General features: G+C 41.2%; 3 protein-coding genes across 4 annotated transcripts in view; 2 read left to right on the forward strand and 1 right to left on the reverse strand.

Annotated features, from left to right (window-relative positions):
• The window catches only part of LOC131246072 (TPR repeat-containing protein ZIP4), a 5935-nt gene extending 2652 nt beyond the window's left edge, over positions 1-3283 (forward strand). The window contains exons 2-6 of one of the 2 annotated variants that reach the window (XM_058245937.1): positions 516-705; positions 776-808; positions 1245-1644; positions 1780-1868; positions 2252-3283. In XM_058245937.1, the coding sequence (XP_058101920.1) occupies positions 516-705; positions 776-808; positions 1245-1644; positions 1780-1868; positions 2252-2938 (1399 nt within the window). In that variant the 3' untranslated portion in view covers positions 2939-3283. Of the gene's footprint in view, positions 1-515; positions 706-775; positions 809-1244; positions 1869-2251 lie in introns of both variants that reach the window. The other variant, XM_058245936.1, reaches the window with a different exon arrangement.
• Positions 3284-23516: 20233 nt separating this feature from the next.
• LOC131247050 (uncharacterized) lies at positions 23517-24293 on the forward strand. Its single transcript, XM_058247495.1, has 2 exons — positions 23517-23600; positions 23715-24293. The coding sequence occupies exons 1-2, from the start codon at positions 23517-23519 to the stop codon at positions 24291-24293; spliced, it is 663 nt and encodes a 220-aa protein (XP_058103478.1).
• Positions 24294-27033: 2740 nt separating this feature from the next.
• LOC131246073 (FRIGIDA-like protein 3) lies at positions 27034-46307 on the reverse strand. The gene is made up of 4 exons (XM_058245938.1): positions 46145-46307; positions 42554-43613; positions 40353-40522; positions 27034-27551 (listed from the first exon to the last, which is right to left on the reverse strand). The coding sequence occupies exons 2-4, from the start codon at positions 43599-43601 to the stop codon at positions 27147-27149; spliced, it is 1623 nt and encodes a 540-aa protein (XP_058101921.1). The 5' UTR covers positions 43602-43613; positions 46145-46307; the 3' UTR covers positions 27034-27146.
• Positions 46308-72089: the final 25782 nt, after the last annotated feature.

Consider the following 72089-nt stretch of genomic DNA (forward strand, 5'->3'; position numbering starts at 1 on the left):
AGAATTGAGTTGCAAACATTCAGTTCCACAAAGACCACATGACAAAAACTGATTAGGTTTTCTGGTACCCAGGATTAGTTCCTTCCATGTCCGGCTCGAAAGATAAGCAATTTCAATCTGAGTTTAGACCCCAATGTCAATGCTAAGTATATTACTGTTTGTCATATGGTATTTCTTGTAACCATGGTGCTTAGCCTGAGAGATTATACAGAACCACTTTGGTTTGCATTTTGTACAAGTGGGCCACATGGTTCAGTGATTCAAACAGCTTAGATTATTGGCCCCATTATGGAAATGCACCCACAATTTCCCAGATTAACGAATCCTAACCCTTCCATTGCTCCACTTAGTGTAAGCAGAACATACTGTAAAATCTCTAGGCCAACTATCACACAATACATGGCAATTGAATTCAACCACATCAAATGCATCCACCCAACACTGCATTTCTCTCCTGTCTCATTCGCTAGTTAAAATGCTTTGGGTTTTTTAATTATTACTTCTGCTCCTTACAGTGGAGCAGAGCATTTTCGATCAAAAGATTATGGAACAAGTGCAGAGATGTTTGAGAAATCAATGCTTTATATCCCGCACGATGTGGAGAACCGAATTCTCCGAGCCAAATGCTTCAGAGTACTCTGTCTCTGCCACCTTGCCCTTTCTCAGCTTGACCGAGCTGAAGAATACATCAACCAAGCCCAAAAGGTATCTATCTTCTCATTCCCAACCAAACAACTCTCTCTCTCTCTTGACTGCAATTTTCTCCTTCATGCAGCTCGAGTCCAACATAGCCTGCACCTTTCTCAAGGTAAAGATACTATGTGGTTGTCTCCTGTATTTTTTCATCTAATAATCTCCCGAGGAAAGCACAATGTTTCCGTCCATTAGTTTGCTCAGCCGACAAACTTTATACATGGGGCTCACCCTTTTGGTGAGATCCAAATCATTCATATATTGGGCCCCATCAAAAATGGGAGATACCAAAAAAATGTCCCTCATTGGATGCTGCTGGATTTCCATCTGTCGAATTTGTAGCATTGGATATGATTGGCCACGTTCGTTCCATCAAATTGGACAGCCCTGATCATTTGAATGGGGAAATAAGGAGGCATGGCCCATCCCATGATGGGGGTGCCTGCCAAACGGATGAATGACTTGGACTGCCAAAAGGGGGGCCGGCAGGGCCCTGCAGTATGATTGTTGGTCAAAAGCAGAAACTGATGACTTCCTACACACTTCAACAGTTCAAGATCTACCTGCAAAAAAACGATGAAAGTGCTGCAATGAATCAGATGCAAGCCATGGTAAACTGCCTCGACTTCAACCCTGAATTTTTCACCCTGTCTGCCCATGAAGCCATGGCTTGCAGAGCGCTGCCTGTTGCCATCGCTTCCCTTTCCAATCTCCTCAACCAATATTCCCCTGGAAAACCAATGCCAATGCCGGAAGTCGCTGTCCTCCGCAATGTCATTGTTCTTCTCTTCCAGATCTCCGACAGCCAGCCCGAGATCTTGAAATTCATGAGACGTGCCCATACTCGGATGTCAGAGCTCGGAACCGAACAGTTCTTTGGAAACGGGGCAGTTGGGAACCGTGAGCTGAACTGGTTTGCAGGGAATTCATGGAACATGGGGATAAAAACTGGTACGGAAAAGCAATATGAATTTTGTGCAGAGTTTTTTGAATTGGCATCTGAATTCTTCAGCGCAATGGGGGGTGATGAAATAGACGGAGGAAACCATGCCATGATTTGCAAGTCCTTGATCCTTAGCGTTGCAGGCATGATCAATGGTGAGAAGCAGAGAAAAGCTGCATTGACTGATTTTGAAGTGAAAAGAGGCATTGAAATGCTCGACAGAGCCGGAAAGGTAGGAGAAATTCAAGTGATTTATCTCTTTGACAGACATGAGCAAGATCCGATCATGGAAAGTGTGTCACTGTGGCAGGTGTGTGAGATCTGGGCCATTCATCAGTTGGACCCACCGTGGAACTATAGACGTACCATGCAAGGATGAAAAAAAAAAAGGATGTTTGGGGTAAAGGAAAAACCAACTGCCCATGTTCAACGGATACATGTTGCCCACCTGATGAGTGGACGAGTCTATTTTTTCACATGCACGATTCATCTGATGTGCTCCACTTGATGAATGACCTGGATCTTGTGATCTCCTTCAATTTCCTTCCCACAAGGCTCTTTAGCTTCTTTAACATTCTCTGTTGAAATTCAATCTTTCCATGCTCCTCAATGCAGATTCTAACGTCGACCATGAAGGCAACCCAATCTACCAGTGATCAACCGACGACTGTCGATTCTAGCTTATTCTTCCTACATACACTCCATGCTTACCATCTGCATGACCGGCTTGACAATGATAAACGGTCTCAACAGCTCTATCTAATAAAGAGCTTTGCCTCGTTGAAGGCATGCACCCCACAAAACCTCCTCCAGATTGGCCTCACTGCCTCTCACGGCCTGAATTCCAATCCAGAAGCAGCCCACTTCGCCTTCAATGCCTGCCTAACCGCCCACCTCGCCTCAGCTTCACCTGACTACCACAAGATTGCCCTTGTTGTCCGAAAGCTGGCTGTACTCACAGGCTCCAGGGATGGTGATGTGGACAACGAGGCCTATGCAGCATACAGGCAGGCTTATCGGATCATGGTGGGGCTCAAGGAAGGGGAGTATCCTGCTGAGGAGGGGAAGTGGCTGGCAATAACTGCATGGAACCGATCAGTCTTGCCAGGGCGACTTGGACAGGTGGACATGGCAAGGAGATGGATGAAGATGGGATTGGAGCTGGCCAGGTGCGTGCCGGGCATGGAAGGATACAAGGGGTGCATGGAGGAATGTCTGGCAGGCATTGAAAAGCTTGGTGGGGATGGTTGTAGAGATGGTGAGGGAGGAGAAAGTGAGAGCAGGAACCGGCTTCTCTTGTAAATTGTAACATACAAAAATTCTTATCTTTTGTGTTCAAGAGATTATGAAATCAGTTGAGAATCATTTACTGCCAAAATGTTGCTGATGTAGCAATCCTAACCCTTGGTCAGTAGCTTGCAGAAAAATGGTTGAGATATCACAAAGGTCCACGATTAGCATGAATAAAAAGGACAAACGTTGGCTCGCAGTGTTCTTTCAAGTTTCCCACTGGGGGAGTTGTTGTGCATGCATGGACTATCCCCGGTGATTCACATTACATGAACGCTCTGTATTAATGAGCCATGCTCCCCACCACTTGCCTGGATTACTGTAAATCCCCTTATAGTAGATTGTCTACATTCTCCATCTTGTATCATGTGCACGTGCGCTCACATTTCATATTTGAACATCTGTTCAGCTGCATGTTGCAATCATCCATTGTGCTCAAATCTCTACCGATCCTAGTCACCCGATTGGAGGATTTTATTTTTTTGGCCCATTGAATATTGGCTGTTGGTTAGACATTTAGTCGCCAGATTGTAATCCTCATGCCCCATCCAATCAGAGACCGTGTGATTCTTTGATCTGCATTACATATAAAATGAATTTACATGGATAGCGAGTAGAGTGTTTTCATTTTTCAGCAATACATACCCTTGAAAACTGAAATGAAAACTATATATCCATGGATCCTGATCCATTTTCCATTTCCAAACGTGAGATTGATTTGGGGGGACCGACCATTTGACCATTGACATTTTTACATATCCTCACAAATTCCTGAAAAACAAACCAAACAAAAGTTTCTCTAATGAAATCTGCTGCTTGGTTTCCAATTCCTAATAGACTAGTGTTTGTTTTCCATATCTAAATTTAACAAGGAACCTTCCTAAGCCCACATGCTTGCACAATAAAGCTCATGTACAGAACCATACATGTGCCAGCATAGCATGGAAGATCCTAGATCCAATCCATCTATATCTGAATTCTAAGGGCGTGTTTGGCCTGCAGATTTAAACGGGATTAGGAGGGATAGAATCGTTATATCCCTCATACCGGCCTATTTCGCTGCCTGTTTGGGCGGTCTATCCAGCGGATCGATTTGGGGATTTCGGTGTAAATGGAGGGATTGCGAAATCCCTCCTTGGAGACAATGTCCGGATTGCTACCAGCATCGAGCCCATCCCACAAGACTTCCTCGATCCATCCTACGGATCGACGAGATGGGAGGATTCAGGTCGATGTGGCTGGGCGAGATAGCGGGAGTGAAAATGTTGGCATCAAATGAGGGTTTATTTATAGAGATCTTTCTGTTTAGTTGTGGTCCTCGGAGGTGCTTCGGTGGAGGCGAGGTGAGCAACGACAACACCAAACCCTATTCCGGCCAAGGTGTCACTCCCCAAACTCGGAAATCGGACTCACAGGAATTCCGATTGCCGAATCCAGTGCCGACAGCCTCCGAGTGCCCCATTTTCGGCTCCCAGCGCCCAAATGTCAGGTTCCGATCTTGGGATCCTACAAGGAGAATTTTCCAGCGTACATTTATCTTGTAAGAAGCATAACCATAAGTTTACCCAAATCACAAAGGCAACATCATCATCACATATCCACTAATATAAACATTGAATAAAATACTGAAAGGAAAATACATATGTCAAAATCAAAACTCCAGAAGTCAGCTACATGCTCCAAGCTCCACGCTGCTGCAACCTAACATCACCTGCACGCATCTATCGTGTATAAGCTTATAAAAAAGCTTAGAAAGTGGTGTAAGTATGTGCACAAGGTAAGTGTCAAGTATTCAATATAATGTCATAATCATACAATATCGAAAATATTGGTAACATCATGAATCATACAATATCAGAGTAAGTGAAAATACTGACAAGTCCATGAGTCAAACAATATCAGAGTACGTAATACAGATCAACTATGTAAATGATGAGTCACAAATATCAGATGCCGATAATGCAATGCAATATACAATTTCTTATGAGTTCATGTATAGCGTCAGTCGCACTTAGACCATATAAATGCAGAAATACAGTAATCCAAAATGCCATATGCCGTGGATGTAATGTAATATGCGGTGCGAATGGAATGACCATGTTGGAGTGTGAAGTCGAGATGATAGTACGTAGTATCGCAGGCTATGGGGTCCATCACAAGGGACTTCTATCCAGACTAGTCTCATACCCAATTTGGATAGTCCGACACAGTGTGATAGACTCATGATCTCAAGTTAGTCGCGCGCCCTAACCCAAATCCTGGCCATTGCGAATGTACACGTAACAAACAGTTGTACATCACCAAGTCGAGTGGATAGTGAATGAATGTATGAGTATGAAACTCTCGCTTAATAAGTCCACATATCAGTACTGTACATCGCTGGGATCATCACCGGGGTCTAGTACACTCTACATGCAAATCGCTACCCACTGACGTGCGACCATGCAAGTAGAAGAGACCTCACTATCCGCCTGGCCAGTAATCAGCTAATATCTACCCGGCACGTCCATAGCGGACCCATTCACGAGCTGGTCAAACTTAGCCTAACTATGCCCCCTACGCTAGGGCGGGTAAGGCCACACCCCCTCCCAACCGACCACGACACAGTGGGAGACGCGGCCTCCTGGTATCCGGCACTCGGGCGCTCATGTATCCACTCGGTCTCGATGTTGGGGCGTTTCCTGGCCACAGATGTTTAGGGACTTTCACTCATGGACATCCAAAGTGCCCAAATGCTCGAACCAAACATCTTCGGTGTCCTATCCAGCCATCCACGACATGCCTATGGAGGCTTTGACCCTTATGTCACTAGGGCGTACAATAATCACAACACACAATGTAAGATGCATGAGTCATACAATCCAGTCATGTATCAACCCTGCGCATATCGTGCTCTCATATGAGATAACCTTCGCCTATAAGGGAGTCTCATAACAATCTGCCCAGTGACATATGCAATGGTCAACCACATCTCATAACAAATATGCAGATGATGCGTGTGGGCATGTATCATAATGCTATGTTGTCACATACTCATAATCGGTATTAATAACCGGCATTGACAATGTAGATATTTAACTAACATTGCCCCCAAGGAATAACCCACATAGAGCCTAACATATAGTGGACCTATGGCCTTACACAAGGGCCTAATATACAACACCATAGGCCTCACTCAAGAGTTTAGTATATATCATAATGGGCCTCTCATATGAGCCCTATATACAACACGACGGGCTCGATTGCCTCGACCTCAAATGCACTATAATGGGCCTCATCACATAGGCCTCACATACATTACATAGGCCTCAAATGCATCAAGCTGAGGCCGAATGCTCATCAGAAAGGGGGCCTCAAATACGGGCCCCATATACATCACAATGGGCCTTAAACATGGGCTGAATACACATCACAACGGGCCTCAAATACCAACCGCATATATATCACATTGGGCCTCAAACACGGGCCGAATGTACATCACAATGGGTCTCAAATACGGGCCGCATATACATCACATTGGGCCTCGACAATCAGCCTCTATATCTGGCCTCGATGATCAGAATTGGCAATCGGTCACAATAATTAGCCTCGATCGCTAATCGGCAATCAGCTACGACAATCGGAATTGATAGATAATCGGCCTTAATGATTGAAATAGGTGAGGATGGGCATAACAAGCCTCAAGGGAAGGCCACAATGTGGACGTCTAACCATCATTGCCCATCAATGTGGACCTTTAACAAACATTGCTTCCAAGGAATGACATTCATAGGGCCAATCGTATAATAGGCCCACGGCCTCATACAAGGGCCTATTACACATCATCATGGGCCTCGCTTATGAGGCATACACATATCACATTAGACCTCACCCATGGGCCAATGTATATAACATCGGGCTGTATCAACGGGTCGAATCAAATGGGCTGACTCAAATGGGTCGGTACAAATGGGCCAAGTCAAATGGGCTGAGTCGAGTGAGCCAATACGAATGGGCCGAATCGAATGGGCTAAATCAAATAGGCCAATACAAATGGTCGAATCGAATAGGCCGAATCAAATGGGTCGAGTCAATGGGCCAAATCAAATGCGCCAATACAAATGGGCCGAGTCAATGGGCCAAAACAAATGGGCCAATTCAAATGGGTCGAATCCAATGGGCCGAATCAAATGGGTCGATCGAATGGACTGAGTCGAATAAGTTGAGTCGAATAGGCCGAGTCAAATGGCCGAGTCGAATAGGCCGAGTCGAATGGGCCGAGTTAAATGGGCCGATTCAGATGGCCGAGTCAAATGGCTGAGTCGAATAAGCCGAGTCGAACGGGCCGAGTCAAATGGGCCGAGTCAGACGGCCAAGTCAAATGACCGAGTCAAATGGGTCGAATCAAATGGGCTGATCGAATGGACCGAGTCGAATAAGCTGAGTCAAGTACACCATTCATCTGTTGTTAGAGATCATAATGGAGCATACAAAAATGAATCATATCCAAAGGATAATCTGGACCATACCACAAATGACAGTGGTGGTAATGATTTCCACCGTTAAATTTCTAGTGGGCCCACCATAGTATTTACTTTCCATCCATACTGTTCATATGGTCACAAGGACCTGAACAGGGAAGGTAAACAAATATTATATTGAATCAAAACTTCCGTAGCCCAAAGGGGTTTCAAGGGTGGACGTTCATCACCACTATTTTCTGTAGGGTGGTCCACTTGATATTAGATCTGCCTTATTTTATTTATTTATTTATTATTATTATTATTACTTTTTCTTTTTTTTTGGTCTCAAGCCGTGAGACGAGGTGGCCCCAAATAGGTGGACGGTTTAGATATAACACATATACCAACGGGTCCCACAGAATTGCTGGTGTCATGGGGCCCATTGATGGATGGTATAGATGCAGCACATACATCAATCGGGTTGGGCTGTGTAGATACAGTACATACATCATGATAGAGCCGCACCTGGCACCGTCCAATCGGACGGTGCAGACGAAACACATATATACAGGTGGGGTCCACGAGCGTGGCCAGTGGCCAGTGTAACAAATGGATGGACGGTTGGATGAAAAACATCCATCAGCGGTGGGTCCCACGTACGTGGCCCACCGTGATATATATAATAATAATGTATTACATATATACATAAATATAATATAATATAATATATTATATTATATAAATATCTGCTCCAGATCCACCGTCCAGTTACATCTGGATGGTGTAGATTGTATACTTAAAGGTGGGTCCCACGTGGGAGTGGCCCACCAACATCACGCATAAAAGATATTAATATAATATATATATACACACACACACGTGGTTCCCACTCCAGCTTATAATATATATAACATATTATATGATAACATCCAGTCCAGCTTATATAAGACATATTACAAGTGGTTCCCACTCCCACACGTGGCACACGTGTGGGATGGGCTCACGTCCAAACACATGGACGGTTTAGATATAAACGTACTTCATGGTGGCCCACAGTCCAGGTCTGCTGGACGGTGCAGACCAAAGCAGACAGCATGGTGGCCCACATAGCAGTGAACGGTGTGGATCTCACACACTATGAGAGGTGGGTCCCACAAACTGCTGATGTCAGGAGCAAAACAGATGCACGCCGTGGATGAAATCCATATCACTGTTGGTCACGTCCAAACGGACGGTTAGGATATATCACATATCATGGTGGGCCACGTGGGACGGCAGGGATAAAACACGAGTAAAGGGGGGTCCCACTGTCTGGACGGTACCAATAAATCACTTACATCACAGTGGTTTCCACTGTCCAGATCACTGGACAGTGGAGATCAAAACATATATCATGGTACATCCCATGATCTGGACGGTCAGCATGGGACATGCCTGCATATACAACACATCATCCGGTGGATCCACATGCGTGGCCCACCGGGGATTGAATCTGTCTCATTCCCTAGCCATGGGCCAGGGAGTTGACGGATGGTTTGGATATAAACATACCTCATGGTGGGCGCCAAAGACTTGTTGACGTGGTGCACCAGCCCATCCACTCCACCGTCCAGAGATTGGACGGTGTGGAGATACAACATCAAGGTGGGTCGCCACCGTCTAGAAATGCTGGACGGTGCGGATACTTCCATACATCAAGGTAGGTCCCTCATGGGTGGACAGCATGGATTTATCATAGGTGGGCCACACAATCATTGTATACAGCAAAAAAAGAAAAGAGAGGAAGAGGGAGTGAGAGAGACACACACGTGAGGTGGGGGAGCTCCGCCACTATAAGCTCCCCTAGATCTTACAATGCATCAAGCTGGGTTCCAAAATAGGTGGGTCCTACTTCAAAATTACAATCTATAACTACAAACACCCACCTATGATCTTCTCCTCCTTCTTTCGCCAAAGTATCTTAGAGCTTCAATGGACGAACTTCAACGGTCGAGATTGGGTCATGGACGGTGGAGATGGGAGTAAGGAAGGTGGGCCACACTAGCTTCTCCTCTTGGAAGCCATGGACGTGTGTTGCTTAGAGAGATGAAGTTCAAAAATGAGAGAGAGATGAGAGAGAGAGAGAGAGGGTGATGTAAGAGAAGTGATGGGAAAGAGGGATGGTGAGGTGATGGAGTAATGTGTACTTGTGTAAGGGAGAGAGTTGACTTTGAAGTACTTATATAAGAGAGAGGATGGTTGCTTGTACTTGACATGTGAAGTGATGGATAGGATTGATTGATGGGACATTTCATATAGATTCTCTTGGGATTGCAAACGCGCGGCGTTTTCTCGAACGAAACGTGGGCCCACATCTTCTAGCCCGGATATTGGATCGGTGCGCGAGTAGCGGTGTTGGAACTGCGGCGATAGCGCAGTTGCTAGGGTACAAGTTTCGAGTCAAGCCGACTTCGATATGCAAGTCTCGGCTGAGGATCACGCGCAAACGTCGGATATAGGTCGAGGGTTGCCGGAATTCGACCGGGAGAACTGCGAAAGCCTACAGCATGGTACGGTCTAGGATACGGGTCTTACAACTCTCCCCTCCAAATAAAAATTTCGTTCTCGAAATTTACAGAACAGACAAAGAAAGAGAAAACATCATATATAAGTCAAGGCATAATCTATTTATATAAGGATGGGGGTATCGCTCTCTAATCTTAACCTTGTGCTCCCAAGACGCATCACCAACACTGTGGTGACCCCTACTAAACCTCAAATCCTGGATCAGAAACGATCGAAACTAGGATACCTTGCAACCTCACCATCTCACCAATGACTAATCTAACAAGATGGTCCTAATGCCTGGTTGTGCCAATCGTTGGTGACTCTTCTTGACGACTAAGGGTCTTACTAAGCTACATAAAACCTGCCCTAGGCCTGCTGGGGAGGTGTATGTCTCCCCCAAAGAGGTCGTTGCTGCTGAAAATAGGGGTACTCACGCTTACGATGCCCCGTCTCGCCACATTTGAAGCAAATGCCCGTAAACGGTCTCTTTGGTGGTGCTGAAGGTACTGCTAGCGCTCGAAAGGATGAACGGTTCCTGTGCCTCTACGGCCGTCGACGCTACTGTTGTTGGAAACTACTAGAGGGGGTCTTCCTCTTCTGGTCTCTTCTGTGGTCACAGACCCTCTACAAATCATTTTATTTTGCCTCGTAAATCTAGGCCCTCTGAACTACCTGCTCAAAGGTCGGGAGAATGTGTCCGATGACACGACTCCTGAGGCCAAAACGTAAGCCGTTCTCAAAACGGTGGGCCTTCCGCCCCTCGTCATCAACCAAATATGTTGTGAACCTCGATAGCGCCATAAAACGGGCCGCATACTGCGCACGAACATGTTCCCCTGCACCAGAGTCTCGAACTCTAACGCTCTCTGACAACGAATGTGGTCGGAGAAGTATTGCTGCTCGAATCGGTCAATAAAATCCTCCCACATCCAGACAAAATCAGGCCCTACAACTCGAGTAACAGAGATCCACTAGTGCTCAGCCTCACCTTGGAGAAGAGATACTGCCAACCGGACTCGCTGCTAGGTTGTTCATGCCATAGTATCAAAAATTTTCTCCACATCGGAGCGCCACCTCTCAGCTGCTGTCGGATCTGGCTAGCCTTGGAAATGCAGAGGATCGAGCTGTCTGAACTCTCGAAGAAGGGCACTCGTGCGCTCCTGCTCTGCCTGGGTTGGAGAAACAATTGGGTGCCTGCCCTGTCTCTGAAGCACAGTTGTCACAGCCTGCAACATCTGCTGTAACTGGGAGGCACTCACAGGTACGGTCGGATCCGCATTGGTCTCAGGTGGAGGAACGACATCCTCAGGCTGGGAAGCAGGGATCTCTGGTGGTGGAGTAGGAGTCGCTCGCGTCGCTCTCCCGGGTGGCATGTCCAATAGGAAGAAACAAAGATGCCTATTATCCTTAAATACCCTCGAATATACACATGATGGTGAGCTCTATCAAAAAGTCTCTAAGTTATTCGAAACTTAGGGACCTAATCATTCTAAGTTCTCAACAATCATAGAGTGTAGGGTATCTATCAACGGATATGTGATGTTATCCTCAGGTATTCCCAAGTTATGCTATGATACCATCTTCTGTCACTCCCCAAACCCGAAAATTGGACTCACAGGAATCTCGATTGCCTAATCTTGGGCCAATAGCCTCCGCAGTGCCCCATTTTCGGCTCTCAGCGCCCAAATGCCAGGTTCCGATCCTAGGATCATACAAGGAGGATTTTTCAGCGTACATTTATCTTGTGAGAAGCATAACCACAAGTTTACCCAAATCACAAAGGCAACATCATCATCACATATCCACTAATATAAACATTGAATACAATACTGAAAGAAAAATATATATGTCAAAATTAAAACTCCAGAAGTCAGCTACATGCTCCAAGCTCCACGCTGCTGCAACCTAATATCACCTCACGCATCTATCGTGTATAAGCTTATAAAAAAGCTTAGAGGGTGGTGTAAGTGTGTGTATAAGGTAAATGTCAAGTATTCAATATAGTGTCATAACCATGCAATATCGGAAATACTGGTAAGATCATGGATCATACGATATCAGAGTAAGTGGAAATATTGACATGTCCATGAGTCAAACAATATCAGAGTACGCAATACAGATCAGCTATGTAAATAATGAGTCACAAATATCAGATGTCGATGATGCAATGCAATATACAATTCCTGATGAGTTCACGTATAGCGTTAGCCGCAAGACCATATAAATGCAGAAACACAGTAATCCAAAATGTCATATGCCGTGGATGTAATGTAATATGCGGTGCGAATGGAATGACCATGCTGGAGTGTGAAGTCGGGATGATAGTACGTAGTATCGCAGGCTATGGGGTCCATCACAAGGGACTTCTATCCAGACTACTCCCATACCTAATTTGGATAGTCCGACACGGTGTGATAGACTCCTGATCTCAGGTTAGTCACGCGCCCTAACCCAAATCCTGGCCATTGCAAATGTACACGTAACAAACAGTTGCGCACCACCAACCTGAGTGAATAGTGAATGAATGTATGAGTATGTAACTCCCGCTTAATAAGTCCACATATCAATACTGTACATCGCTGGGATCATCACCAGGGTCTAGTACACTCTACATGCAAATCGCCGCCCACTGACCGTGACCATGCAAGTGGAAGAGACCTCACTATCCGCCTGGCTAGTAATTAGCCAATATCTACCCGGCACGTCGATAGCGGACCCATTCATGAGCTGGTCAAACTCAGCCTAACTATGCTCCTTACGCTCGGGCAGGTAAGGCCACACCCCCTCCCAACCGACCACGACACAGTGGGAGACGTGGCCTCATGGTATTCGACACTCGGGCGCTCATGTATCCACTTGGTCTCGACATTGTGGCGTCTCCTAGCCATGGAGGTTTAGGGACTTTCACCCCATGGACATCTAAAGTGCCCAGATGCTCGAACCAAATATTTTCGGTGTCCCATTCAACCATCCATGACATACCTGTGGAGCTTCGACCCTGATGTCGCTAGGGCGTATAGTAATCACAACACACAATGTAAGATACATGAGTCATACAATCCAGTCATGCATCAACCCTACGCATACTATGCACTCATATGAGATAACCTCCGCCTATTAGGGAGTCTCATAACAATCTGCCCAGTGACATATGCAATGGTCAACCACATCTCATAACAAATATGCAGATGATTCGTGTGGGCATCGATCATGATGCTATGTTGTCACATACTCATAATCGGTATTAATAACCGACATTGACAATGTGGACATTTAACCAACATTGTTCCCAAGGAATGACCCACATAGAGTCTAACATATAGTGGACTCATGGCCTCACACAAGGGCCTAATATACAACACCATGGGTCTCACTCAAGAGTTTAGTATATATCACGATGGGCCTCTCACATGGGCCTAATATACAATACGACGGGCTCGATCGCCTGGCCCTCAAATGCACCATAATGGGCCTCATCACATAGGGCTTACATACATTACATAAGCCTCAAATGCATCAAGCTGAGGCTGAATGCTCATTAGAAAGGGGGCCTCAAATATGGGCTGCATATACATCATAATGGGCCTTAAACATGGGCTGAATACACATCAAACGGGCCTCAAATACCAGCCGCATATATATCACATTGGGCCTCAAACATAGGCCAAATGTACATCACAATGAGCCTCAAATACGGGTCGCGTATACATCACATTGGGCCTTGACAATCGGCCTCTATATCTGGCCTCGACAATCGGAATTGGCAATCGGTCACAATAATTAGCCTCGATCGCTAATCGGCAATTAGCCACGACAATCGGAATTGATAGATAATCGGCCTCGATGATCGGAATAGGTGAGGATGGGCCTAACAAGGCCTAAGGGAAGGTCACAATGTGGATGTCCAACCATCATTGCCCATCAATGTGAACCTTTAACCAACATTGCTTCCAAGGAATGACATTCATAGGGCCAATCGTATAATGGGCCCAAGGCCTCATACAAGGGCCTAATACACATCATCATGGGCCTTGCTTATGGGGCATACACACATCACATTGGACCTCACCCATGGGCCAATGTATATAACATCGGGCTGTATCAACGGGTCGAATCAAATGGGCTGACTCAAATGGGTCGGTACAAATGGGCCAAGTCAAATGGACTAAGTCGAGTGAGCTAATACAAATGGGCCGAATCGAATGGGTTGAATCAAATGGGTTAATACAAATGGTCGAATCGAATAGGCCAAATCAAATGGAACAATACAAATGGGCCAAGTCAATGGGTCGAATTAAACGCGCCAATACAAATGGGCCGAGTCAATGGGCCAAAACAAATGGGCCAATTCAAATGGGTCGAATCCAATGGGCCTAATCAAATGGGTTGATCGAATGGACCGAGTCGAATAGGCCGAGTCAAATGGCCGAGTCGAATAGGCCGAGGCGAACGGGCCGAGTCAAATGGGCCGAGTCAGACGGCCGAGTCGAATGGGCCGAATCAAATGGGCCGATCGAATGGACCGAGTCGAATAAGCCTAGTCAAGTACACCATTCATCTGTTTAGAGATCATAATGGAGCATACAAAAATGAATCATATATCTGGACCATACCACAAATGACAGTGGTGGTAATGATTTCCACCGTTAAATTTCTAGTGGGCACACCATAGTATTTACTTTCCATCCATACTATTCATATGGTCACAAGGACCTAAACAGGGAAGGTAAACAAATATTATATTAAATCAAAACTTCCGTAACCCAAAGGGGTTTCAAGGGTGAACGTTCATCACCACTGTTTTCTGTAGGGTGGTCCACTTTATATTAGATCTGCCTTATTTTATTTATTTTATTATTATTATTATTACTTTTTTTTTGGTCTCAAGCCGTGAGATGAGGTGTCCCCAAATAAGCAGACGGTTTAGATATAACACATATACCAACGGGTCCCACAGAATTGCTGGTGTCATGGGGCCCATTGATGGATGGTATAAATGCAGCACATACATCAATCGGGTTGGGCTGTGTAGATACTGCACATACATCATGATGGAGCCGCACCTGGCACCGTCCAATCCGACGGTGCAGACGAAACACATATATTTAGGTGGGTCCACGAGCGTGGCCAGTGGCCAGTGTAACAAATGGATGGACGGTTGGATGAAAAACATCCATCAACGGTGGGTCCCACGTACGTGGCCCACCGTGATATATATAATAATAATGTATTACATATATACGTAAATATAATATAATATAATATAATATAATATATAAATATCTGCTCCAGATCCACCGTCTAGTTACATCTGGATGGTGTAGATTGTATACTTAAAGGTGGGTCCCACGTGGGAGTGGCCCACCATCATCACGCATAAAAGATATTAATATAATATTAATATCTTATATACATACAATATATATATATATATATATATATATATATATATATATATATATATATAGAACATATTATACGATAACATCCAGTCCAGCGTATATAAAACATTACAAGTGGGTCCCACTCCCACACGTGGCACACGTGTGGGATGGGCTCACGTCCAAACACATGGACGGTTTAGATATAAATGTACATCATGGTGGCCCACCGTCCAGGTCTGCTGGACGGTGCAGACCAAAGCATACATCATGGTGGCCCACATAGCAGTGAACGGTGTGGATCTCACACACTATGAGAGGTGGGTCCCACAAACTGCTGATGTCAGGAGCAAAACAGATGCACGGCGTGGATGAAATCCACATCACTGTGGGTCACGTCCAAACGGACGGTTAGGATATATCACATATCATGGTGGGCCACGTGGGACGGCAGGGATAAAACACGAGTAAAGGGGGGTCCCACTGTCTGGACGGTACCAATAAATCACTTACATCACGGTGGTTTCCACCGTCCAGATCACTGGACGGTGGAGATCAAAACATATCATGGTACATCCCATGATCTGGACGGTCAGCATGGGACACGCCTGCATATACAGCACATTATCCGGTGGATCCACGTGCGTGGCCCACCGGGGATTGAATCTGTTTCATTCCCTGGCCCATGGCCAGGGAGTTGATGGATGGTTTGGATACAAGCATACCTCATGGTGGGCGCCACAGACTTGTTGACGAGGTGCACCAGCCCATCCACTCCACCGTCCAGAGATTGGACGGTGTGGAGATACAACATCAAGGTGGGTCCCCACTGTCTAGAAATGCTGGACGGTGCGGATACTTCCATACATCAAGGTAGGTCCCTCGTGGGTGGATAGCATGGATTTATCATAGGTGGGCCACACAATCATTGTACACAACAAAAAAGAAAAGAGAGGAAGAGGGAGAGAGAGAGACACACACACGTGAGGTGGGGGAGCTCCGCCACTATGAGCTCCTCTAGATCTTACAATGCATCAAGATGGGTCCCAAAATAGGTGGGCCCTACTTCAAAATTACAATCTACAACTACAAACACCCACCTATGATCTTCTCCTCCTTCTTTCGCCAAAGTATCTTAGAGCTTCGATGGACGAATTTCAACGGTCGAGATTGGGTCATGGACGGTGGAGATGGGAGTAAGGAAGGTGGGCCACACTAGCTTCTCCTCTTGGAAGCCATAGATGTGGGTTGTTTAGAGAGATGGAGTTTGAAAATGAGAGAGAGAGGGTAATGTAAGAGAAGTGATGGGAAAGAGGGATGGTGAGGTGATGGAGTGATGTGCACTTGTGTAAGGGAGAGAGTTGACTTTGAAATACTTATATAAGAGAGAGGATGGTTGCTTGTACCTGACATGTGAAGTGATAGATGAGATTGATTGATGGGACATTTCGTAGAGATTCTCTTGGGATTGCAAACGGGTGGCGTTTTCTCAAACTGAACGTGGGCCCACATCTTCTAGCCCAGGTATTGGATCGGTGCGTGAGTCGCGGCGTTAGAACCGCGGCGATGGCGCGGTCACTAGGATACAAGTTTCGAGTCAAGCCGACTTCAGTATGCAAGTCTCGACTGAGGATCGCGCGCAAACGTCGGATACAGGTTGAGGGTTACCGGAATTCTACCGGGAGGACCGCGGAAGCCTACAGTATGGTACGGTCCAGGATATAGGTCTTACACAAGGTAAGTCTCGTTCTTCTCTGATTGAAGCAACATCATCTGAGATATGGTTTTCTTGGATTTGAAATCTTCCTCTGATTCTTGGTGCGATGCTTTCTTAGAATCGTTTTTTGTGGAATTTTTGTTAGAAATTGAGGGTTTCCTACCTATACAATATTTGGGACTATATGAATTTCTTTCTTAAAAATTTGGAGGTTTGCTGTCTAGAGGACGTGCCTGGTAGTTCATTTGATTTGTAGGACTGTATGGATTTTTTCCTAAAAGTTGGGGGTTTGCTGCCTAGACAAATTGCATGGTACTTCACTTGATTTCTGGGATTCTATGGATTCTTTCTGAAAAATTGGGGGTTGGCTGCCTAGACGATGTGCATGGTAGTTCACTGGATTATCGGGACTTACATGTTCTTGTAAATTTTGGTGGGAAGCTTTTTATGACTATGTTTTATACGTGTATCGAAATCATGAGCTTGCAAATGTGATATGGGTGGGTTTCATGCATGTGGTCATTGAAGCCAATATGTGTTACTTGCATGGTAATCATGAGCTTCTCTCTATTTTTAATCTACATGTGTTAAAAACCCATAGATTCCTATAAATCTGGCAAAGAGGTTGATATACAGAGATTGTTTCATGTCATTGTGGCTAGACTCATGTTACTATAGAATCATACGGTTGTTCATGTTCATGCTTCATTGTAGCCAGACATACAGAGATTGTTTCATCTCCTTCATGTTCATGCTTCAACTGTGAACAATTAGTGATGCATTTTCTGTAAAGCATTGAAAGCCATGCTAATCCAAATGGATCTTAGAGTTTCATTAAGATTTTTTTTTAGTTTCAGTACTGACTCTGAAACTGTTTCATTTCCTGTATTCATGTAGCATGGTCACTGATGCCTGTATAGTGTAATTTCTATTAGTTTGGATCCTAATCTACTTGCTTTTTTTTTTTTTTTCATGTTATATGTTAACTGTGTTCAGTCTATTATGTAAACTGTCCCTTATAACTGGTTCATTTCCATCTTCATGCGTTTCATTCTTCTTAAGGATGTTCAGACTATATGTTAATTGTGCTTAGTGTATTTTATATTTCTCTATCATTTCCTTCATTCTTTTTAAGGACGTTCATTTCAAATATTAACTACAATCAATGTATTCTGTAAACTGCTTCATTATATGTTTTGTAAACCCTCTTGGTTCCTACCTTCATTCCAACTAGCTGTGCCATTTCCTGGCATCATATAATTTTTGTTAACTTATGTTCTCATGTTTATGCCTCATGTTCTACTCCTTCTTGCTTAATTAAATAGTGTTTGCTGGATGTAAGAACTGACAGTTTCCGTAGAATGTGTCATTTTCCTGCCCCATCTAACTGTTTCATCTCCAACTCAATGTATTTCATGCTTCTTGGATGATGAGTCAGTTGCCCTGGAAAGACATTGCCCTCATGATGCTCAAATAAACAGATTCTGATCTCCTTCATGTTCATGCTTCAACTGTGAACAATTGGTGATGCATTTTCTGTAAAGCATTGAAAGTCATGCTAATCCAAATGGATCTTAGAGTTTCATTGTAGATTTTTTTTTCAGTTTCAGTACTGACTCTGAAACTATTTCATTTCCTATATTCGATATAGCATGGTCACTAAAGCCTGTATATTATAATTTCTGTTAGTTTGGATCCTAATCTACTTGCTTTTTTCTCATGTTATATGTTAACTGTGCTCAGTCTATTATGTAAACTGCCCCTTGTAACTGGTTCATTTCCATCTCCATATGTTTTATTCTTCTTGGCCCATGAGCTTGTTGGCATGGAATGGCATTGCCCTCATGTAAGTAAAATAAACATATGCCGATATCTTACATGTTAATGCTTCAACTGTGACATTTCAATGTATATCCTTCAAGGATGTTCATTTCCAATAATAACTGTAATCAGTGTATTTTTTAAACTGCTTCATTACATGTTTTGTAAACTCTCTCTGTTCCTACCTTCATTCCAACTTTCTGCTCCTTCTTTCCTAGCATCATATCATTTCTGTTAACTGAAGCCTGTACAATATAATTTTGTTAGTTTGGAACTTAATCTACTTGTATTCATACAGGATTTTCAATTCGTAGGATCTCCTATAGACTATTAATACAGACTTTGAATCCGATGTATATCTGATTCAAGTGTTTGGATCCTAATCTACTTATATCAATACAGGATTTTCAATTTATAGGATCTCCTATACAGTTTTAATACAGACTTTGAATCTGATTTATATTTGATTTAAGCGGTTAATATTTTTTAGATTGTTGTGATTTTTTCATGGTAGCCCATCGAATGTACATTGGACCTAATCAACGGTTTGGATCAATGGATTGGATTAAGTGTGCTTTGCCATTAGGAGTACTATAACATATATAGCATAGAGTGGAATGGAATTGCATAAATAAGAGAGAGAGAGAGAGAGAGAGAGAGAGAGAGAGAGAGATCGGTTCTTTTGCAACTGATGGAGGTGAGAATTTCGTGTAGCTAGCTGCATGTGGGGCCCACTGTATTCGTGGTTCATGCTTCAATCACAATGGAAATGTTGAGAAGAAGTGTTGTTGCTTCCTCTGATTCTGCTTCTGTTGGAGTTCAAATGGATAAAAACCTCTCTAAATCTCGTTGTTCTCATGGAATTGCTGCTATGTTCTCTGATTATTAAAAAACTCATGAAAACAGTCCAATTCCATGTTTTGAAAAGATTTTGAATCGAACCCAAATGCGGAATCTTGCAAAAAGCCCTTGTACTTTGATGGATGTTGTTATTAAGTTGAGGGATACATCGTCTTCTAGTTATTGTAAAACTCACCATAAGAATTCGAATTCGAGTCTTGATAATCCCCACAAGTCAAACCCAAATGCGGAATCTTGCAAAAAGCTGGTGTAATTCAACGACCGATGCTATTAAGTTGGATGATGCATCAGATTCAAAGTCTATATTGCTACTGTATAGGAGATCAGATTCAAAGTTTGGTTATTTCATGTGATTAGTTAACCGTGAACAGTCCATTCTGTAAGCTGGTCTAAAACAATTTTCTTATTTTTGTGTCGTTTCGTTTATTTTACGTAATTGTTTCATTTCCATGCCCCATGTAACTGGTTCATTTCCATCTACATGTATTTCATGTTGATCTCCTTCATGTTCATGCGTAAGTGCAACATTTCTATATATATTTCTCTACGATTTTCATTTTCAATGATTAATATTTATAATATCTTCTGTTTCGAACACTTTCTGTAAAGTAATGAAAGGCATTTTTTTTTTGTTTCAACTGATATTCTAGTTCTGAAAAAAAAAATGCAACTTTGAGAATAAATATAGTTTTTCTTGTTCAGTGTAACTGTGTCATTAAGATATTTTAATGTGATGAAATCGCAATCTTCAATATCCAAATTTTGTGGTTCCATTCATAATAAACTGACGTAATTCATCAAGTTCAGGCTACGGGGTTTTATTCAGTGGTTCTCAAGAATTTATTCCGCACAGGACACGTTCAGTGGAATTTTGGGTATGTATGCTGGCATTTACATTTCTACTAATGACTGAATTGTTTCTACTTTCATTCACTACTACCACTTTCGCAAACACATCGTAATTTTATATCTGTTTTAGTGAAATGTTTGGATATATGTTGTATATATAACATTTTCATTTATAAAAAACTATTTGGGGCTTTGATGTTTATTTAATTGCTGGAATTAAACTCTCGTATAAAAAAATGACGTAGCTATATGTAATCATCTCCAAGTCATGTTTATCTCTCAAGATGGCATACCTTTAACGGGGCGTTTGGCGCATGGTATTAGATGGGATTCGGTGGGATGGAATTGCATTTGGTCCCGTGCTAATTCCACTCAATGTTTGGGAAGAATGGAATAGCTTGGAATTAGATTAGATGGAATTGCATTGGGTCTAGTGCTAATTCTACTCAATGTTACAAGTTGTGTAGGTCCCACCATGATGTGTGGGCTATATCCACACCGTTCACCCATTTTTCAAGATCTTTTTAGAGCATGGGCCAAAAAATCAGGTAGATCTAAAGCTCAAGTGGACCCCACCATAGAAAGCAGCGGGGATTGAATACCTACCGTTGAAAACTTCTTTAGGGCCACATAAGTTTTGGATCTACCTCATTTTAGGCGCATGCTATAAAACGAGGTTACAAAACAAATGAATAGTTTGGATATAACGCATATGTGTTATTCTCAAGAGTTTCAAATGATGGTGGGTATATCCATTCAATGTACCACAGAATTACAAACATATCATGGAATTAAGCTTATCCCATGGTATCAGGGGACAATCCCTTCCATGTGTAATAATTATGTTTTTTGAATCCCATCCCACCTAATCCTTCCCAATGCCATGAGCCAAACACCCCCTAAATTGATTTGATCAGATAATCCCCACGGAAAGATTATCAGTTTGGGAAGTAGATTAAGCTATAGATTTTGGATTTATATTAAAAACACACTCCTGCATAAACGTGTAGGTGAACAATTGGTTATGGATAATGAACAGGATGAATAGATGGAAAGGTCTGTTATCATTCAAGCGATGGCAGCTTGTGTAGCAGCTGTTGGGAAATACTGTCGCGTATACATGTTCAAACAATCTGCACGACACGAGGATGATGAGCGAGCGAGGTTCATCAACTCTATCATTCGGGCGACTGAAGGGATTGTGTAACTCAACTCAGGATGACTCGAGATACTTTTTTTTGAATTATATACTAAACTACGTGAGAAGACACATCTGCGCGATACTCGTAATGTGAGTCTAGAAGAACAGTTAGTTATTTTCCTCCACACCGTGGGCCATAATGTTCACAATCGGGTAATAGGACACGGATTTATTCGATCAGGTGAAACCATTAGCTGCCACTTTCATCATGTATTGCCATTGTATCATTGTACCCTGAGTTCATTAAACAGCCGGGATCATAAACACCCTCTGAGATCCAAACAAATATAAATTGGGCTGCATACTTTCAGGTATCATTTTAATTGATAGCCAATGTGTATTTATATTGTTATTCACAAATCTCTATTAACAAGTATGTCCCTAAATGAAATTTGATGAAATGCATTTAGTATTATTGTGTTGGTGTAATTGACAGGACACACATACCTGCTCATGTCCAAGCAGCGGATCATGCGAGCTTTCGCAATCGGAAAATGGTCATCTCTCAAAATGTTCTTGCAACTTGTTCATTTGATATGAATTTTTTATATGTACTAGCCAGTTGGGAGGGTTCTGCTTCGGATGCGAGGATTCTACACAACGCTTTGACCCGATTAGATGATCCCTTACTTGTCCCACATGTACTGGTTATCTGTTCAAAGATTACCCATCTGATTAATACTTATGAAATCTTCGATTGTCCGCTTAATGGAACATTTATTCAAATGTATAGAAAAATATTATGTTGTCAACGCTAGATACGCTCATTCACCTGGGGCGTTCAATACACCTACAGGAGTATCGAATCAGGAGAGCGCCTGCGAACATGAGCTGTTTAATTACCAACATGCACAACTGCGCAATGCAATCGAGCGTTGTTTTGGTGTTATGAAAGGCAGATTTCCCATATTGAAGACGGTCATACAGCATGAATTCCACACACAAGTGAAAATTGTAATAGCCTGTTGTGTATTACATAATTTTATACGAATTGGACATGAGTCTCATTAAGATCTACATGACGCTGATATATCTATGGCTCATGTGGAGAGTAACCCAACACCGCATGAGGTATCAACGAATGATGAGAGGTAATGGTTGCTGCAAGTTACTCAGCGAGAGGAAGAAGCTTGGATTCGAGTGCGCAATGATATTGCAACTCGAATGTAGGTAGATGCGCATTAGAATAGTAGGAGTAGATAGTCAAATTATTTTTAGTTCTTTTATGCAATCTTTCATACGAACTGGACACTATTCAGTTGCTCATAATATTAAGTACTTGTCAATGGAATTATGGTCTTTCAAAATTTTGAAATATAATTCCAAGTATGTCCAATTTCTAATCCTTCTTGCTATCGTCATGTAAATTCTAACCTCGTGGGTTGACATTAGATAAACTTCATCTATACTTGACACGTGCTACATGCGTAGGTGGAATGACAGACATCTGGTCCAATGATACATCAACACCAACACAATTACCAGTTAAAACACCAGTGGTACCAAATCGATGTTCTCCACGAGGAAAGATCATGAAATCCCTCACCAAACCTCTGTCCCGAGCAGCAAAAATCAAATAGACTAGAGCTATGAATCAACTCATGTTGCTCGAATAGGTTACATTGAGACGTAAAGCTGATAATGGTTTCAAGCGGGAAGCCTACCAAGCAGCTGCTGAAGAGGTGACGAAGCATATAGGCATAGTTGTGAATTGGTAGAATGTGGAAAATCGGTTGGGTATTACAAGAGAGAATATAATGTCGTGAAGTACATGCTGGCAACCAGTGGGTTTGGATGGGATAATGAGCGAATAGTGGTTACGACTACTGATGAAGTTTGGGAAGAATACATTAGGGTAAGATTTACAAAAGTAGAGTTTACAAAATGATTCCACCCATTCTACATAGTTTAATGACCCTTAAATAATATCTAATTTTTGCTTACTTACAACTTTCTTTTACGGCTGCAGTCTCACCTGCGCGCTGAAAGACTCCGCGGCAAAAGAATCGATAGAATGGATGACCTTGCGGTTATCGTTGGATCCGATCAGGCCACAGGACGTTATGTGCAAAGGAGTATCGCTGCATCATCCTCTCGAATTCAACGAGATCTTAATGAGGCATGGAGGGACCTCGAAAATGATCTTGATGATACCATTGACCTCTCAGAGGATAAGGTAGCAGACTTGACAGGGACCAATCAATTTTCATTGGGCACTCCTTTAATGGAAAATCGCATGTCCCGCGGCACTCCTACTCGTACTTCCGATTCTGATGGTAGCCGGGGTGGGACCGCATCAAAGAAACGTATGCGGCCTCCTCATCCCTGTGATGTACTCGATATCTCTCTTAAGACTGTTGCAGAGGCTATTCGTGATTTTGGCCTAGGCAAAGAGGTGAATCGTACTAGCAAAGTACTTGATGTCCTCGAAGAGGTGCAAGGGTTGACCAACTCAAAGTTTATCGAAGTTAGTCAGCTGTTGAGTAGGAACGAGAAGTTCGCATCATTCTTTGTCAGTCTTCGACTTAAGCGCCCGTCGAGTGGTTGAAGAAAACACTCCGCGAAAAGTTTGGGGATGTAGGTGTTGGGTCTGTTTGACAGGGACTGGTCCCTGTTTCTTTTGATCCATTTCTTTGTAGACCTGTAATAACTTTTTTACACTGATGCTGGTTCTTTGTGGATTGGTATATTTTGTATAGTGTATACCAAAGTGAATGATGTGGTAATGAATACTTTTGGTTATGTAATATCTTTGCTAGATGTAATCACACGCTTGCTGTATGCACATTAAGACAGATAGGACCACACACTTCGACCAGAGAATGGGTACGTACTCCCAACTTTTTCAATACATTTGATCACAGACACTACTTTTTTTTTTGTCAATTGGATATGCCTTGTAATTTTTAAATGCGTTTCTATTCAAATACATTAGTATACATTCCAATAATGGACATGTCAATGTGGACGGCTAAAAAAAAGTACTACGTTGTACTAGTGAGGCGTTGAACGGGCATATATTTGTCATGGGATGATGCTGGATTGGAAGTCGAGGGATACAGCGGAAGCAGACATCGAGCTTTCAAGAATTGGAAGGAAGTTGCTGCATGTCGAAACAGTCACTTCGGTAATACCAGTGCACAATTGGGACTTGGACGAGGATCTCATGCGAGATATATTGCCACATATTGTGACGAGGTTGACATCCTTCATTCATCAACTTCGTCTATCCAACAGACGACCCGTGCCATGGTTTTTAGGGCCACGTCGACTGACGATACCGCCCTGTCTTTTGGAGAGAGATTTTGTGCACTTGTGACTATCATCCTGGTCCTTTTCTTTGCATTGTTTATTATTTTTAAATTCTAGGTATTAGTGGTTGTGTACCTAATTGAAGAATACTTATTTTGAACTGTTTCTTTATGGTGGGTGATTTGATTACATGGGTATCATTTGGTGTGGTCACTTGTATATCTAGGCCTGCTTCACCTTGATCGTGATTTTATCACCAAGCACTGTCATGCTGTGGTCCACTAGATATGTGGACCTGCTACATTTGAAAGTGATTTTAATGCACCAGAATCATTTGGTGTGGTCCACTAGATATCTCGACCACACTCATTTTTAAGATAACACCATTTACACCGTCTATCAATTATATTGGACGGTGTGGATACCGTAGTTTTCATTTGGTGCACCACTTGATTTCTGGACTTGCTACACGTGCATGTGATTTTAATGCCCCAGAATGATAATGGTGTGGTCCACCGGATATCTGAACCACTTTCTTTTTTTGAGAGACACCAATTAGTCCTTACATTAGTTATATTGGACGGTGTGGATACCACGGTTTACAGTTGGTGTGGTTCACTCGAGACCATTTTTCCAAGAAAGGACTGTGTCCAGCGTACCACAAGCAGCTAGGAATTTGATTTGGAATATCAATCCTAGGATTTTGATCCAAATATCCAAATGGGTAGAACAATTTTCTCCCAATGGATTACTTCAATCCCATGCCACATTCAAATACAATCCCAATCGTAATCCCGAGATATTCCAACCTAACCAAACAGACCATCAGAACTTGTCCTGGGATACAGCAATACGATGGAACTTAAACCCATCCACTGACATCATCATCATTACCTTAAGGGCCCGTTTGGCCGGGTGGATTGGAAGGGATTGAATGGTATTAGGGTGGATGGCATGGATTTCTAGGTAATAATGGTGTTGTCGGTGGATTGTCTGGAGATCCATGGGATTGATATATCCCTGGATTGCTATATCCAGTCTGTTTGGCGCGCCCGGCCAATCCCGGTATTAAACTTTCTCATCCCTTCTAATCCCTCAAACCAAACACGTCCCAGGCAAATTTGAAGGATTAGGGTGGATTTGATGGGATTTAAATGTAATGATGGTGTTTTCAGCGGATTGTCTTGAGATACATGGGATTGGGATCAGATCACCGACTCTGTTTGGCACGCGAGGCCAATCCCGGGATTTGACTTCCAATCCCTTCCAATACCATCCAATCCCTTCCAATCCGACCGGCCAAACGGGCCCTAAAATGGTCCCATCCCTCCTAATCCCCATCCACTCATCCATTGACATCATCATCATTACCTTAAAATGGTCCCATTCCTCCTAATCCCCATCCACTGACATCATCATCATTACCTTAAAATGGTCCCATCCCTCCTAATCCTGTTGAATTCGGCCGGCCAAACAAGCCCTAAACGATTAACCACATTGATGCCCTAGCACAAGAATCACGTCCCCCCCCCAATCCCCCCTGGTTGATATAATGTACCACTCTGATGGCTGAAATTTTTTAGCCCATCCACCTGTTTCCAACATTGTCATACATGATGAGTGGACCAGATTTCCCACGTGTACAAGTCGGACCAACATGATAGATGGATTGAACCTCCCACCTACATGCCCTGCCGAGATATTGCACACGCTTCTGCGCAATAGCAGAGCTCCTCAACAAGAACAAACACACCTTTAAGGCTATTTCCAGTTCTTTAATTTCCCAGAAAACTCAGTTTCCGCTCCTCATTTTTTATTTTTTATTTGGTAAACACCCCCTTTTATTTTCCTCCATTCAATATTTTGGGATCTTCTAAGAAGTCTTTGGGGGCATGGGTCCATCCATGGTGAGAAAAGACCGACCAATGGTCTGGATCACAAGATAGTGGACCCTTGTCAACCCGTGGTGTAGACTGTGCAAAGACAATACATGTTTCGTCAGCATAAATTCCTCCCTCACTCACACTTGCACCGAGTAAAAGACAACAGTTATCACAACCTGTGCAATACTCAAATTTTCTCATACATAGATAAACCAAAAATATCCAAAATCGTTAAAACTAAAAGATCACAATCAACATTATCTCCACTACTGTAGATATGGAGTTGGATACTGATAGCCATTCCCATAGTAGGGTGCATGGTTGGGAGAGAGGTTGTAGGGAGGCAGGCCAACTGGTGCCAATCCATGGTTGTCAGGTGCATATATATATGGCCTGTCATACATATATGGATATCTTTCGGGGGGGCCTCTGTAGAAGCTCTTGTCGGGGAGATTGGTAATGCGGGGCCCATAACCGTTGCCATTGGCACGGGGCCTCTTGGGTTGAGGCTTAGCGGCCTCAGCTGCCCTTTTCTTGTCGGCCTTAGCCTTCTCTAACTGGATAACCCGTTTTTGAAGTGGGTCGACCGGGTATTGGTCCTCAAGCTTATGCTCTTCAATGCATTTGATGACAGCCTTGAGGGCGGACAGCTCCCGCTCGTTTGCTTCATTCTGAAATGCATATAAAGTTCAACTGATTAGTACGTATGCATTAGAGAGAGAATTTTCTGTTAGCTGTTGCTAATGGGCAGGGCCATGATTCATTCATGCCTAGTTTTTGGACTAACCCAGCTGGCCTATTAATTTCGCTCATCCAGGCCCAGCCCATTTGCCACCCTACGTCATATTGCCATCCACAAACTCAATAGCCCCATTTCTCTGAGCTAATCCATGCACTCTTACAAGAGGAAAACATAAACCCAATGCCAGGGGAGTTGATTTTTCCATTTTTGTCTAGCAAAAAATATTCTGATAATTGAACTGGATGGGCAAATCAAAAATGTTTTGTTATGTCCAATCCATGCTCACCACATTATTTATTGTATATTGACAAGACAAGGGAGAGCATAAACAGAAAAATAGATTCATAAAGGGTGTTTAGCATCTAAAGGATTTAAAATTATTCGGACTAAAAAGAGTTTATGGAGTGCAATTTTAATAGGAATGAAAACGAGGAATTAATTAAGATTGCCAGCAAAGAAATTTCCCAAAATGACCACCTTTCGATATCTTGGGTTGATCATTCATGAGAGTGGAGAGATTGAGAAGGATGTTGCCCATAGAATTCAGGTGGGTTGGAAGAAATAGAGATGTGCCTCTAGAGTTTTATGTGATTGTCATGTACCACTCAAATTGAAAGGGAATTTTTATAGGATGACAATAAGATCAGCCATGCTTTATGGGATAATGTTGAGCAGTTAAGGAACAAGTTCAGAAGATGAGTGTAGCTGAAAAGAGGATGTTGAGATGGACAAATGGCAAGACAAAAGAAGGATAGAATTAGAAATGAATGCATTAAAGGGAATTTAGGAGTAGCACCAATAGCTAATAAGATGAGCAACGTAGAATTAAATGGTTTGGTCATGTGTAATGGAGACCAAGAACCGTGCCTGTTAGGACTTAGGAGTGAGTTGGTACAAGTTGAATGATCTATAAGGGCAAGGGGGGAGGCCCAAAAGGACGTGGATGGAGGTAGTAAGAAAGGACTTTCTGATCTATGGTCTGAGGGTATGGCTCTCGGAGTGGCATGATAGAACAGGATTCATGTAGCCAACCCCAATTACTTAGGATATGGCTTAGATGATGACAATGATAATGATTTTAGAGTAACAAAAATACATCAGAACACGAGAAAATTAACAATCATAGATCAACATTGCATTCAAGCAGCATGCCATCCAATCCCCACCCAGGTAAATGAGGGTTAATGTCAGGTGGGTAGCTAGTTGCCAAACTTTAGCTAATTGATCTTGAAATTCCTTTTTTTTTTTTTTTTAATGAGCGGTAAGAAACAAAATTTCTTGAGAGAAAAAGCCAAAGCCAGAATATACAAGCTCTTGGGTAGTTTTTGGAATTCCCATTTGCAAACTTCCAATTAGCATAGTAGAATTTCATAAAGCCAAACCCAAACAGCTGGGATGATGGTGAGGAGGATGATGGTAAAGCGGTCGATGACGGTGATTATGACCAAACAAAAATCTCTACTAAGATAAATGTCTCTTTTACTCTGTGAACAGATGATTCATTTGTTACTACTACTACTACCACTATTATTATTATTATTATTTTGAGAAGCAACAAAGAATTCTAGCATATGAAAGAATCTAATAACATGTTTCAGTCTAGGAGACCGTTTATTTATTTATTTTTTTAATTTTTTTAAACACGCACTCACAACACAGTGGGATTTCACCGCAATGGTACTCGAACCCATGACCTACTGTTGAAATTCTTGTGAGTATACCACTGAGGCATGAGTAAGGACCCAAGGTTGTATGCGTGTGTGCTTTAAAGTACATGCTTCTAAGGCGTACCATTCTATATATTTGTTTAGAGTTTCTTTATAATAAAGAGTTTATGAGTGAATCCTCTTTTCCTCTCACTCATCTCTCATACCATGAATCTCATCATGGTATCAGAGCTAGAAAAGGGGTAATTTTCTTTTCACTATCTTCTCCATCTTGTATCCTCCTCTTTTTCTTTTTCTTGTTTTTTTTCCTTTAAAAAAAAAATAATAATAATAACAAAAAATCCTCTTCTTTTCCCATTATTCCAGCTGATAAGCGAGCCCGACCTCTGCCCACAAATAGCAGTCCAGCCAGACCACTTAGCCATAGTAGACACTCCAGCCAGACTACTGGACTTGCAGCCCAGCCGGACCACCAGAAGCAGCTGACAGCCCAGCCAGACTCCCGGCATAGCCAGGCAGCCCTGCCAGGATGCCCAGCAGTCATCGGCAGCCCTGGGATCCTCCGTTGCTCCTATGTTGTTGTTTGGGTTCTCCAAGCATTGACCATCTTCAGATCTGGACAATATGCAATAAAGCAAGGATTTCTAATGTTTTTCGGTCTCCAATGAATCTAGTATGCTAGATCTAAGCTGTTACAGTAGATTGTTTTCCTTTTTTATGATAAAACATTAACGAGTTTAGCAAGTGGTGATCAAAAGAACGTTTTTTTGATGGGATCGAGTCAACAAGATCATCATCCTAGGCTAATGCACACCACTAAAAATTCAATGGAAATAACCATTTGGAGAGGTCCTGGTTAGCCAAAGTATTCATTGGAAGAAGGGGGAAACTAAGGGATATTAGAGGAGTGGCTCATCAAAGGGCTACATCTATTGAACAAGGTTCTACTGTCTCAAAGAGATCTGCCTTCGTAGTTGGGTCCAAAGCATCTTGAGGAGACCACCAGGGAAAGGACAATTCTAATATTTCCCTGGGGTCACTAACAAAGGCTGTTGCATTGATTGTGGTCAAAGTAGTTCTTGGAACTTGAATACCCACTTGCAACTGAATCTGAAACCAAAGATCTTTGCTGATAATGTGACAGCTGAGGAAAAGAACCTGTCAGAACATGAACGCTTCAAGCAGCCCTGTTCCATATCCAAAAATCATACTAAAATGAAACAGCTAGTTGATCTTAAGGCTTCCTACTTGGCTGGAAAAGCGAGTCGACAGCCAAGTATATCCGCTACCACTGATTATGCACATTTCAATCTCAACCATGTTCATCCACACCATGGATCATTGACTCTGGCACTGCTACAGATCATATGACTACTAATAATAAGCGTTCATCTCATATTATGCTTTTAGTTGTATAAAACTTCCTGATGGATCCTTCTTCAGGGCTGCTGCGAAAGGAGCCTATCAAGTTTCTCAGTCATTGTTATTGCCATTCGTCATTCATGTTCCTTTCTTTGCCTCTAACTTGTTCTCAGTTGGTGCACTTGCAAAACAGTTGAACTGTAGCATCACCTTTTTTCCATCCCATGTGTCATTTAGGGCTCACAATGAAGAAGATGATTTAAGTCGGTTATGAGTAATAATGTGTGTTAACCTGGTACACACACTTGGGTCATTTGTTGTTAAAGTCTCTTGAGTTCTTATTTCAATCCTTTGATGAATCAGCCAAGCGGGTTAGGCGAATCCAGGATTATGCAAGTAGGGTAAAAGAAGATGAAATTAAATGGAGGCAACAATCGAGAAGCTCCTGGATCAAGGAGGGTGATAAAAAATACGAAGTATTTCCACAGTGTTGCTAGTGCGCGAGCAAGGATTAATAAAATAAGCAGCATTGTCGTCAATGGCATTCGTATTGAACATAAAGACAGTCTATCCACAGAAGTTTCTTGGTTCTATGAAGAATTGTTGATGAGAGAGATGTGGCATAGACCAAGGCTAGACAATATCACATTTCATTGTTGTTCAGCTGAAGAGGCTGATTCGCTCAAGACTCAATTCTCGGAGCAAGAGGTCAAAGCTGCCGTTGATTCCCGTGGGAGAGATAAAGTGCCAGGCCCGGATGGATTCCCAAGTATTCTAGGAGGAAATTAAGGATGACATCATGAATTTCATGGCTGAGTTCTTTGAAAGGGGCCGTTTGTTGAGTGACCTTGGGGCGTCTTTCATTGCTATCATTCCAAAGGTTTCAGGTGTAGAATCCTTAAAGGATTTTTGGCCAGTAAGTCTTATATGAGGGCCTTATAAAATTTTGGCGAAGGTACTTGCGTCTCAGTTACGAAAGGTTATAGGAAGCATCATCTCCGATAATCAAAGTGCTTTGTCCCAAGCTGGCAAATCCTACATAGCACATTAATCACCCACAAATGCCTTGATTCTAGACATGGAGGAGCTAATAGAGTATGTGCAAGTTAGATTTATAAAAGGCCTATGATCACGTTGATTGGAGCTTCCTAGATTACATGATGCTTCAGATAGGGTGCAGGACAAAATGGAGGAAGTGGATCCGTGAGTGTGTGAAATCAGCGCACTTCTCTGTCCTTCTTAACGGCTCCCCGAAAGGCTCTTTTAAAAGTTTTGGATCTTTGCCAAGGGGATCCTTTGTCTTCATTTCTTTTCCTTGTGGTGGTCGAGGCATTAGGGAGGATGCTTGGCCTCGGGCAGGAGGATGGTTTCTTTTCTGGCTTTAAAGTGGAGAGGTTGCCCTCTCCAATCTCTCATTTGCAATTTGCAAATAACACGAGTGCATCTCCAAAAATGGTGGATAAATTGAGAACAATTGTTTGGTGCTTCAAGGCAGTTTCAAGCCTTAAAAGTTAATATCGCTAAGAGTAAAATGTTTGGGGTAAGGATAGAGGCGGATGAGGTGGGTCGGTTGGCCGATGTCTTTAGATGTGCAATCGGGGTGCTTCCGGCTACGTTTGTGGGCTTGCCTCTTTGTGAGGGTAAACCAGCAATACACTTTTGGGACAAGGGGGTGGAAAGATTTTAGAGGAATCTTGCAAGGTGGAAGAGCAACTACCTTTGGCTTGGTAGCCATATCATGCTTATAAAAGCAACCTTATCAAATCTCCCTCTCTATTTTATGTCGCTCTTCAAATGTCCAGCCTCGATCTTTCTAGGCTTGAGAAACTTACACAGGACTTCTTGTGGCAAGGGGCAGAGTAAGTTGGGGAGAAGTCTGCAAATCCTATGAAGAGGGAGGATCAAATATTAAGGATCTAAAAATCCATGAATATTACCATGCTTGGTAAGTGGCATTGGAGGTTTAGGGAGGAAGACGGGGCACTTTGGAAAGATGTGATTAAAAGTAAATATGGGACTTTAGATGGGGGTTGGAGGACAAGGGACTCGTCAGCCTATAGAGTGTTGGCCTTATGGAAAAGAATATCTTCTGTCGAGTCAACATTCCTGGAAGGGGTTGGTTTCTCATTGGAATGGAGAAAGAATTCAGTTTTGGGAAGATGCGTTTGTGTGTGTGTGTGTGTGGACCTCCACCTTAAAAGCCAAATTTCCTAGCATTTACCGATTGGCCCGGGACCCGTCCATAGTGGTGGCGGATTGCTCTTCCGTATAGGAGGAGAGGTTGTTTGGGAACCTCCTTGTAGGTAATTCATTTGCGATGAGGAAGTTGATGACCTTGTGGCTCTTTTAGATCATATTCATCTCTTCGCTTCGAATTCCCCTGACCTAGATAAGTTGATTGGAAGAAGTACAAGTCAGGCTCGTTCTTGGTTAGATCCCTCTATTCCCTGTGCATGGAGGAGGTCACCAAGAGCTATTGAGGCACTCCAGGTTCGTTTGGCATTACAATGTTCCCCCCAAAATAGAAGCTTTTAGGTGGTTGTTAGGAAGAAAGAAAATCCTTACAATAGACAATCTTCGGAAGAGATCTGTGGTGATCTCCAATATTTGTATTTTTGTATGCATGATGAGGAGACTGTGGACCACCTTTTTCTGCATTGCATTTTTGCGGGATCGATCTAGGCGGATATTCTCAGTTAGTTTCAAGTTACGTGGTCATTCCCAAAATCGGTGGATCTTCTTTTGAGTGCCTTGGCATGGGGTTAACCTCTGGAAAGGGAAGAAAGTGCTTTGGAGGATGCCTTTGCTTGCCATATGGTGGGCTGTTTGGGAAGAAAGAAATGCTAGGTGTTTCAACAAAATTTCAAAGTCAGTGGAAGGCTCCTCCCAAAGGGCTAGGGCATTGATCATTAAATGGGCCTCTTCTGTTTCTAAGTTAAAGGGTTGTGAGTGCCTTCTCGGTGCCCCTCCTTTTTTTTTTTTGTAGCTGTTTTCCTTTTTCTTAATAAAAGTTTCGTCATCTTTCAAAAAGAAAAAGAAAAATTTAAGTTCTTATTTCGCAATAATTTTTGCAAATGATTTTCATTTCAATTTGAAGTTTGTCAAGCGTCCAAACACTGTAGAAATTCGTGTTCTCCAAGTATAAATAGAAGTACAAACTCCTATGATTTTTTTCATTCTAATGTGTGGAGAACTTCCCCAGTAACTTCAGTTTTTGGGTATAAATATATCATATTATTTGTTGATGAACACTCATTTTACATGGAAGATTAGTGATTAGACAATGCCAAGGAATGTCTACATCATGACTAACAAAATTACTTTCTCAAGCATGGTATAGAATGCCAAACATCTTGTCCATATACACTACAACAAAATGGTTTGTTGAACAGAAATATAGTCACATGCTAGAGGTCTCGTGCTCCATCATGGTAGGAATGTTGGTCCCAAAAATGTACTGGGGATGAGGTAGTTCTTACGGCCACCTATATGAGTAATAGGACGCTAACTCCTACTCTCAACAACTATTGTCTTAAGTAATTGAATCCTAATCTCACTTTATTTTTCATTTCTCCCAAATCTTTGGATGTGTGTTTTGTCCAAGCCTTAGGACCATTGGAATGTAAGTTGGGTCCTCGAGTTTTGAAATGTATTTTCTTGGAGCATTCTTATACTCAAAAGTGATATAAGTGTTATTTTCCCGTAACTAGAAAGTATTTCTCCAAAGATGTTACCTTCTTTAAGAATTACCTTATTTCTCATCACAAGCCACGACTAATACTCTATATCGTGATGATACATTTCCTCTTCCTGTCACCATGGATAGTCCGATGAACTATGTTCAAGATCAAGTCAAGCCTGTGGAAAATTAGTTGAAGGTGTACACCTAGAGGAAGGACAAGGATCATCCTTCTAAGATTACTCATGATTCCCACCCATCCTTTGAATATGTTCCCTCATCTCTTTTTGAGTTGCCAATTGCTCTTCAAAAGCAAAAAAGGTCATGTACTTCACATTCAATCACTAATTGTGTGTCCTATTAGTCAGTCTCTCCTTTTCAAGCGTATCTTTCCTCCATATCATTTGTTCCCATTCCTTCTATTGTTGCATATGCCCTAGCTGATCCTCACTAGAAAGCAGCTATGATGGAGGAAATAACATCTTTAGAGAGACAGGGAACCGAGTTAGTGGAATTTTCAGTGGGAAAGCATGTTGTGGATGCAATGGGCATACACAACTAAACATAAGCATTCTTGATTTCTAGATATAAAACTCGATTTTTTGGCAGATGGTTTCACTCAACAGGAAACTTTCACTCCTGTAGCAAAGTTACATTTTGTGGCTGCATTCCATAACTAGCCTCTCCACCCAACAGATGTGAAGAATGTGCTCCTTCATGGAGAGAACAAGATGAAGTATATATAACTTTGTGATGCGGGACAATTAACCACTTGCTCTAAAAGCTCGAACTGATAGAGCATGGCAAGTCAATCTCTTTATCTCCTAGCTCAGGCCCACATCCCATGGGTTAGGACCTCGGCCAAACCCCCCTCGTGGGCCCCACTTCACATGGGTTCCCCTTCACATGAGCCACCCGCTTCACACGGGTGGGGGCTCGCCTCACACGAGCCACTCACCTCACACGGGCCACCCACCCTGAGTGTGACCCTACATCCCACAGGCAACCCTACTCGAGTCCGGTATGAAAATGCATCTACATTAATCACCTCCAGTGAGGAGTCTCGAACATGAGACCTCTCACTTTGAGACCACTTTGATGCAGGACAATTAACCACTTACTCTAAAAGCTCAGATTGATAGAGCATGGTGAATCAATTCTTTTATCTCATAGCCCAAGCCCCACATCCCATGAGTTAGGCCGAGACCTCGGCCAAACCCCTCTCGTGAGCTCCACTTCACATGGGTACCGCTTCACACGAGCCACCCACTTTACACGGGTGGAGCCCGCCTCACACGAGCCACCCACCCTAAGTGTGTCCCTGCATCCCACAGGCAACCCCACTCGAGACCGGTGTGAAAATGCTCGTGCATTACTTTGCCTCCAGGTTTAACCCATTAGGAAAGAAAGGATAGGTGTGCAAATTGAATAAAATGATTTATGGCACAAAGCAATCGCCTATAGCATGTATTGAGAAATTCATCATTGTCATTTCTCAGATCGGTTTTCTAAGGAGCTCTTCTGATCATTCTATGTTTATAAAGAGCTCTTCTGATCATTCCATGTTTATAAAGAGCAGCGATAGCTCTATGACTATCTTGGTTTCTATGCCAATGATATCATCCTTGCAAACAATAATGATATGTAGTTAGATTGTGTAAAATCATTTCTGGTTGGTACATTCGACACTAAGGACTTGGGTCCTCTGAACATTTCCTTGGAATTGAGGTTGCTAGGTCAACAAAGGCAAAGGCATTTTTATTTCCCAAAGGAAATATGTTCCTAACATTCTCATGGCATGTTAGGTGTGCAGCTTGATACTCTCTGTCAAAATCAATCATCATCTTCACAATAAGGAATCAGACATTCTTCTTGATTTGGGTATGCAGTGTCATCTGTTGGAGAAGCTCATTTATTTGACAAGAAGTCATCACCCTTATGCTGTCAGTGTGACAATTATATATCAAATTCTTCACTATTTGAAGGAAGCTCCAAGAAAAAGGTTATTGTATTCCAATCATGGTCACTTGGATCTCAACGTGTATTGTGATGCCGATTGGGTTAGCTCATCTAGCTACAGTAAGTCAACAAGTTGATTTGTATGTTTGTTGGGGACAATCTGGCGTCTTTGAAGGGTAAGAAGCAAAATGTCATGGCCCGTTTCTCCATTGAGGCAGGGTATTGTTCAATGACAAGCCACGTGTGAGATTATATGGCTCCATTTTCTTCTTCGGGAAATGGGTTTAAGTGTCTGTGCTTCTGATTCTGAAGCATTTTTAGAGATTTGACTGTCACGTGTGCAAGAGAACATGTTGTCCAAGTTGCTTTCCACTGTTTTTCCAGGTCAAATAATTAGTAGCTGATATTCCCACAAAAGCATGCTATTCTCGGCATCTTCAGGAGAGCATGTGCAAGCTGGCCAAGTGCCACATCTATGCTCCAGCTTAAGAGAGAGCATAGGAGACCCTAGGTGTGTGTTTTGTAATAGGTGCTCCTGAAATTACCATTCCAAATTCTTTTTGGGGGTTTCCTTATTATAAAGGGTTTATGGCTGTAAAGTGATTAAGCTCTCTAATCCTCTTTTCCTCTCCACCTCTCTCACCATGAATCTCATCACTCACAAATACAGTTGGGTGTTAACAGGCATTATACACATTTTCCTAAAGAGTAAGGAGTGACATGATTCTTCATTATCATCATCATCATAGCCTTGTCCAGCTATTTGGGGCCAGCTCCATAAATCATATTCACCGAACAATTCTCAGTCCTAGTCCTTCAGTAAGTGAAAAAAGCTTTCATATCCCTTCCCACCTCTATCCAAGTCCATTTAGGTGTTCTTTTTATCCTTTTTTAGGCTCTTCTATCCTAATCAAAGTTCCCTTCCTCATCGAAGTTGTCTCTAGTTTTCTAAGCACATGACTGATCCATCTCAATAGAATCTCCTTCATTTATCACTAATTGAGACTGCTCCCAGGTTGCATAGAATGATCTCTTTCTTAATTTAACCCTTTCTAAATGTTCTGACACATCTATTTAACAATCCTCATAATGTTTCTCTCTTTTCGTCACCCCTATAGCTCATGTTCATGGCTCACCTGGTCTATCAAGTTACGAACAGAAGATTTTCATATTGCTTTCTTGAATGCTTGTTTGTAAACAGCCAATTCGTCGCTCAGAGAGGAAAGAATGGGAGGCGTCGTCGGAATGTGGAACGGAAAAAGCCCGTGTTTTTGAACGCCCCTGACTTTCTGGAAATCGATTTAGAAGCAGAAACTTCTCCTTCAGTCTCCCTCGGCAGGCGGAAGAGTCATCTCCAGAATGCCTTCAGCTCTTTAGAGAATGATCTTCGATCTCAAATCTATCTATAGGCGCTAGCCATGGCGACATCCTGATCTCTTCAACATTCATCTTCCATTTGTGTTGCCTTATAATTGCCCAACACTTAATGACATAGCATAACTGGTCTAATGATCTCTTATAATATGTTGCCTTATGTTTCATTGGCATGCGGAAATCACATAGCACTCCAAAGGCACATCTCTAATTTGTCCACACAACCCTAATTCTATTGGAAACATCCTCCTCGACCTTTCCACCGTTTCAAATGATGGAGCTAAGATAACAGAACATATCACTTTGAGGAATCTTCCGGCCATTTATTCTAAGCAAAGCCCAACATCTATGACTCTTCTTATAGAAGTTCCATTCCAGATACTGTGTTGGTTCCGCTTATTTTTACACCTCTAGATTCTAAAGCCTTCCACTAAACCTCCAATTTAGCATTGAATCCTCTCTAGTCATCTACCATTAGCAAATAACTTACAACAAGGGACTTCATTCTGGATATAGCAATTTATTTATCTATAACAAGTGCAAATCATTGTCACACCACTAGCCATTCTCACTCTTATAACAACACCCTTGTACATGTCTTTAGTGATGTGAATACATCTTCCCGGAACCTTTTCCTCATCATCGCCCACTGCATAACCTCCCTAGGTACTCTATTGCATGCCTTTGCCGTGCCGATAAGACCCATATGAATGTCAAAAAAGAAACAAAAAGGAGTACTAATTTCCATATATAGCATCAACAGATCACCCACTAGCTCAGATAAATTTCATAGACATAAATGCTGCTCAGATGATTTTACAAAGCGTACTCCTTAATGTGGGTCCCCCAATGATGTATGTGTTTTAACCACGCCGTAACCCAACGAGGTTTGGGCGAATGGTCTTCACCGTAGGTTTGCTCCCTACAGGTGAGGGTTCGATTCCCCTCCTTGGCTTTACCTGATACACGTGGTTGTGGGTGATTGCGTGTATCCGCACGGATTAGTCTCACTTCAAAAAGAGGTGGGGACACCATATGTCTTCCAAAAAAAAAAAAAAGCTGCTCAGCTGATTTTACAAAGTGTACTCCTTGATTACAAAACAGAGTTTGTTAACTTTCTACCATTTTTTTTTGGAAAGGTAACACCACCAGGGATTGAACCCTGGATCGATCACACACACTACACATCTCCACCAGCTCATCTAATGAGCAGGGGACATCTTTTTACTTAATTGTACTCTCAAACCTTGAAAACCAATAGCTCAAGTAGCCTCAGCCTTGGTGGTTAGGAAGCTATCTCCCAAAAACTGATTTGATTAAGTTGGTGAAATACATTAGAACAACGACCCTTTTATGGGTTAATTAGACAAAAGTCACAGAACAGCCCAAAAACTTTTGGGCTTAGATTTCAGCACCTATATTGTGTAATCCCTTTTTTTTATTATACCTCTTTCTATCAGATTGAAGAAACAGCCATCAGCCATTTTCTGAAAATGATGAAAATACCCCAGTACTGGAAATGACATGAATACCCCTTTATAGAATGACAGAAATAACTTCGGATTTGAGCCATTCACCAAATAGATCAACCTTAAAACGGTTATATCCATCATCTCAAAGCTTTGGTCCACTACTAGGGTGGGCTGGATAGTTTCTGGAAGAAACCAATGGTTACCACTAATTAAGGGTATTTTTGTCATTTTCAAAAGAAGAATGACGACCGTGGCTTCAAATCTGATTGAAAGTGGTAAAATAAAGCATAAAAAAGTAGGTGCTGAAGTATAACCGCAAATGTATTGGGTGGTTCTATCAAATTAAGCCATAAAAAGGCGGTGGTTTCTAAAAATCGTTGATAAAAAAGACTACTCAACATAGGCACTCGGTAAAGGAATTAACACCTTCATGACACAGTTAACTATATCTCTAACTCAACCAAAACCCAGTCTTTCAGCCTCCGGGGACCACCAAGTCAGTAAATTCATGAAAGATATGATGATTTCATTTAAAGAAAAAGAAAAGAAATACTCTTTCAGCTTCCCAGGACCGCCAAGTCGGCAGCATTCATGAACGATATAGCGATTTCATTAAAAGAAAAAAAGGGGAAAAAATGGACAGGTACTAGGAATCATGGTGATAAATCTCATTCTCAAGAATTTCTCTAGAGATTTTCAAATCTTGAGGGTCTGCTTGGGATGTTATTTGGGAAAATCTCACTGAAATTAAAAATTTAAAAATAATTATTTTATATATTAATAAATAATATATAACTTTTTAAATATATAATCATATTGTGAATTAGTTAAATTTTAAATCATTTTCGGATTAATATTAGGATAATTTCCTGATAAAATCACGAAAAATTTAAAACTGCCAATATTTCTAAAATCTCAATATTATCATGATAATATTTTTTTTCTGATTTACCAGGAAAATATCACAAGATCTTCTGAAAAACAAAGTCGGCAATATCTGTCACGGTGCTTGGAATGCGGAGAAACTAAGTCAACCCAACCAAAATATGAGTCAATAAGCAAATTTTGGCACACAAATTCAACCTATCAAAATGGGTAGATGTTGATGTTTGAATGATGTTTCCAAAACTTCCAATGTAAATCTCAGAGATGCCCATTTTCTGTAAAATGCATCACTATGGAAGAAAAATACAACATTTAGGCTAATAGAAATCTACCTGAGCAGCTGGAGATGTGTTTCCAGGTTGTACTTGTGAAGTTCTCCTTGCATCCTTTAAATAAGCCTTCAGTAATGGCACAGTAGCAAATTGATCAGTGAGTTCAAATGCATATGCCAGGTTAACAGCCTCCATCTGCCTTCCATTGTTCACCAGTACTTCGATCGCTCCTTCATATCCAAATCAACAGGCGGTAAGAGATTGTAAATGAAAGCCAAAAATGAATAGCAGAGAAGGAAAAAAAATGAATTGGACTTTTGATCCTAAAGATAGAATTTTCACACCGGGTCAGACCATATTACACACCAGGCCATACCATATTGCCATCCAGGTTTAACAAATCTCTTAGAAATTTAGGGGCAGTTTGGACACATCCTCAAAAGGAGCATTCAGGGACTAAACGCCATTTTGAGCCAAACCCCTTTTCGTGTTGTGCATTTGGATGCACTTTCGCAAACCCCATTTGATCCTCCACTAGTCGAAATAGGAGCCAAAACGCCCACTTGCTGAAACACAATCAGATTGGTTTTCGGATAATCGACCGACAAAGTTGATCCACACTTGCTTTTGTGGGAAAACCCCTTTTGTGGAAGTTGCATCCAAATGGGCCCTTAAGAAATATGCAACCAAAAACAAAAAGTAGTGCAATAAAGGAAACACAATATAGCACATCATCACAAAATGGTCAAAACACACCAGTTTCTAGAATCGGCATACTCCATGCATTTTCCATGTGAAATCAAAAATAGAAATCCTCATCATCCTAAACAACCTAGTGATAGTGTTGATTCATCTAGAGCATATGATAGGGTCCCCACAGAGCTAATATGGTGGGTGTTGGGAGAAAAAGAAGTTTCAAGAGGATATATTGACATGATTAAGGATATGTATGAAGGAATGGTAACAAATGTGAAGACCACAAGTTGAGAGACAAGTGAGTTCCCAATCACTGTAGGCCTTCACCACAGGTCGGCATTGAGCCCAAACCTTTTCACATTGATTATGGACAAGTTGATGAGGTATCTGCAGGAAGAGATCCGACAATGTATGTTGTTTGCAGCTGACATAGTTTTGATTGACAAGGCGAGGGAAGTTGTAAACACAAAGCCAGATTTATGGAGGGGTGCTTTAGAATCTAAAGCATTTAAAATTAGGCAGACTAAAATTGAATATATGGAGTGCAATTTTACTAGGAATGGAAACGAGGAATTAGTCAAGACCATTGATGAAGAAGATACCCAAAATAACCACTTTTGATATCTCGGGTAGATAATTAATGAGTGGAGAGATAGAGAATAATGTTGCCCATAGAATTCAAGTTGGGTCGAAGAAATGAAGATGCCTCTGGAATTTTATGTGATCGTCTTGTACCACTCCAGAGGGGAAATTTTATATGAAATTTTATAGGATAGCTATAAGACCAGCTATGCTTTGTGAGATAGAATGTTGGGCAGTAAAGGAACATGTTCGCAAGATAGCTGAAATGAGGATGTTGTGATGGATGAGTGGCAAGACGAGGAAAGATAGAATTGGAAATGAATGCATTCAAGGGAACTTAGGAGTAGCACCAATAGGTAATAAGATGAAGGAAAGTAGACTTAGATGGTTTGGTAGCAATGGAGACCAACGACTACACCAGTTGGGACGAGTGGGTGCAAGCAGAAGGCTCTAAAAGCACAAGGCTAAGGCCAAGACCCAAAGGTGGAGGTAGAAAGAAAAGACTTGACAACCTATGGCCAAACTGAAGTTATGGCCCTTGATAGGGTGGAATAGTATAACAAGATTCATGTAGCCTACCCCAATTAGTTGGGACAAGGCAATGATGATGATGATTACAGCGTCTAGTACAGAATGGTCCAGATTCCTGACTAAGTCCTGAGCAAGGACAGCTGAGATTTGAGAGGTCCAAGTGCTGGTCTGTCCTTCAAAAAGATAATAAAGAGCAGTTGATCACTAGGTTTTGTGTCATCATTGATTTTAAAAGCAAAACGTTTCCTTGCTTATTTCTGACTCAATTAATTGAATTCAACCAGAAGAATAATAGTTCACAATCCTCCAGTGCCTTAATTTTATCTTTTTGGTTAAGGGATGAGAGATGCATTAAGGTGAAAAAATGTACAGATGCACAGACAGGAAGAAGAGAAAATCTAAGAAGCTAAACCATGAGATAAATGCAAGTCTAAACCCAAAACAAGACCTACCAGGCATCTTTTCCGACAGCCCAAGTGAGCGGCAAAGATCAGCTGTTTGGCGGCGACGAGAAACAGTGGGGATGAGTTTGCATATCTCATCTTGATCAAATTCAGAAGCAATACCAAAAGTAGCTAGAAGCTGCAGAAAAGCATGTGCTTCCAACGAGTTCCCAGTGCTAGCATCATTGTCCAGATTATCCAACTTCGGCTTCCACCCATTAGCAATTGTTTTCGCTTGTTCTCTAATATCCAATGAGATTAGTGGGTTATCAACAGGGGACTCTGATTCAGAGCTTGTCAACAGCACACCCAGTGACTCCATCAACATGAGACAAGTCCTACGCAGGCCCAGAAGGCTTGAATCCTTTTTCCCGTCTGGCAATGGCAGTTCGACACGGTAAAAATCTTCCAAGCCATCCAAAACCAAGCGAGCAGGCTCTGGTGCGCTCTTTAATGCAAATGGGATCTCCTCCCGTATAGCAGCAAGGTTTTTCCGGTTGTCCGAAATGAATTTATGGAGACCTGCTGCATCCATCTCTTCACATAATTTTGTCAGCTGAGGACGAGGTTTAACATCCAAGCCACCATTTTTGGCAGGCTGAGCATCAGCTGTGTTGACTTCAGCAGTTGTAATGTCCGATTTCTCTTCTACAGTAACATCTGTATTGCCATTGCTCACACCATTGACAACAGTCTCGGCTAATGCCTTCTTGTACTTCTCAAATGCATCCCCAATAGCAGAAAGAGCAGCATCTCTTTTCTCTTGTAGTTGTCCCAATGAAGCTTGTTCTTTGGCTACAACCACTGCTTCCCGCTTCTCCAGCATTTCCCGAGCCTCAGATGCCTTCGTTTCATACTCCTTTTCCTCATCTTCCAACTCAACAAATCTTTTCTTTAAGGACCTCTCTAGCCCGTGAAAATGTTCTTCAAGCTCTTTCCATTTCAAATTCAGAGATACGGCTCTATGGCCTTCGAGCTCAGCAAATGCTTGTTGAAGTTGTTGTATCTTAGAGGTGGTAGAATCAATCAGTGTAGCAACTGACTGTGTATCATCCATGGTTCAGAAGCCCTATAAAAACAGGAGAAATTTTCCATCATAAATTATTTCATACAACAGAAACGAAGTAGCCAGAATAGGACCCACTGAAATCAAAATAAATCGAACTAGACTACATCCAAAAGGATAATTAGGCATACGAGAGGAAAAGAACAATACACTGAACAAAACAAATAACAATTCAAGAAGTTTGGGCCATTCCTGAAATTAAATTGGTGAATTTAGTGCATTTAATATGGCCATCGGAGGGTCCAGGATTATGAAATTAAAGTTCGGAGTAAATTTTACTCAGATATTAGAAATTTTTTTCTTTATTATTTTAACTGGAGCTCAGAAAAAGTAGAAAATCCTGACATCAGAGCCATCAAACCCTAGAAAGTAAAACCAAACTGTCGATCTTTCTGGAGCCTAAATCATAAAGGGGAAGGAAAAAACTTCAAAACCCCAATTAGTGAACAAAAATGCTTTCTAACCCAAAACTAAAACAAAATGCTAATCACCTAAAAATTCAGAATCGGCAGAAAAGACTGTCTTCCTACAAGCCTAAAAAACCCAAATATGTAAGTGAAACCCACAAATCCATCCTTGCTGATGTTTGTTTGCAATCTTCAATCTTATAGACTTACTTTTGGCCCCATAGGAATAGTTTAAAACATTAATGCAAAAGGAAGAAAATCAATAAATGCAATTATAGGCATCTAAGCGTGAATGGAAGAAAAGCATGGGATGGTGAGATGTTGACAGAAATATTTGAAGAGAGAGAGAGAGAGAGAGAGAGAGAGAGAGAGAGAGAGAGAGAGAGAGAGCCGAAAAGAAGTTTAGAGTCAGAAAAAAAAAAGGTTTGACCTGATAACACCAAACCTAAAAAACACCCGAAAACAAACCAATGACCTTTCCAAACCGAAAACAGATTTGCAAAAGAACACTTATCACATAAACTGATAGAAGTTCAGAATCAGTACAAAACAACCTTCCAGAAACCATCAAAGCTAAAAACTGAAAATCAAATTATCAATCTCTACAGGCCCATATCAGAAGACTACACACTTTTCCAGACCTCTAATTTAAAAGAGGCATGCTTATATGCAGAGCACTGCACAAAAAGCTCTCTGTACTGTAGTTCCCTCCATGCTTCATGGTATAGGTGGAAAACATGTCTGACAATTGAGACTATTGTTTATTGGGACATTAAGAGGATGAGAAAATCAAAGTATTTGTGTGGTAGACATCTGATCAGTGGCCTGCAAAAGTAAATCGCAGTCATCCACATTTAACCAGCAGAACTTGAAGCAATCAGTTTGTCATAGTCATCCAATTGCTATAATTTTTTGGCCTCAGTCCATCTACGTAATGGTCCACCAGATCAACAGTCCTAATCACTAGGCATATTTTCCACATGTACATTGAGAAGGGCAGCAAATAGAATGGCAATATTGGCTTTCCCCAATTTAGAAAAGTTGCCCAATTACAAACCCCAATCTAATAAAACCCAAACACCTGAAGTCTAAAATCAGACAAAATTGTGGGCCCCCACAATCATCTAACACTTAAAACTTGTAACCAAAGTATCACTCTTTCAGAATCAAAATCAGGAAAAAAAAAAAAAAGAAAAAAAAGCACCCAACTCATCTACATTTCCAAATTCTTTTATCCCCTTCATTCTCAAGATCAACATTTCAAATTCATCGGAAAATTCTCCAACCGAAGACCCAAATGTAGAAGAAAATCAATACCCCCGAGATAACAAAAAATAACCCATCATAGATCTACAAAAACTACAGACCCTTATCACCTAAAACATTCAGAATCAGTAAAAACTTTCCTACCTTAAATAATCAAACCCAAAAAAAAACACATAACCATACGATCTTTCCAAACCCAAATGAGTAAGGTTTAAAAAAAAACAAATCAACTATAAATTATGGAATCAGCATAACAACACACACCTGTAACCCTAAAAACTCAATACCAAATTATTGATCTTTTCAAACTCATATCAGAAAAGAAAACCACATCAATGCATTCGTTTTGCTTATCATTTTCAATCTCACAAACACAATTTCAATACTAGATGCCTCATCTACATAACAAATTCACCATAATATTTTTCCAATTACAGTTACACAAATTCGGTAAAGAAAAACAAATTTTGACAAACCCAATCATTAAAAAAATAATAATAATAAATAAAATAATAATCTTTCATGAAATATCATCAAAATTTGCACCAAATTAGACTCGTTAATCATGATATATCATGAAATTTCATGATATTTGGTGCAACGAAACGTACCCTGACAAATCAAAAACCATAATCGGCAAAAAGTAAATTTTAAAAAAAAAAAAAAAAACCATAAAAACAACCGAATTGTGAATCATATTTCATTGATTCAGATTGTAGAATTTCGTTTTAAGTTTTCATGAACATAAATTCGATGCGCGAATGGTCGATTCGGGGTCGAATTCAAGGGGATTACAGGCATCCTGCTGCGAAATAAAAAGCAAAGAACAAAATGAAAACAGATATAAAGATGGTTATATACTCTCCGATTTAAACGAATCTGGTAAAGCTTTCGGAAGTAAAAGCAATTGCAGAGAGAGAGAGAGAGAGAGAGAGAGAGAGAGACGAAGCCTTGCAGTTTGGAGGTAACGGGTCGAATCTACCCGATGGGTCATTGGCCCTCTCGATGCAATTGAAAGCGAAGGTCGGTCCGGCGGAGGCTATCCAAGTTGCAGTGTCTTGCATCGGCTATTCAGGTCCGACGCGGATTGCGTGCTGAACCCAAACCCACCGACCTACGTCATCTACGGACTCTTTGGGGTCCACCGTGATGTATGTATTTTATCCACACCGTCCATCCATTTTTCCAGCTCATTTTTTGTTATAAAACCAAAATCGAAGCATGTCCGAAGCTCAAGTGGACCACACCACATGAAAAAGTGGAGATAATGAAGTCAACCGTTGAAACCTTCCTAGGGCCCACAGTTATTCTTATTTGTTATCCAACCTATTCATAAGGTCACACAGACCCGGACGCGGACGAAGGGGAAAAAAATAAAAGAGCAAATATCAGATTGATCGAAAACGTCTATGGTCCCTCCAGAAGTTTTCAATGGTAAGTATTCAATCCCCATTATTTCCTTTGGTGTGGTCCACTTGAGATTTGGATATGCTTCAGTTTTGAGTTAATTCCTTCACATGATCTACAAAAATTTGATGAACGGCGTGGATAAAAATCATATATCATGGTGAGACCCACAGAATCATTACACCCTGTATCTCCATTGTTCTGGGTTCATCACCCAACCCGCGTCCATCCTCTTCGGACGCGAATTGCATGCCCCCCGGGCCGCAGGAAGTTCCTGCTGTCGTAAGCTACGTAGGCAAATCTACTCCTGTGCATCGGTTTGTCAAGTTCACGGTAAGATAGAAATTAAAAATTAAAAATTAAAAAAAAAATAAAAAATCAGTCAAATCCAAAACACTGGTGGGCCACACGATACCAAACAATAAGGATTGAACGCGCACCATGAGAAATTTTTGTTGTGCCTTTTAGAATAAAAATAAATTTAAAAATTAAAATTTATTTTTAGAAAGTAAATCAATATAATAATTATTTAAACTTTTCATAAATAATGTGTATACCCAGTCGGTAAAAGAATAGGTTTTTGTTTATGCAACCAGGTTCAAATCTCCTCACATCGTCCGCGCACAGGTGCGCATCCTCGCTAAGACCAAAAAGAGCCTTAATCATGGTACATCTGGAATTGAACTAGGGTCTACCTGATGTTTTATTATCTTTTTGTTGATTGTGAGTAATTGTAACATGATTGTACATGTGGCACCTATGACACGTGTCGCTTATGTTGAAGAGGCACATTAGCATCTCTTCAAGAAGAAATCCATAATATCAATTAATATAAATGCTGGATACTATAATCCAGAAGTTAATACTCTTAATTCTTAAGATTAAATCATCTTTTGTGCAATTACTTTCGATCTGACCTCTTGCTAAGTTTTTTCTGAACGTCTTAAAGGTATATCGGTGTCAAAACTAGAGATCTGTTCAACACTTAAATGTGCAAATTTTCGTGTTGAAATTCGGATTGAGAGTTCATTGTATCCTAAAGACAATTTGCAGATTTTATTCGTTTGCACTTTCTGTAACTTCCAGAAAAATGGCAACAAATCCGTCTTGAAAAATTGACTATTTAAGTCGAGCCTTGAACCCAATAAATCTGATCATCTCATTATCTTTTTCTTCTATCCTCCATTGTGTACAAGAAACACTTAATTTCTAATATTCAAGACAGATCATTATTATCTTTTCACAATGGAGGCAATTCATTCCATTCAAGTTATGAACCAAGACTTTCTACGATTGAATCATTTCGACGGTCAATTCTTCTCAAGATGGCAGCAGAAGATGTTTTTCTTTCTGACTACTCTCAAGTTATCCTACATTCTAGATGATGATCTGTCTTCTCTGACCGAGCTAAAAGAAGACGACTCAGATCAAGTGAAGGTAGAATGGAAGAAAAGGAAGGAGGACGATTTTCTATGCAAAGGTCATATCTTAAACGCCCTCTCTAATTCTATCTATAATTTGTACCGTAAAATATCATTTGCTAAAGATCTGTGGACAAAATTAGATCAAAAATATAAAACTGAAGAGATCAGTACTCAGAAATTTCTGATCGACAATTATGTCCACTTCAAGTTTAAAAATGATCAGCCAATTCTCTCCCAAGTAACCGAACTACAGAACTTGGTTGATGAATTGAAGATTGGTGGTATAGACCTTCCTGAAGAATTTCTGGTCGGTGTAGTAATTGCAAAATTACCATCATCATGATTTGATTATAAAAAGAAACTGAAACATGATGAGAGGAAGTACACTCTTGAAGGGCTTCAACGACATCTTCGTATAGAAGAAGAGTTTAGAAACTGAGACAAGAAAGAAAATGCTTTGGAAAATCATTCTAAAGCAAATATAGTTGAAGATGACAAGCCAAAATTTCAGAACTCCAAATATATTCCTCCAAAAAAAGATACAGAATTTAAGAAAAATGGAAAGAAAAATGGCAAGTGTCACTTGTACAATAAGCCAGGACACTACATAAAGGAATGTCGACACAAGAAGAAGTAACTGAAAGCTCAGGCTAACATGACAGAAGACCAACTTGTAACAATGGTTATTATAACTAACACAGTAATATCCAACGGTGGATGGTGGCTAGATACTAGTTTAACCATTTACATATCGAAAGACCGAAACATCTTCAAGACCTATGAAGGTATTACAATTGGACAAGAAGTGAAGATGGGTAATAACGTTTGTGTGAACGTTGTTGGAAAAGGAACAGTCAAGCTTCAATTTACATCTGGCAAAAGACTAACATTAACAAATGTATTGCATGTACCTGACATGTCTAAAAATCTAGTATCAGGCGATCTTCTCAATAAGAGAGGATTCAAAATAGTGATTGAGTCTGATAAGTTGGTTATCACCAAGAATGGTATGTTTGTAGGTAAAGGATATTCATGTAATGATATGATTAAATTGAATATTAATAATAATAATGATGTTTCTGTTTATATAGTGGATTCTATATCTTTATGGCATGCTAGACTAGGTCATGTTAATTATCATTCAATGAAAAGAATAATGAGCGTATGACTTATACCAAAATGTGAAATACAACAATAAGGGAAATGTGATATGTGTGTCGATTCTAAAATAACCAAAAAATCATTTGGGACTGGCGTGACAAAATCACAACTCTTGGAGTTAATTCATTCCGATATCTGTGATTTAAATCACAACCAGGAAAAAAGTATTTTATCACATTTATCGATGACTTCACTAGATTTTTCCTATGTATACTTGATACAATCTAAAGATGAAGCTTTTAAAAAGTTTAAGTTTTATAAGGCTGAAGTGGAAAATCAGTTGAATGTAAAGATTAAAGCCCTCAGAAGCGATAGAGGGGATGAGTACTCTTCTAATGAATTCAATGACTTCTGTGAATCAATTGGTATAATCCATGAATTTACGGCACCTTATACACCTCAACAAAATGGCTTGGCGGAACGCAAAAATGGAACATTAGTTAAGAGGATCAATTGTATGATATTAAATTCTAGATTACCACTGAATTTATTATTTTTTTTTTTTGGAGGGAGGGAGGGAGTGGGGAAGCTTTATTAATAGTAAACTATATTTTAAATGCTATCCCACATAAAAAATTGGATATCTCCCCATATAAATTGTGGAAAAAGAAGAAATCACATTTTCATTACTACGAAGTGTGGGGAAGTATAGTAGAAGTCAGGATTATTGATTCTAAGATAGTAAAGTTAGGTCCTAGAGGAATTAAGTGTGCTTTTGTGGGTTACGAGATTCATAGTCCCGTATATAGATTCTTGGTTCTAGAACAAACTACTTTTGCCGGCAAAAACATGATTATGAAGCCTAGGGATGCTATATTTTTTGAAAATATAGTATACAAAGACTATATGAATGATCATAAAAAAAGATATGTTGATAAAAATAAAGTAAAACCAATGAATGAAAAATCTAGTAGCATTCATGATAAAACTCACACTCATCTAGAAGGAAATAAATCAAGAAGATCGAAAATGGTAAGAAAAGAAACATTTTTTGGCTCAGATTTCTATATGTTCCTTATAGAAGGGGATAGAAATGAAATAAGAAAAGAGATTACTCTACCACTAAGTATTGAAAGTGATCCATCAACACTTAGTGAAGCTCTCTTATCTCCTAACGTACAAATTTGGAGGGAAGACATCGATGATGAAATGGATTCCATGGTCTCTAATAAAATATGGTATTTGGTCGATCTTCCATCAGGTTCAAAGCCGATAAGATGTAAGTGGATTTTTAAAAGAAAGTTCAATCCTAATGGAACCATAAATAAATTTAAAGCTCGATTGGTATCCAAAGGTTTTAGACAAAAGGAAGGTATCGATTTTTTCGATACATATGCTCCTGTTGCTCGTATATCTACCATTAAGACTTTAACTGCTCTTATAGCAATTCACCACCTAGTAATCCATCAAATGGATATTAAAACAACATTCTTAAATGGTAATCTAGATGAGGAAGTCTATATGGAACAACCTGAAAGGTTTGTTCAACCTGGGCAAGAGAAGAAAGTGTGTAAACTGGTCAAATATCTCAATGGCCTCAAGCAAGCTCCTAAGCAATGGCATGAGAAGTTTGATCAAGTAGTACAATCTAATGGTTTTAGAGTAAACCAAGCTGATAAGTGCATATATATTAAAGGTCAAATCATTATCGGTCTATATGTAGATGGCATGCTAATATTTGGACCAAATAAGGACTGTATGAAAGAAACTAAAAGGTTTCTAAGTAGTACTAACTTCGACATGAAGGATATAAGTAAAGCCGATGTAATATTAGGTATTAAGATTTATAATCTTAATGATGGAATAGTCTTAACACAATTTCATTACGTAGAGAAGTGCTAAAAAAGTTTAATCATTATGAAGGTAAACCGGTTTCAACCTCATTTGATCCAAGTATTAAATTGGTTAAAAATACTGGTAGATATAAAGCGCAACAAGAATATGTGAGTATTATTGGGAGTTTAATGTATGCAATAAATTGTACTAGACTCGATATACCATTCACAATAGGAATGCTAAGCAGGTATACTAGTAATCTAGGACAAGTACTTTGGAATGCGATTTCGAGAGTTTTAAAGTATCTAAGAGGAACCATAGACTATGGATTGCATTATAAATTATATCCCACTATATTTAAAGGGTACAACGATGCAAGATGGAATGCAGATAGCATAGAATCTAAATCTACAAGTGGCTGGATATTCACTCTTGGAGGAGTAATATCATGGGCATCTAAGAAACAAACGTACATATCTCACTCTACAATGAAAAATGAGTTTATTGCACTTGGCGCTGCTTGTAAAGAAGGTGAATGACTAAGATACCTACTGATGAAAATCTCGTATTGGCCAAAACCTACTCCTGCCATATCTATCTTTTATGATAGTTAGGCTACTCTTTGTCCAGCCATGAGTAAGACTTATAATGGTAAGTCTAGAAATATAGGTCTAAGGTATAACTTTGTTAAAGGATTGCTCAGAGATGGAGTAATCACAGTGGAATATGTTAAATCCATCCTGAGCTTAGCAGATCCATTAACAAAAGGTTTATTAAGAAATCAAATAACGAGAACTACTAAAGGAATGAGATTAAGATTCATAAAGAGATAACTTTCACTCTTGATGACAACCCTACCTATGTTTTGAAATATAGGCTAGGTTCAAAGGGACAAACAAGTCAAGTATGTAACTGAAACATATACTAGAAAAAGAAATTTTGAGTCTCATTCCTAAAAGTCTAGTATTTGGTTTTTGCATTTCATAAAAGGCTGAGTACTAACTCTTAATAGATCTATAAGCAGAGTTTGCTGAGATGAAGCATAATAATCTTTGATAAATCTACCTATATGAGTAGAGAAGTGAGGCTACTTTTGAAGAAATTGAGATCGTCTTTAGAATACTCATGAAATAAGGATACGCACAAGGCCAGAAATGTGCGAACTTTTATATCTCCAGTTATAAATGAATAGATGTGTGTATGTGTCTAGTGAGTCATATAAGGTCCTTAGTTCAAAACTAATGGGTCATTAAGTACCTGACATAATTTTGATACGTATATACTAAAGTAAAGGTTCAAATCCAAAAGATACATTTACTTATGTACTTATTTATACTGATATGCCATTCGTTCTAGAATCTGATTTTACTTTTAAAATTATGGGGCATTATTGTGTTTTTTAGAATAAAAATAAATTTCAAAAATAAAAGTTATTTTTAGAAAGTAAATAAATATATTAATTATTTAAACTTTTCATAAACAGTGTGTATAACCAGTCGGTAAGAGAATGTGTTTTTTCTTATGCAACCAGGGTTCAAATCTCCTCGAGGACGGTGCGAAGTACCATCCGCGCGCGGCGTGGGCTATAGGGCTACTTGGGCTCTTTATTAGGCACACTTAGCATTTCACAGGTGGGCATCATCGCAAAAAGAGCCTTCGTCTTTTGGCACACGGTTCAAACTTTTTGGGCCATGGTACAACTGGAATTGAACTAGGGTATACACTGATGTTTTATTACCTTTTTATTTATTGGGAGTAATTGTCACATGATTGTACATGTCACACTAATGCCACATGTTGCTTATGTGGATACAGTTTTTACTGTTGGATAATTGTTTTTGTCTGAATGAGTATAGAAATAACCGCTATAGGATAAAAAGTCATGTCCTTTCATGAAAGGCTATTGTTTGCTGCGAATGAGTATGAATTTCTTAATGAGGCACATTAGCATCTCTTCAGGAAGAAATCCATAACCTTTCAATTAATATAAATCCTGGATATTATAATCCAGAAGTTAACACTCTTAATTCTTAAGATTATATCATCTTCTGTGCAATTACTCTCGATCTGACCTCTTGCTAAGTTTTTTCTGAACGTCTTAAAGGCATATCGGTGTCAAATCTAGAGATTTGTCCAATACTTAAAATGTGCAAATTTTCGTGTTGAAATTCAGATTGAGAGTTCATTGTATCCTGAAGACAATTTATAGATTTCCTTTATTTGCACTTGCTGAAACTTCCAGAAAAAGGGTAGTAAATCTGTCTTAAGAAATTGACTATTTAAGTCGAGCCTTAAACCCGATAGATCTGATCGTCTCATTATCTTTTTCTTCTATCCTCCGTTATGTACAAGAAACACTTAATTTCTAACAACTTTGTGGGGCCACATAAGTTTTAGATCAAGATGATATTTGTGATTACATTTTATACAGTTTATACCAGTTGTAATAACTTTATGAATGGTTTGGATGGCATATAAGCAACATGGTTCGCTCCAGGATGGTTTCATCCATGGACATTTTCATTCTCACTATTTCCTGTTGTGTGGCCCACTTGAATTTTATTTTTGCCTGATTTTTGGTTACTTATTCTACTGTGAACTTCAGAAACTGATGGACGGAGTGGATTTCACATGTGAATCTTTTTTTGCCCTGCATAACTCTAGACCATAGGAACTTCATGGGAGGGGGCACAGGAAAAACTTCGGTCGGTCCTTAAACCAATTCCATCTTTATTTGTTTAACACCAAGCAACGTGACATTCTAAAGATGAAATGTGCTTGGGAGAATTGAAATTTAAATCATAATCATTGTGGAATCCGTGTGAATTGAAATAGTCAGTTGTGTTTTTCACGGTACAAATGAAATTTAGTGGAATCAAAATTTTGTATTTGGTGAAACTACATTTAAGCATGCATCAAAATGATTCTACAAATTCTTACATGTGACTCACCATGAAGTTCATATGAAATCCATACCGATCACCAAATGTGTCACTCCATTTTAACTGTTAGCAGTGTGTGATTCACATGGACCACACGATTGTAAAAAGTATAGCAACGATCATCCTCCAAACTGTTTCCCATCACATGGTCTACTTGAATCACAATGGACCTATTTTTTTGTCATTAAGCTTAAATTTTAACTTGACATCTAATGGTTAGGATGGATTTCATATAATCATCAAGGTGGGTCTTGAAAAAATCAAAGGTGGGAATCCTTCTCTCAACTGTTTCCCTACATATGGGCCACCAAAATCATGAATTGAGCTGATGTTTAGGCTATATAGTTATTTGGTCACTCATTGACCACAGCGGCCTTCACTTGGTTTTCAAACTTACCTTCATACTCAATAAATACTTGACAAGACTTAAAAGAGAAATTCCACACTCAGTTCCTTTTCAGAAATATAGAGATCACCATGCCCAATCTCACACTATTCCGACAGTTTCCTGGGCAATCATGCAAAAGTTATATTATGCGGTTCAAGCGGGAAAATAACTGTTGTAAAGTGGTCATGACCGAGGCTGAGTTTGTACAATTGGCATAAGATGGGCTGCAATATAAGCTCTGTAAGAAATTCATAGGTACGGAGTTGTTGTTTATATGTGTAAATGCTATCTTATCTAGTTCCTAGGTTTATCAAATTTTGTAGTGCTAAAACCTCTTGAAATCTATATCTTGTGTAGCTATTACTATAAGATCAACTTCATGGCATCCTTGCCTACATTCAAGTACAAGATCAAGAAGTTCAAATATAAGTGAAGAAGTTCAAGTACAAGATCAAGAGACTTAAGAACAACATCAAGAAGTTCAAGTACTAGATCAAGTCTTCAAGCTTCAACTACATCAAGAGAATGATATGTGATGATCCATCTCACAAATAAGGTTTGTTTGACCTTAGATTGACCTTAGGATAGGTTATACAATTTGCATTTATATCATAGGTCATTTGATAATCTTATAGGTCATATTTCGACTAGTCCTAGTCATGGTTCGACTAGTCCAAGTACTGGCTCGACCAATCTAAGACTTTTCTTGACCAGTCCAAGGTTTGTTGTGAATTTTCAGAATTTCTGTTCGACCCTCGATCAGTCCTGGAGACTGCTCGACCAGTCAAGTGAATAGTGCTCGACCAGTCAAGCAGGCTTGACTCAAAGTCCAGCAATATTTTTGGATCCCACTCGACCAGTTGAGTGTAGGGCTCAACCAGTCCAGTAGGCCACTCGACCAGTCGAGTAGCGATCTTATCTTATCGTGCCATAATTTTTGAAATGTTGTTGGTCCTTAGACCAGTCGAACCGACTACTGGGCCAGTCGAGTGAACAGTATTTTTGCCTAGAAATTGAGGACGATTTTTAGAGTTTTTTAATTCACTCCAAGATATTCAAGTCACAACTCTAAGAAAACTTGTCCCCACATTCGAGAAGCTAATTGGTTAGTATTTAAGATTCTTTTAATAGATTTTTTGCATTTGATTTTGTGATCTCTATTCAATTCTATTTATTTTGAAAAGGGAATATTGATTTTACCCTTTTTGAGATCAAAATCAAATCAAGCTAGCCCAGGTTAATTTATTCTAAAAAACATTTAGATATAAGAACCCTTTCATATGTGAGTTTGGACATTAAACATCTACATCGAATTGGTTCCACCGAGCGTCATCAGAAGAAGAATCCACAAATAAGTACATTTCAATTTACTGTATTTGGTTTGTAAGATTGCCAAAAAAATCTTTCATTTTTGGCTTTAACTGAGATAGCTAGAAAATCTCAATGAGTGGGGTTTTTAATTGTGGTAGCCCTTTGAAAACACAATTGTGAAGGTTTTAGGTGAACATTGGAAAACCTATTTCATAGTGAAAGCCAATATCCTGTGGGTGAGGATATTAGGAGTGGAGTAGTTGTGTGGCTGTTTTCTAACAGTTGGTGTACACACAAGCGAACCACTATAATTGCTGGAGTTGTGGTGGATGGTTGAATGTGCCTAAGTGTGTGAATGTTGTAATTTATTTTCCGTACATGTGGTGAATGATTGTAATTTATTTTCTGCACATGTGGTGAATGTTGTAATAGCAGAAGATATTTATTTCTATTTTATTATTTATTTATCTATATTGGTTTGAGACTTTGATACATAGACCGTTATAGAAATCAGGTTGTCGTATCATAAGCCTTTGGTTTTTGGTGTAAGGTTGTCCTTAGAACAATATCTGTATTAACCTCTCAATACTTGTGCATTTGAGGTTGCTGTTCATTTCTGCTATTTGGAATTGATAAGTGCTATCTTTATTTATTTCTTTCTTATTCCGTATTTAATTTTTTTAATTTGACATAGTCCTATTCACCCCCCCCTTCTAGGACTTATAGCTCGGCCCTTTTCAATATAACCTAACTAAAAAGGTCTCTCATTACGAGGAGCTCCTACAAGAAGGAACTAGGTAGAAGAACTCGCCGTTAGGGACGTATTACAATGACCATAATTATGTGATTGCAATTGTTGAAGTTGTGGCTAAGAAGCCATTGGTATGTTCATCATTGGTTAAAGCAAAGTCGACCACCTCAACCGCATAAAAGGCTTAGAAGGTGTATACCTTTGTTATCACCCGAGCCAAAGAGATATTTGATATTTTATTGGCTGGAAAATTTATTAAAATTCCTATAAATCATAAGATACCTTCGGCCGATGAATTATAGAAGATCAAGTACTACAAGTGGCATGGAACTCAGTCCAACTCAACTAACAAGTGTATTATGTTCAGGAACTTCATTCAAGACCACATTGATTATGGGATATTGAAATTCCCATAAAGGGGTGAAGAGGCAATGCTAATTGACACTAACCAATTCCCAACCAATATTAAGGTGAACATGGTCGTCGCCAATCTCAGGAACCAGTCGCGACTGAAGATCAATCTCTGCTTAGATAGTCAACGAAGAATGCCTAGCCAACCTGCGCAAGGGCGCTGGTGGGTTCCTCATCCTCAAGATGATTGGTCGATCGCTATTAGAAGTAGACACCAAAGTCCTCGAATCTGCTCTTGGTGCTCTCGAGTGATTGCGTCCTTGTAACGCCCTGAAATTCGGGGGTCGAGCATAACTCAGCTCCCGAGTTTCAAAACATCACTTATGCAACATATGTAATGATGGATGTATGTTGTCTGTATGAGTGCATAAAACATGGAGTAGATTAAGCCAAACTGCAAACATAATTCAGAGATAAGTGAAAGACACAAGCGGAAGACTTAAAGAAATATATGTGAACATGTGCAAGTCCCTGTAATATGTATACGCTGCCAGGTCATATTTACAAGTGTTGCTTTCAAAATATAAGTATCAAAAGGAAATCATCTATTACAAAGAAAACCCAGAATCCCCGTAGATCAGGACACGACTCACATGAACCCGCCTGAGAACTGCATAAAAGAAAACGCGTCCTCGTCATCTTCATAGTCCTGCTCTGCCTCAGGGATCGCGTCATCATTTGTATCTAAGACAGAGTTTGGTTAGTGTTGAAACACCGTCCCAGAATGTGGGAGTGAGTGATTAACTCAGTGGAACTATACAGTAAAAGTTAACATGTTATCAAATCAATCAAGCAGTAATGATAAGGCAATACAATCAAACACGTCCTATTACTCTTGTTAATGCAAGGATGTATGTAGAAATGATGCATGCTCTCGCCTGCACTCTCTCAGCGTCTTCATCTTACGGTACACATGACAACCTCCCGCAGTGCGAACAACGCCAACGCACATGCAATGTGGTGCATGAATATGATTACCAAGTTGTTATTAGTCCTTTTCATACAGCAGGATTCAGAAGCTAAGGTACCTTCCTCATATTAATTCCCAAGCAGTGATCCATTCTAGGGTCGTCAGTCCTAGACAATCTCATACGATATTATGGTTTTAGGTCACTACAAAGGGCTCGTCACCAATCAATGCATGCCTATCATACCTTAGTTACTACTCTAAGGCTCGTCGCCTCAATGCAGTATCAAGGTATGCTTAAGGTCACTACAAAGGGCTCGTCACCAATCAATGTAGGCCGACAGCGCGAATATAGTGTCCCATACCACCATAATCGGCTCACGAGTCTGGTGTGCTCACTGGTTACTACGGGGAGGCTCGTCACCCCAACGTAAGCCACAGCTCGACCACGGTGTCCCATACCACCATGCCCGGCTCATGCGTCTTAGCGGATCAAGATACAATGGTTAACGGGATTGCATTGGTAAGTTTGGTACCCTAGATTCAAGCAATAGCGTCCATACATGGTGTACATCCACCGGGTCAATCAGGTTACTTGACGAACTCGACTAGCATGAGGGCATGTTGAGTTGAACGACATAGAGTGCGCAAATACTTCGTGTGGCCAAACCATTGCCGACAACCCTAATACGACTCGGGTTCGTCAAACACGTCCTACGTGGCGAAAATAACCTCGACCACGAACTCAAGGTTTGTTACCGATTCCCTGGACTATTTCATAGTCCCAAACATCTTCAATCATAACAGATATTCATACTAACAATTTAGAACAGTAATGGATCAACGATTCTAATCATACAGTATGTGAGCATTTGATGAATATCAACTTAACATGGATTTACACATAAGTAGTACTTGAAGTTAAACAACAAAGAACGTAAATTGCATGTAGGAGATCATACACACCAATAGGATAGTTGAGAATCTCTTCTCAACGCCCGTAAACAGGATAATATCTCATACACTAGATCATTCAAACATTTCGACAAACACTTAGACTCCATATTCCAACATACCTGACGTATGTTGGTGACAACACACATTTGGACAATTCCTTTCGCCAAGGAGTTGTCACACATACAACTAGCACAAATACACGATAATTAATCATGGCAAACACATGTTCATATTTCATACGTACACGATACTTTCTACATATACAAGGAATACACAAATCATAATATAGCTCATATATATCAGGAACGCAATATAAACATCACATTTATCATGTGAAATTGCACTCATAACAATAATAAACCATTACCCGACATTGAAAGCCTTGAAAACCTTAACCTATACGAATATAGTTCGCACCTTAAACCAGAAAAAGCGCAACAGATTTGATTCAGATGATAAGTCTTCGTCAACGGCGACTAGAAAACCTAAGGCATGAATAAAACAAGCTACATCAACTCTTAGACTATTCTAAGCTTTAAAACAGATTAGGGTTTGATTGATTTACCCAAGAATGAACTTAGAATCGCCGGAATAACGATTCAAAAGCGATGGTTTAGGGACGCAGAATAACAAGGAAGAATCTCAAGATGATTCACCCATTTTCTGTCACTTTCTCTCTCTTTTCCTCTCTCTCTCTCTCTCTTAGCTAGGGTTAGAAAATTCGTATGGAATTGAGAGTGAGGGTTTTAAGGTCTTTATATAGGCCTAACATTGATGAAAATAGCCCCAGGGCCAAGGTATACTTAGGTTATAACCAAATCGGGTCTATTCCAATCCAACGGAGCACTTCTGGTGGTCCTTTCTCCACGTGCGGTCGGACTTAAGCTCACTGACCATGGATCTAGGTCAGGCTGAGTTTTTGTACCGATCGGATTTACAGATCAGCCGTGGCGGACCAATCTCAATTCAATGGTCACCGAAACTCGATCAGGTCCACCGGCACTATGACATGCCTGGGCCATCTTCCCTGATCCGAGGGTAAATTTGGGTCAAAATCCAACAGTTAGAAAGCTTACAATCAGCGCGCAAGTGACACGACTCAGATTCCATAAATTCATATTTAATTTCTCAGCTTTCTCACACTCTTTACTTCGGACTCAAGCAAATCGACTCAGGACATCATCTGGACTTGATTTCTACGGCGATTGTCAAGCCCAACAAGGTGATCATAATTGTCTAAGATCATCACTATCGGACTTTCAACGCGTGGTCCAGGTCCGATACAAAGTTTCCAAGTACTCCCGAGAGCATCTGGATTTAGCGTTGAATCCTAGATTTCAGGGTAACATAGTACTAACGATTCTATAGGTTTTGAGTCCTGCATATCAAATTTAAAGTGATTGGTGCTAATTTTACAAGCAATTTGAGTTTAGCGCTAATTAACCCACATTTAACTTCGAAGGAACTTGAGGTAGTACTCAAGTCTTAGCACGAAATTTTTCGGGTCATTACAATCTACCCTCCTTAAAGAAAAATTTCGTCCTCGAAATTTGTACCTTCTCATATTCCTCAAGAATCTGAGGGTAGCTCTATCTTACCTCAGCTTCAGTCTCCCAAGTAGCCGCTTCTTCACTATGATGCGTCCACAGTACTTTCACAAGAGGGATGACCTTGCTACGCAATACCTGCTCCTTCCTGTCTAGGATACGTGTTGGTCGCAGTACATATGTGACATCCTCGCTCAACTGCACCTGCTCCCAACTAATAATATGCGAAGGATCAGGAACGTACTTCTTCAGCATAGAAACATGAAATACGTTATGCACGCCCGCAAGTGGTGTGGGCAAAGTAAGGCGGTATGCTACCACTCCCAATTGATCCAGTATTTGAAATGGACCAATAAATCTCGGCGTGAGCTTTCCTTTCTTACCAAACCGCAGGACTCCTTTCATAGGGGAAACCTTAAGAAATACATGGTCTCCAACCTCAAACTCAAGCAGTCGCCGCCTCGTATCAGCGTAACTCTTCCGCCTGCTCTGGGCTGTCAGAAGTCGACGTCGAATAATGTCAACTTTCTCTGAAGTCGCCTGTACCAACTCTGGGCCAATCAAACTACGCTCGCCAACTTCTGCCCAGTAATGCGGTGCTCTACACGGGCGACCATACAATGCCTCGTAGGGAGCCATGCCGATACTCGCCTGGAAGCTATTGTTATACGCGAACTCTGCATAAGGGAGACAGTCATCCCAACTGTCCTTGAAATCCAAAACATAAGCTCGCAACATGTCTTCCAGAATCTGATTCACACGTTTCGTCTGCCCATCTGTATGCGGATGAAACGCGGTGCTGAACTTCAATTTCACACTCATCACTTCTTGGATACGAGTCTAGAAGATAGATGTGAATCGCGTGTCTCTGTCAGACACAATCTCCTTGATATACAACCTAGCTAACTCGTCTGCAGAGTTTGTGACTTTGATCGGTAAGAAATGAGCCGACTTCGTCAATCGGTCGACGATCACCCAAATAGAGTCATGTCCCTTCCTCGTTCTCGGTAGCCCTGAAATAAAATCCATAGAGATGAAGTCCCACTTCCATTCTGCTATGGGCATGGGCTGAAGCAGTCCAGGAGGTCGGCGATGCTCTGCCTTGACCTGCTGGCACGTGAGACAACGAGATACGAACTCAGCAATGTGAACCTTCATGTTGTCCCACCAATAGGATCTCCTCATATCTTGATACATCTTCGTACTACCTAGATGCATCGCAAGCTTATAATTATCGGCTGACTCGAGAACCTCTCGTCTCAAGTCAGGAATGTCTGGGACACATAACCGGCCACGATATCCTAGGCCCCCATCTGAACCAACACTCCACTCGGAGTCCTCATCTGTACCAACTCGCTCTCTCATCTTCGCCAATAACTCATCATCTGCCTGAGCTGCAATGATCCTCTCGTCAATGAGGGGCTGTACTCGAATGTGTGCGATAACCTCATACGGCTTATCCACCGTGAGTTTCTGCTCAAAGTCTCGCACAAACTCCATCATGTCACATTCTGCTATCATTAGCGGAGCCGCAAACTCTATAGCCTTCTTGCAACTCAACGCGTCTGCCACAAGGTTTGTCTTACCCGGATGGTAAGAGACATCGAACTTAAAGTCTTTCAATGTTTCTATCCATCGGCGTTGCCTCATATTTAAGTCACGCTGCTTGAAGATATACTTAAGGCTCTTGTGGTCGTAAAAGAGCTCGAACTCCTCTCCGTAGAGGTAATGTCTCCAGAGCTTTAATGCGAAAATGACAGCTGCCAACTCCAGGTCGTGTGTAGGTAATTCTCTTCGTGTTTCCTCAACTGTCTTGAGGCATATGCAATCACCCTGTCCTTCTGCATAAGGACACAACCCAGACCAATGCGAGAGGCATCAGTATATATCGTATACTTAACCCCTTGCTCTGGCAATACTAGCACAGGGGCGGACGTCAACTTGTCCTTCAGCTCCTGAAAAGCTATTTCCGCCTTTTCATTCCAAGCAAACTTCAAATCTTTCCGTGTCAACTGAGACAACGGTCTGGCTATCTTCGAGAAGTCTCGTATGAAGCGTCGATAATAGCCTGCTAGACCTAGAAAACTTCTCACCTCAGTAACCGAACCAGGCTGCTTCTAGTCCTGAATTGCAGTTACCTTAGCGAGATCGATAGCTATCCCTTCCTTGGACACCACATGTCCTAGGAACTTCACTTCCTCTTTCTAGAAATCACATTTCTTGAACTGCGCAAAAAGCTGATTCTTCTTGAGAGTATCCAAGACCGCTCTTAAGTGCTCCTTGTGCTCTTTCCGACTCGCAGAGTATATCAAAATGTCATCGATAAAGACAATGACGAATTGAAATAAAAATGGCCAAAACAATCTGTTCATCAGATCCATGAACACGGGCGGTGCGTTCGTAAGAATGAACGACATCACGAGGAACTCATAATGGTCGAAACTAGTCCTGAATGCGGTCTTCTACACATCCTCATTCTTGACGCGCAACTGATGATACCCTGACTGCAGATCAACCTTTGAAAAGTACTGTGCCCCCTTCAATCGATCAAACAGATCATCGATCCTGGGCAAGGGATACTTGTTCTTCACAGTCACCTGATTTAACCTGCGATAATCTATATATAATCGCATGGAACCATCCTTCTTCTTGACAAACAGAACAGGTGCTCCCTAAGGAGACACATTAGGTCAAATAAAGCCCAAATTCAACAAGCCATCTATCTGGTTCCTCAATTCCTCCATTTCACTCAGAGGCATGCGATAGGTGAGCAAAGAAATAGGTGTCACACCAGGCATGAGATCGATAGTAAAATCAATCTCGTGCCGAGGGGGTAATCCAGGAATCAACTCGAATACATCTTCAAAATCCTGAACTACTGGCGTACTTTCAAGCGCCGAACCAGTAATACTCTCCAACAGAGAAGTATAATAACCAAAACGGAAAGGGTAACTGACCTGCACAGGGAAAGTAAATGTCTCGCCCTCAGGTCCATGGACTGTCACCAGCCTAGCTTCACAATCAATCTCTGCTCGCATATTCGTGAGCCAATCCATACCCAAAATGACATCGTAATGGTATAGAGGTGCAACAAATAGGTCTATAAGAATCGATCTGCTCCTAAGATCAATCATACAACCCATACAAATCTTGGTAATATCAGAGGAGGTCCCTGTAGCGGTAGTGAGTGTCACTCCCTTCATAGTAACAGTGCCCAAACACAGGCGTTTAACTGCCGCATACGATATAATAGAGGTAGTGGACCCTGTATCCACCAATAAGGAAACCGGAATACCTTGAATGTGAGCTGATACAACTTAAGCTTCAAACCACAAAATAACTTCTAAACTATTACGCCTCTAACGACATACACAATATCAAACAACAAAACAGAGCAAAGGACGACTACATCTGCAACTACTCATCAGAATCAGGAGATGGAGGAGGGGCACCCTTATCCTGCAGACAACACAGGATAGACTTCAGAGTTTGAGACATCTTCTTGAACTTATGCTTCACGAGGCCTCGAAGATCCATAATATCCTGGCGTAGGACAGCCTGACCCTCCTCAAGCCGAGCTATACGGGCATCCCTGGCGGCCTGATCTGCGCCCTGCTCTGGTGCCACAGGAGGAGAACTCTCACTCGTGTCCTGGGCCTCCACTTCTTCCTCGTCCTGCTCTTCTTCTTCTTCTTCTTCTATCTCAGCTCCACCTTCGCCATTACTTTCTTCTTCATCGCTCTCAGTCTCATCCTCACTTTCTTCAAGTGAGGCTTGTCATCGACGAGGCCCAATGTCCATCTGATTAAGGGTCGTCTCATTAATGTAACGAACAGGTACCGGCTTTTTCACCCCAAGCCTGTAGCCAAACTCATGTGCAGGCTTACAGATAAGTCGGCCAAATGGGAGCGATTCGGTCCTCCTATTCGAATGAGTGATAAGGATAATCTGATGCAAGATGTACGTTGGCACATATAGCTTCTCTCCTTACCCCACTTGATACAAGAAATCTACCATCAGGCGCGTACACTCGCTGCGGTTGCTCCACCTTGGATAAACATTGAATGTGCACATGTGGTGAAGCAAGCAGAAGTCGTCCGTCATGTTAGTAGCTAAAAGGCTTCCATTAGGTTGCCATTCGACCAAACGACCACACAGGAACCGCGTGCGGTGATCCCTCTCACGTGCACTACTCAGATTCTTCTCACTAGTATGAACCTCACCAAGCGGCACGTTCAGAAGTCGGGATATCAAAGCGACGTTGATCGTGGCCTCCCGATCTCTTCCACAAGGGATCTTGAACTGCAAAGGCTCTAGTGAAGGTTCCCAAATCTGGGCATAAAAAGCTCGGACAGTACCCACATTGGCACGGTATTCGCCCTCGAACAGGGGACACCAACTAGCCCCTTCCAGGCGCTCCAATAAGAGAAATTCACTAAATAGCCGCGGATTTACATGAGCTTCAAAAAGGACCCTACGGCCCTCATAAACTCCATGAGATAGCTCTGCCAACAGAGTTCTTCCAATGGGAGCTTGAGGATCGAGGTCCCGCTTTGTCTGAAACTCTCGAGTGGCAGTCGTGCTCGTGGTGGCACCTCTCGGCCTCCGTGCACGGGTTGGGCGGCTAGGCCCGACTTCATCAATGGGGGCTCTCTTCTTCCCCATGAAAGAGAGAATGGTGGAGATGGAAAATATGGTCGTAACAAGCTCGAATAGGGCCATGGAAAATGAGAGAAAAGAGGAAAATGGGAAGAATGGTGAGACTTCCATGAATTTGAGACTCAAAGGAAGGATTTGAGTGCTCAAATGGAAAGAAAAGAAAAGGAAAACAACAATGGAGATGGGTAGGATGGGGATGCATGAAAATGGAAGAAGAAAGGATTTGGGGAGGGATTTTTGTGGGGTTTTGAGAGAAATTTCAAGAAAATGAAAGCTTAGAGGGTGGGTTTGTGAAGGAAGGAGGTTTTAGAAAGGGTTAAAATCGTGCAACCCTGGATGAGTGGGACACACTAGACCCCACAAGCGTCAGCCCAAGCCGGCCTGCTGGGCGGTGAGGGCTCGCCGAACCGGCGAGGTCATTGCCAGTCTCTGGACAGTTCGGCAATGACTCACCGTTTGGGCGAGGTCCTCCTAGCCCCTAAGCTCAAAAATGATGTGGGTCCCTCCTAGGTCCCCTTGAAATTGCCCTAATTGGGCCCTTAGTCCGATTCGATGCTTATTGGGCCACTAGGAATAGAATCTGATACAAATACACTAATACCGGCTTTCTAATGGCTGAAAAGGGATGATACACCGTCTAAACCCGTCAATGGACGGCCTAGAAGAGATTTGGGGTCGCTGTGTGTGATCAGGAGTGTGCACAGACTCGAACTCGGTGATCGTTGTCAGTAAACTTTCACCGATAGAAGCAACGGGAAAACTAACACAGACTCTAGAATAAGCTCGCACCCTCCTACACTAAGGTGGCGACAGCGTGCGTTGTGTAACCCTAACCCAGGTCCGGTTTACTCCAAATCATGCTCTGATACCAACTTGTAACGCCCTGAAATTCGGGGGTGGAGCATAACTCAGCTCCCGAGTTTCAAAACATCACTTATGCAACATATGCAATGATGGATATATGTTGTCTGTATGAGTGCATAAAACATGGAGTAGATTAAGCCAAACTGGAAACATAATTCAGGGATAAGTGAAAGACGCAAGCGGAAGACTTAAAGAAATATATGTGAACATGTGCAAGTCCCTGTAATATGTATACGCTGCCAGGACATATTTACAAGTGTTGCTTTCAAAATATAAGTATCAAAAGGAAATCATCTATTACAAAGAAAACCCAGAATCTCCGTAGCTCAGGACACGACTCACATGAACCCGCCTGAGAACTGCACAAAAGAAAATGCGACCTCATCATCTTCATACTCCTGGTCTGCCTCAGGGGTCGCGCCATCATCTGCATCTAAGACAGAGTCTGGTTGGTGTTGAAACACCGTCCCAAAATGTGGGAGTGAGTGATCAACTCAGTGGAACTATACAGTAAAAGTCAACATGTTATTAAATCAATCAAGCAGTAATGATAAGGCAATACAATCAAACACGTCCTAATTACTCTTGTTAATGCAAGGATGTATGTAGAAATGATGCATGCTCTCGCCTGCACTCCCTCAGCGTCTTCATCTTACGGTACGCATGACAACCTCCCGCAGTGCGAACGACGCCAACGCACATGCAATGCGGTGCATGAATATGACTACTAAGTTGTTATTAGTCCTTTTCATACAGCAGGATTCAGAAGCTAAGGTACCTTCCTCATATTAATTTCCAAACAGTGATCCATTCTAGGGTCGTCAGTCCTAGACAATCTCATACGATATTGTGGTTCTAGGTAACTGCAAAGGGCTCGTCATCAATCAATGCATGCCTATCATACCTTAGTTACTACTCTAAGGCTCGTCGCCTCAATGCAGTATCAAGGTATGCTCGAGGTCATTACAAAGGGCTCGTCACCAATCAATGTAGGCCGACAGCGCGAATATAGTGTCCCATACCACCATAATCGGCTCACGAGTCTGGTGTGCTCACTGGTCACTACGGGGAGGCTCGTCACCCTAGCGTAGGCCGACAGCTCGACCACGGTGTCCCATATCACCATGCCCGACTCATGAGTCTTAGCGGATCAAGATACAATGGTTAACGGGATTGCATTGGTAAGTTTAGTACCCTAGATTCAAGCAATAGTGTCCATACATGGTGTACATCCACCGGGACAATCGGGTTACTTGACGAACTTGACTAGCACGAGCGCACGTTGAGTTGAATGACATAGAGTGCGCAAACACTCCGTGTGGCCAAACCATTACCGACAACCCTAATATGACTCGGGTTCGTCAAACACGTCCTACGTGGCGAAAATAACCTCGGCCACGAACTCAAGGTTTGTTACCGATTCCCTGGACTATTTCATAGTCCCAAACATCTTCAATCATAACAGATATTCATACTAACAATTTAGAACAGTAATGGATCAACAATTCTAATCATACAGTATGTGAGCATTTGATGAATATCAACTTAACATGGATTTACACATAAGTAGTACTTGAAGTTAAACAACAAAGAACGTAAATTGCATGTAGGAGATCATACACACCAATAAGATAGTTGAGAATCTCTTCTCAACGCCCGTAAACAGGATAATATCTCATACACTAGATCATTCAAACATTTCGACAAACACTTAGACTACATATTTCAACATACCTGACGTATGTTGGTGACAACACACATTTGGACAATTCCTTTCGCCAAGGAGTTGTCACACATACAACTAGCACAAATACACGACAATTAATCATGGTAAACACATGTTCGTATTTCATACGTATATGATACTTTCTACATATACAAGGAATACACAAATCATAATATAGCTCATATATATCAGGAACGCAATATAAACATCGCATTTAACATGTGAAATTGCACTCACAACAATAATAAACCATTACCCGACATTGAAAGCCTTGAAAACCTTAACCTATACAAATATAGTCCGCACCTTAAACGAGAAAAAGTGCAACAGATCTGATTCAGACGATAAGTCTTCGTCAACGGCGACTAGAAAACCTAAGGCATGAATAAAACAAGCTACATCAACACTTAGACTATTCTAAGCTCTAAAACAGATTAGGGTTTGATTGACTTACCCAAGAATGAACTTAGAATCGCCCGAATAACGATTCAAAAGCGATGGTTTAGGGACGCAGAATAACAAGGAAGAATCTCAAGATGATTCACCCATTTTTCTCTCACTTTCTCTCTCTTTCTCTCTCTCTCTCTCTTAGCTAGGGTTAGAAAATTCATATGGAATTGAGAGTGAGGGTTTTAAGGTCTTTAGATAGGCCTAACATTGATGAAAATAGCCCCAGGGCCAAGGTATACTTTGGTTATAACCAAATCGGGTCTATTTCGATCCAACAGAGCACTTCTGGTGGTCCTTTCTCCACGTGCGGTCGGACTTAAGCTCACTGACCATGGATCTAGGTCAGGCTGAGTTTTTGTACCGATCGGATTTACAGATCAGCCGTGGCGGACCAATCTCAATTCAACAGTCATCGAAACTCGATCAGGTCCACCGGCACTATGACATGCCTGGGCCATCTTCCCTGATCCGATGGTAAATTTAGGTTAGAATCCAACGGTCAGAAAGCTTACAATCGGCGCACAAGCGACACAACTCAGATTTCATAAATTCATATTTAATTTCTCAGCTTTCTCACACTGTTTACTTCGGACTTAAGCAAATCGACTCAGGACATCATCTGGACTTGATTTCTGCGACGATTGTCAAGCCCAACAAGATGATCATAATTGTCTAAGATTATCGCTATCGGACTTTCGACGCGCGGTCCTGGTCCGATACAAAGTTTCCAAGTACTCCCGAGAGCATCTGGATTTAACATTGAATCATAGATTTCAGGGTAACATAGCGCTAACGATTCTACAGGTTTTGAGTCCAGCAGATCAAATTTAAAGTGATTGGTGCTAATTTCACAAGAAATTTGAGTTTAGCGCTAATTAACCCACATTTAACTTCTAAGGAACTTGAGGTAGTACTCGAATCTTAACATGAAATTTTCCAGGTCATTACAGTCCTAGATGAAAGACATTCCTAGAAAAGGAGGGGAGCATCGCAATCACAATCCCAACCGTCACCAGATGCCGCACTCGACCTCCGATCGTTGTTCACGATGGGGTCCACCTTTACCAAGGATGGTAAAAAACTCTACTACACGTGAAGGGATATGGAAACGAGTCACTCACCCAAAGTTTTCAGCAATAACGAAAGCTTTGACAAGGGCCCAGAAGCGTCGATGGCAGAGACAGCGAGCTACCACTAGAAGGGAAATGGAAGGGGAAAGGACACTACCTCGACCAGAAGCTAAAATACCCCATCCTTTTAGAAGATCCCCGTTCCTGATGAACAGTTAGCAGTATAACGGTTGAAGCAATGCTACTAACTGCAGTACAAGAGGGTCTAAATGCCCTTGATGACACATGTCAGTCAAGAGATCTTAAAGAGGAAGATAGATGCAGTAATTTGTTAGATTACCTTAGCGAAGACTGCTTCCCAATAGGGGAATGGCTAGCCAATGAACTCTCATCGACCGCCAATTCCCTGAAGATCTCCTTGCTCGTCGATCTATTGGCTAGACTCGCGGCTGATGAGTACTCTAATCAGATCAAGAAGATTGGATTTGAAACACTAGGGGGGTAAAGTTTTAGTGGTGAAATTGTGTTTGGTTCGTTGCCGCCAGTGATGTTGTGTTGCAATATGGTCTTCACATTACCATCCATCTTTCAGGCGAGGCCCACTCAATCAAATAGAATGACCAGTGATGTAAAAGAATATGCTCCTCCAGTGATCATACAACATGTTTTGTTCCAGTTCGAAGAGAGCAAGGAAAGTGAATCCAAAGTCGATAAAGCACCACACGTCGACACAGTTACTGTCGTGGCTGGAGGTGTATTCAAAAGGGTAATTATCGACAAGCACACCTATGGCATAACACAACACCTTAAGCCATTGTTCATACCGGCTCATCTGGATGGATGCCCTGTTACCAAAATTTTGGTAGATAATGGGGTTGTAGTGAACTTGTTGCTATGGAGAATGATGCCCAAGCTAGGGAAGACAACGACTGATCTGATCATGTCAGAAGTGACTGTTAGCAAATTTGTTTGCCACGTTATGAACACACATGGTGTCTTATCGATCGTTCTAACTATGGGCACCAAAACAGTCTTAGCACTATTTTTTGTGGTGGATACTTTTTCAAACTATAACACGCTATTAGGGAGAGATTGGATTCATTCTTTTGCATGCATCCCATCCTCTCTTCACCAATTTGTGATTTTTTAAAACCAAAACAAGATTGAATTAGTCCTGGTCAATAACAAATATTTCTTGGCCACATTGAATGCCAATGAGGCTTATTACTACAATGAAGAAGTGGGACCTATCGAATTCACTGAGAGAAATAAGTTTGGCCGCCCTACTGGGATTACAGTAAAAAAGAACCCAGACAACATTGTGCAGGCTATTTCGAAAATCACCCAAACCGATGATGCTCGATCGAAGGATATTGTCTTATATCAGCCGGCCTCCCACTGCACCATTGAAGAGATCTCATGATCAGGACACCAAGGAATGAAGCAAATTGGGCCGACTTCACGGTCAAAATAAAAAGGCTTCAAGAAATCTTAGGGTAAGCTAATGAAGGCTATTTCGTGAATTTAACTGAGTTGGAAGAATCGGCTGAGGGAGACAGTATTGAATTTGAAGAAGCGTCAGAAGGAAAGGAAGATTCTCGACCGCGAGTCCAGGATCCGTTGGTCGAGATCAATCTGGGTACAGAACAGGATCCAAAACTAACATTCATAAGCGATTTGTTATTACTTTCTGAGAATGAGAAAATATACAGAATGGATGTAAAATGTGGTCTTGACGATGAAAAATGGTAAGTTAAGGGTATGTATCGACGTTAGAAATTTAAACATGGCTACATCAAAGCACGAATATCCTATGCCGATGGCTGATCATCTCATCGATGGGGCTGTTGGACATAAGATTTTGTCCTTTATGGATGGGCATTCTAGATATAACCAAATCCACATTACATTAGACGATGTGCCAAAGACAACATTCAAATATCCAGAACCATTGGGAACTTATTGTTGGGTAGTGATGCCCTTTGGATTAAAGAATGCATGGGCCACATTCTAAAGGTAAATGAATGCTATCTTCTATGATGTGATTGGCCGCTTCATGGAAGTCTATGTGGACGACGTACTAATCAAATTGACTAATGTAATGGAGTACCTGGCCCACTTGCACATGTCCTTTGAGCGAATGAGGCTCCATAAATTAAAGATGAACCCCTTGAAATGTGCTTTTTGGGTCTCGGCCGGTAACTTCTTAGGATTCCTCATACACCAAAGAGGGATCGAAGTTGATCAAAATAAGGCCCATGCCGTGATTAATGTTCGGCCACATACAAACAAGGTTGAGCTACAAAAATTCTTGGGTCATGTTAATTTCTTAAGGAGATTTATATTTAATCATGCAGGCAAAACTAACATTTTTTCTCCATTGATAAAGTTGAAGCAGGGGTCCGAATTTGTTTGGGAAGCGAAACACTAGCAGGCTTTTAATAAGATAGCATGCTTGATCTATATTGTGTATAACTCATACCATGGAAGCTGATCTTCAATGGATCAAGGACACATGATACGTCTAGGGCTGGGGTGATCTTGGTTGCTCCCAATGAGAATCAGAGGGCTCCTCTCATGGGCTATTTACAGAGTCCGCGTACCAGGACTGATAGAAACGTACGAAGAACGGCCATGAATTACGTAATGGTTGGTAGTGAGCTGTATCAAAAGGGGGCCGATGGAGTTTTACTTCAGTGCTTGTCAAAGAAAGAGGTCGTGCTAGCCATGAAAGATGTCCACGAAGGGATTTGTGGGTCCCACCAACCCGGGAGAAAGATGAAACTTACACTAAATGTTACTAATATTTTTTTACCAAAGATGATGGCCGATTGTATCTAGTATATGAAGGGTTGTGAGGCTTGCCAAAGGAATGGACCAATCCAAGATGTGCCTGTGGCCAAGATACATTCCATAATAAAACCATGGCCATTCTAAGGATGGGCGATCGATTTGATCGATTAAATTCACCTACCTTCGACTTGTATGGACTCGTTCATCATTGTAGCGACCAATTACTTTACCAAGTGGGTAGAAGCAAAGCCCATGAGAGGAA

The sequence above is a fragment of the Magnolia sinica genome, chromosome 5 (assembly GCF_029962835.1).
Source record: "Magnolia sinica isolate HGM2019 chromosome 5, MsV1, whole genome shotgun sequence".
In the NCBI taxonomy this organism is placed as follows: domain Eukaryota; kingdom Viridiplantae; phylum Streptophyta; class Magnoliopsida; order Magnoliales; family Magnoliaceae; genus Magnolia; species Magnolia sinica.

What these genes read in the sequence shown, in the direction of transcription:
- LOC131247050 (XM_058247495.1), top strand. Translation starts at nt 23,517, where the DNA reads ATGCTGGCAACCAGTGGGTTTGGATGGGATAATGAGCGAATAGTGGTT. An exon ending in TTTGGGAAGAATACATTAGG is followed by an intron (nt 23,601 to 23,714) that starts GTAAGATTTACA and finishes TTACGGCTGCAG; the next exon opens with TCTCACCTGCGCGCTGAAAG.
- LOC131246073 (XM_058245938.1), bottom strand. Translation starts at nt 43,601, where the DNA reads ATGGATGATACACAGTCAGTTGCTACACTGATTGATTCTACCACCTCT. An exon ending in GCTGTCGGAAAAGATGCCTG is followed by an intron (nt 40,523 to 42,553) that starts GTAGGTCTTGTT and finishes TTGGATATGAAG; the next exon opens with GAGCGATCGAAGTACTGGTG. An exon ending in ACACATCTCCAGCTGCTCAG is followed by an intron (nt 27,552 to 40,352) that starts GTAGATTTCTAT and finishes TATGCATTTCAG; the next exon opens with AATGAAGCAAACGAGCGGGA.